Source organism: Suncus etruscus, chromosome 4 (assembly GCF_024139225.1).
Source record: "Suncus etruscus isolate mSunEtr1 chromosome 4, mSunEtr1.pri.cur, whole genome shotgun sequence".
In the NCBI taxonomy this organism is placed as follows: Eukaryota; Metazoa; Chordata; class Mammalia; order Eulipotyphla; family Soricidae; genus Suncus; species Suncus etruscus.
In genome coordinates this window covers 138,268,727-138,336,169 of record NC_064851.1, presented here as the reverse complement: position 1 = coordinate 138,336,169, position 67,443 = coordinate 138,268,727, and the positions used below count along the sequence as shown (strand labels likewise).

At 37.4% G+C, this 67,443-nt stretch overlaps 1 protein-coding gene across 1 annotated transcript; it reads left to right on the top strand.

Moving 5' to 3' along the window:
* The first annotated feature begins 7,169 nt into the window (after positions 1-7,169).
* Positions 7,170-41,934, top strand: PURG (purine rich element binding protein G). The gene is made up of 2 exons (XM_049772373.1): positions 7,170-8,096; positions 41,032-41,934. Exons 1-2 carry the CDS (start codon positions 7,170-7,172, stop codon positions 41,134-41,136), a joined length of 1,032 nt encoding a protein of 343 aa, XP_049628330.1. The 3' UTR covers positions 41,137-41,934.
* Positions 41,935-67,443: the final 25,509 nt, after the last annotated feature.

Genomic DNA, 67,443 nt, shown 5'->3' with positions numbered 1-67,443 from the left:
AATATATTAAGCTGAGAAGCTTCTGCACCTCAAAGGAAATAGTGCCCAGGATACAAGAGCCACCCACTGAGTGGGAGAAACTATTCACCCAATACCCATCAGATAAGGGGCTAATCTCCAAAATATACAAGGCACTGACAGAACTTTACAAGAAAAAAACATCTAACCCCATCAAAAAATGGGGAGAAGAAATGAACAGACACTTTGACAAAGAAGAAATACGCATGGCCAAAAGACACATGAAAAAATGTTCCACATCACTAATCATCAGGGAGATGCAAATCAAAACAACGATGAGATACCACCTCACACCCCAGAGAATGGCACACATCACAAAGAATGAGAATAAACAGTGTTGGCGGGGATGTGGAGAGAAAGGAACTCTTATCCACTGCTGGTGGGAATGCTGTCTAGTTCAACCTTTATGGAAAGCGATATGGAGATTCCTCCAAAAACTGGAAATCGAGCTCCCATACGATCCAGCTATACCACTCCTAGGAATATACCCTAGGAACACAAAAATACAATACAAAAACCCCTTCCTTACACCTATATTCATTGCAGCTCTATTTACCATAGCAAGACTCTGGAAACAACCAAGATGCCCTTCAACAGACGAATGGCTAAAGAAACTGTGGTACATATACACAATGGAATATTATGCAGCTGTCAGGAGAGATGAAGTCATGAAATTTTCCTATACATGGATGTACATGGAATCTATTATGCTGAGTGAAATAAGTCAGAGAGAGAGAGAAAAACGCAGAATGGTCTCACTCATCTATGGGTTTTAAGAAAAATGAAAGACACCCTTGTAATAATAATTTTCAGACACAAAAGAGAAAAGAGCTGGAAGTTCCAGCTCACCTCAGGAAGCTCACCACAAAGAGTGATGAGTTTAGTTAGAGAAATAACTACATTTTGAACTGTCCTAATATTGAGAATGTATGAGGGAAATGTAGAGCCTGTTTAGGGTACAGGCGGGGGTTGGGTGGGGAGGAGGGAGATTTGGGACTTGGGTGATGGGAATGTTGCACTGGTGATGGGTGGTGTTCCTTTTATGACTGAAACCCAAACACAATCATGTATGTAATCAAGGTGTTTAAATAAAAAAAAATTATGCATTAAAAAAAAAAAAAAGATTTAAATTGTGTTAAGGGCTATCACTGCCACCATCTTCACTGGTATTACATCCATTTATATTTAGAGTCTGCTTTTCTTATCCTCTACTGATACCAGTGGGGCCACAATCTTTAATGCACAGTATCTGAGGGAGACAAGGCCTCTTTTGCTTTACTAGGTCTCCTCCAATAATCTTGCTTATGATCTGCTTCACTTATTTATTCAAATGAGGATCTCCATTACCAATAACTGCGTCATCCCATAATATCAAAACCCACTTTCCAATCAATGTCTTCCAACGGAAATATACTAATAATTATCAAGAACTTAAAAGATGGGGCCGGGCGGTGGCGCTGGAGGTAAGGTGCCTGCCTTGCCTGCGCTAGTCTAGGACGGACCGCGGTTCGATCCCCCGGCGTCCCATATGGTCCCCCAAGAAGCCAGGAGCAACTTCTGAGCGCATAGCCAGGAGTAACCCCTGAGCGTCACAGGGTGTGGCCCAAAAACCAAAAAAAAAAAAAAAAAAAGAACTTAAAAGATGCTCAACCATAATCAAACCATAATAATAACTACCTCAACTAGAAAGGAAACTAAGGAAAGAAGGAAGAGGCAGGACAGAAGAAAGGGAAGGAAGAAAGGAGGAAAAGGTGGAAGAAAAGAAAACCAAAAAAAAGTGAAAGAACATTTTTTTTTATTTGTAGTAAAACTGAAACCCTAGAAACACTGCAAATTGAATGTAAAAATGATGCTGCAGCTGTTGAAAATAGTTTGGCAGTTCCTCAAAAACCTAAGCATAGAATCAACATACAATCCAAGAACTTCAAGCCAAAAGTGAGAGATGGAGGACAGGCACTTCAGGGAAATGAGCATATAAAATAATATATCTAATGTGACAATATACACAACTAGTTACTATTCATTCATAAAATTAAGGTCTGATACAAGCCACAATATAGATGAATCCTGAAGGAATTAGACTAAGCAAAATAAAGAAGAATTAAAATAAAATCTGATTCCACTTAAATGTACAATCAAAAATAGGCAAACTCAGGCAGTGTGATAGCACACGTGTAGGGGCTTTTGCCTTGCATGCAGCCAATCCAGCTTTGATCTCCAACATCCTATATGGTTCCACCAGCTATGACCCTTGAATGCAGAGCAGGAGTAGCCCCTGAGCACCACGAGGTGTGACCTCACCACTATCACCCAAAAAAAAAAAAAAAAAAAAAAAGAAGCAAACTCATCGAGCATTTAACAGATGTTGGCAGGGATTAGGCACAGGTAAGGTAAGGAGTATCACTGCATTCTTATCTGGCAACAAGAGTTTGAAGTGGTGAAAAAATTTTAGACTAGACCCCATCTTCCAGCTTTCCTCTGATCAGCGGGCCCCGTTTTCTGAAGGTGGATCTTGCCCACTAGAGGATGCCTCGTACTCTGAGGTCAGAGGTTCCACTTGCTATCACTATTTCTCCTGCACTGAACCACCTTCCTGTGCCTCCCTCAGATCATCAGACAACATATTAAATGAAGTTTGTCCACTGGATGCTGACTGTTTCAGGTTCATTATTTCTTAGTTTCTAAAAATACATGCAACTACTACCACACCTCTAAGCGTGTAGGACACACACTTAGATCTCCTGTTGTGAATTAGAGGGATGTTTACCTCTATCCCCAGTCACTTCAGGTTAATAGTGAAGTGAATAACACATTCTTAGCCCTATCCACTTTTCTGACAGAAAAACCCTCCAAGACTGTAATAGTGGTAAACAATCACAGAATCCAAAACTAATGCTGGAGGTGGGAGAAGGTACAATGACACTGTCCAAACCAGAAACAGCAAAAGTTTGCTGGGATAGATACAGCAAGAAAGGAAAGTTCATGTGTTGGGGTGGAGGAAGGGACACACCGAGATAGCAAAAAACACATTAAAGAAGAATAGAAGTCTAGTGAGTGAAAAATAAAAGCTCAGAAGGCTCTGCCAATACCAACAAACTCTATACCCTCTCATATTAGAGCCCAAAGAAATAATGGTATGGGTGCAGGGTAGTAGAAATGAGAAAACTATAATCAGAAGACAAAGAATTGAAGAGTTTGATAGGTGAAATTAAAAAAATGCAATGGAAGGCTTCAGCCGCACAGTAACAGCAGCTGAAAGAAAAGTCAGTAAACTACAAAAAGAAATGCAGTAAGCCTCTAGTACACAACAGAAGATGAGAAAAAGTCTCAAATTAAATAGCAGCACAGCAAGAATTGTAGCTAAGGAAAATAATATCAGTAAACTAAATAATAAGATGCAGGACCTCGGGGAAACAATAGAAAATGGGAGAAAATCTCAAACTAAATGAATAGTATACCAAAGAATCCTCAAGAAGAACAGAAAGGCAATTTAGATGAAGAACCACTAATCAAAGAAATCATAAAGGAGAAATTCCCAAAGTTGACAGCTACATGCACTCAGATTCAAGTGTCCTAGAGGGTCCCAGCCAAACAGAACCAAATAAAAACGCCATAAAACACATCATAGGCTGTCTCTGGCCCTTCCCCAGCAGGCTTCCAGTCCCCAGCACCTTTTCAGAAACTTCATTCACCTGGGGACAGGGAAGCCTTGGCAGGGTGGGGGTAGGCAGCAAGGCTCCAGACCTAAGGCCTTCAATGGGACCATGGGGCAGCCTTTCCACTCCAGCCCATCAGGGCCAGACAGATGGGTTGGGGTAGGGATGGGGGGGGGGGGGGATGTGGGGAAAGGGAACACTAGTCCTAGGGCTTCCCAAGGAGCTTTCCTTCCTTCCAATCAGTCCCCATTTTCCAAACCGCGTGGATACACTAGCGGTTTGGAAAACTGTAGGTAGTTTACCATATCATAATGCTCATAATATTAGATTGCTTCTAGAAAAGAAAATGGAATGCTCGAGATATACCATGGATAATATTCCATGGTATATACTCCCTATACAGTGTTCAATACCATATCACAGTTTTCTAGAATGCTCTATACACAATGTAATCCATGAAGCCTTATCCCGGTAAAGTTTACCCTCACTTCTCTCTCTCTCCTCTCTCTCTCTCTCTCTCTCTCTCTCTCTCTCTCTCTCTCTCTCTCTCTCTCTCTCTCTCTCTCTCTCTCCTCTCTCTCCTCTCTCCTCTCTCTCCTCTCTCCCTCTCTCCTCCTCTCTCTCTCCTCTCTCTTCCTCCTCTCTCTCTCCCTCTCTCTCTCCTCTCTCTCCTCTCTCTCCCTCTCTCTCCTCTCTCCTCTCTCTCTCCTCTCTCCTCTCTCTCTCTCCTCTCTCTCTCTCTCTCTCTCTCTCTCTCTCTCTCTCTCTCTCTCTCTCAAGTGTTTTGTGCCATTTCACCTGGGTCTGCTTTTCAACTATAACCCATGAATCGATCCTTAGAGTCTGTTGATATATGCACATGTGTGTATATATGTTCACCACACCAATATCTGTTTAATGTCCTTCTGTAACAGATGTAACATAAATTTCATGGTATAGACCACCCCCCATATAGTACTCATTACCATATCACTTAGTTTTCTGGCTATGTGCTAAGAAATCGCTCCTGGCTTGGGGTACCAAGGGATGGAACCGCAGTCCGTCCTTGGCTAGCACGCGCAAGGAAGACGCCTTGCGGCATGCGCCACGGCTTCAGCCCAGATGAGTAAATCTTATCAACTTGATGTCCCAAGTAACTGGGGGTCTGGGGAAAGTGGCAGAGATAATTCCTATGCTGAGAAGATCAAGTGCAATCTGATGATTTGCAGGATGAAGCTAGTGAGACACAGGTGTCCACACTTGCTCCTGGCCGACTTTATCAGCTCTGACCCTCTGGGGCAATTCCTAGATGAGTAAAGTAGTGGACAGTCCTCTAGAGGCTGTGACCTCTCTTCTCCCTACTTAGAGTGTTACCTGTAATGCTCCCCACCACTGTCAATGACACACTATGCCATGGACTTAGGCCACTTCTCTCCAAATATAAGTTCCAAAAGCAAATCGATGTGTAATCATTAAAGGCAATATTCAGTAAATATGTTGTTATTTTAAAAAGAGAGAGAGAGACCTTCAAAATTCATGACCTCAAAAATCTAACCACCTCCCCCAACTTGCCTCCAGCTCTCTCAATCAGCACCTATGGGCTATCCACAGTCAATACTCCTATTCAATAAGGGGAACATTTTTACGATCGTCAGTCTTTTTTACCTCCAGAGGACAATCCCCACTAAGGAGTAGCAAGAGTTTCCACTCCAGAAATGCAACATCATTTGCAAAATGACAGATCACTCCCGCCGGTGGAGTTGCATGATGAAAGAACCGAGAGGGTTCTATTTCCGCGCCAGTCCAGGCCACAGGAATAACGAAGAGTGCCGGAGCACCCGTGCAGTGTAGGGGGGGTGCAGCTAATAGCCAAAGCCTGGAGCCTGGTCCTGGGAGATGGAGGATGCAGTCTATTCCCAAGGACTCTCAGGCACTAAGTACATACAGCACATGGGGTTGCACGGGGGTGGGCAGAGTGGTTCCAGAATATGCATCACCCCAAAAAAGATCCAAAACTAGGGGGGAGTAAGGTGAGACCTGTAAGGATGTGTTACCTACAGCAAGAGCCAGCTCAACCTTGTGGTTCTTCTTCAGTGGGGATCCCCTTGACACAGCGCCCCACCAGAGGCGAGAACCCAGAAGCCAGGGCCTCCTCCGGCTTAGACAGCAATCCCAAAGTTTATTCCCGCGCTGGAGCGCGAGCGCACGCTCTGACGTCACGGCGCACGTAGGCCACCCGGGTTCCGGGGAAACCCACCTGGAGACGGAGTTGGCGGGCACGAGACCGCCCCTTCCCTCGAAGCTCCCTTTCCTCGGGAACACGGCGCTCGCGCAACCCCGCCCACCACCCCACCACCACCAAAACGCGGAGCACATGCGCAGACGTCCACACCTCCTCACGGCTCAGAGCACGCTGGGAAATGTAGTCCTCGTAGTGACCGGTGAGTCACCTCAGTCGTTCCACCGGGCGGGATGTGAAGAAGTCAGAGCCGCGCCTGAGCCCGGGGTCCCCGTTGCCTCCTCCTCACACCTGTGCTATCTGTCATCTCCGCATGCATGCTCCAGGTAAAACTGCACGGCGCGCGTGCGCAGATCTTCTCACGGCGCAGAGCACGCTGGGAAACGTAGTCTTTTCAGTAAACGGTGAGCCGCCTCATCGTTCCACCGGCGCGGGATGTAGAAGTCTGAGCCAGAATCGCGCGTGCGCAGGCCTCCTCAAGGCGCAGGGCATGCTGGGAAATGTAGTCCTCTCCGTGACCGGTGAGCCGCCTCAGTCGTTTCACCGGCGCGGGAAGTAGGAGAAGTCCGAAGCAGAACCGCGCCTGAACCCGAGGTCCCCGTCATCTGGTCCTCACACTTGTGCAGTCCGTCCCCCGAGGCACGCTGGAGCAGAAGCGCGTTTCCCCGCAGCTCTCCTCGCCGTAGCTCAGGAGGAGGCGGGGTCGGCCGCCCGCCCCCCGCCAGCGCCCCTCCGCCTCAGCCTCAGCCTCAGCCTCAGCCTGAGCGCCCCTCCCCTCGCCCCTCCCGGCCTGCTCCTCCCCTCCCGGCGGGCTCCGGGCCTGTGGCCGAGGGAGAGGCTGCCCGGCCGGCGCCCCGCTCGCGGCAGGAGGAGGGGGCGGCGGTGGTCGCCTCGGGCGATGCCCCTGCCCCGCTGCTCCGGCGGGGGGCGCTGCGCGCGGCGGCGGGGGGCGGCGGCGGGGCCGAGAGCTGGCGGCGGCGAAGGGCAGCGGCGGCGGCGGCGAGGATGAGGACGGCGGCGGCGTGCAAGTGAGTGTGGCGCCGGCCGAGCGCGGGGAGCGCGGAGGGGCGGGAGGGCGCGGGGGCGCGGTGCAGACGCCCACCGCTGCAGCCGAGCCGCGAGCCCCCGGACCCACCCGGGAGGCCCCTGTCTGCGGGGTCCGGGGCTGAGAGGAGGAGGAAAGGGGCGCCCGTGATTGTTCTCGGCAGTCACCCCTCCCCCACCGCACTCTGTCTGTCTGTCTGTCTGTCTGTCTGTCACTTGCATTGCAGCTGAAGATGGAAAGAGCCCGGCGAAGGGGAGGCGGAGGCTGCGGCGGCGGCGGCGGCCGAGGGCGAGGCGGCGGCGGCAAGAACGTGGGGGGCTCCGGCCTGAGCAAGAGTAGACTCTACCCCCAGGCCCCGCACTCTCACTACCCGCACTACGCGGCGGCGGCGGCGGCGACCGCTCCAGCCGCTTCCACCCCGGCGGCGGCGGAGATCCAGGAGCTGGCCTCCAAACGCGTGGACATCCAGAAGAAGAGGTTCTACCTGGACGTGAAGCAGAGCTCGCGGGGCCGCTTCTTGAAGATCGCCGAGGTGTGGATCGGGCGAGGCCGGCAGGATAACATCCGCAAGAGCAAGCTCACCCTGTCCCTGTCGGTGGCGGCCGAGCTGAAGGACTGCCTGGGGGATTTCATCGAGCACTACGCCCACCTAGGCCTCAAAGGCCACCACCACCACCACCACCACCCCCGGCAGGAGCTCGGGCCCGGGAAGGAGCAGAGCTCCCGGAGGAGACCCAAGCATCACCCCCCTCCGGCGCCCTCCCCACCCGGCTCGGTGGGCTCCGAGGAGCACCCCCACAGCGTCCTCAAGACCGACTACATCGAGAGGGACAATAGGAAGTATTACCTCGACCTCAAGGAGAACCAGCGGGGTCGCTTCCTCCGCATCCGGCAGACCATGATGCGGGGCACCGGCATGATCGGGTACTTCGGCCACGGTCTGGGCCAGGAGCAGACGATCGTCCTGCCGGCACAAGGGATGATCGAGTTCCGCGACGCCTTGGTGCAGCTCATTGAAGACTACGGCGACGGGGACATCGAGGAACGCAGAGTCAACGACGACGACCCCCCGGAACTGCCCGAGGGGACTTCTTTCAGAGTGGACAATAAAAGGTTCTACTTTGATGTGGGCTCTAATAAATATGGCATTTTCCTGAAGGTAAGTGAGGTGAGGCCGCCTTACCGTAATACTATTACTGTTCCGTTCAAAGCGTGGACAAGGTTTGGGGAGAATTTTATCAAGTATGAAGAAGAGATGAGGAAAATTTGCAACAGCCATAAAGAAAAGAGAATGGATGGCAGAAGGGCCAGTGGTGAAGAACAAGAATGCCTCGACTAGAATGAAATTGAACTCCATCAGGCAAAATTTTTAAATCATAAATTGGCTAAAAGTACTGATCCATAATCATTTGAAGAAGTTTTTTCCTTTTTTAAAAAAAAAATTTTTTGGCCCTTTGTTATTAGTAGTACCTCTAGTAGCTTTTACTTCAAGGAGTCTGATTTTCATGTTTTCCATATGACACTATAAATCTTCTGGGAATTACAACCTTCCCAGAGCTTAATAGTTTAGCTGCTTCAACTGCTCCAGACTATTGAAGTATGCAAAATCAGCACAAAATGTGACATTCTGACCTTCTAAATACCTTAACTAAGATTTACATTGCACTATGAAAAAAAAATACATATACCTAATAGGGAAGTGTGAATTTCTACTTAACAAGTTTCCCCAGAAAGTATTCTTTCCTATTGAATTGAAAGCTGCTAAGCTGATTATCTGTAGGACAGTTACCACAGAAAAAGAAATTGACCTTAAGTATAGTAAAAAAAAAAATCTTTTGTTTATGAAAACACAATAAAAATGTGTTAATTGCCCATTTGGATAACTGAATATAAACCAGTACCATTAAAAAAAAGCTAATCCTAGAGTTACTGGAGTCAAAAAATTTCAAAATTTGTGGTAACCCTACAGTTTATAGTTGTCATATCAAAGCCATGGGAGAGTTTTAATTGGTTATCCCAAACTGCAATCCACTCTTCACCTTTACATATTGTACCATATATTTTTATTGCTTCCCCACCTTTTGGCTGTTACTTTCAGGCCCCTATTGAGTGGGAGGCTATATCCTATGGCTTTGCTATGGAAATCTTGGTGTTAGTTTTTCATGCTAATTTGAAAGTTGTGAGAGGTTTTTTTTCCCCAAAAAAAATATATCATGGACTCAAGGTGTTATATTTTATGCTTCTTTAGCACTATGTCAGAGGGGTTGGTGCACCAGTTAACTGATATAAAAATACATCTGTAATAATATATTTCAGTAGCACTTTTGCAGTTGCTACCCATAGAGTCATGTTAGCACTTAAAATATAAGCCAGGCTTTTACAAGAGTTTTAATTCCACAAGTGGAGAGGGGGGAACAACACATTTTTCTAAAAAAAACCTTTGGAGTATAAATTTTCAGCCTGGGAAAATTTATTGGTTTTTGAATATTAAAGAATTGGTTATGAACATATTTTCAAGAAAAATGCAGGCATTTTCTAAGGTGCTGTCTTTATGATACTTACACGGAATTACTTTGCACGGGGCTCACCCATTTACCTGTATTAAAATTTTCTTTCCAGGAATGCCAGAGCAAGTTTTCAACACCTAGGCAATATTTTAGGATATTTGTGTACAAACCAACCTGTGTTCACAGACAGATATTTTATATCAGTTGAGCTACATTTTATTCTGAATTAAATCATTGTTTTTTTATCTTGGCTTTATTCATCTCCCACACAATAAGCTCATATTAATCATGTGTAAGAGCCAGAAGCTGATTCCAACCCCCCAAAAGAGCTCTCAATTAGTGCTGGCTGCATGGATTGAGATCAGAATGTAGCTCTTCTTTTAAATGTTATAAGTAATTTAAAATTATTTTAGTAATCTTTTACTTCAGAACTTTGTTCCCAGGTACATCTAAGGAAGATCACTAAGAAAACTTTGTGATGTGAATTAAGAAAATTAATTTCGCTGGTGTATGTTGCTTAAAAACAAGTGAGCAGGAACCCAGCATGTCTGCTGGTGTTGGTTTACAGATTATATTGACGTTTCCTCAAATTATTGAAGGAATCTCTTTAGTTCATTATTATATAGACCATCACTATGGAACAACTGAAGGTTAGAAGATAAAGTTAGTACTAGAGTTAATAGCACATGGTGGATATTGAGACTCTAAAAGTAGCAAAGGATCTTTAAACAGTCCTAACTGTAAAGTAACTAAGTAGGCTTGATACAAGTAGTTTTTGGTATATGAAGGAGTGGTGTGCACTTGAATTACTGTACTACTGATTGTTTTTGCTGCCCATCATAGTGCCTATTGATAATAATCGACCTGTCAGAATTTGGCAAACTGGAGCTGTGAATATTCCAGTATTTGAGTGTTCCTAACACTATTGCAGTGACTATATACTGTTTCTTAAAATCTTCCCTTTAAAACTATTAAGAATCATGAAATCTAAATTATTTTTTAATTCTTAGTCAAATAACAATTATGTGTGTATATATACATGTGTGCTGTCTATACACATACATACATGTCAGACTTAAATATCCTTAATTTATTGTATATAAATTTTAGTACCTTAATTTTTGCATTACTTAAGTAGCCAACTTTTCTACCTTGTATCTGTACTTCAAAGAATTTACCATTTCAAAGCTTCAAATTGGTTAGATGCATATGCAAATGCATATTCTGACAGTTGACAATACTTTAGAATCCAATCATTAAGCCTTCTGCCAGTCCTTTTATTCATTTTTCAGTTACTATGTTCATTGAAAAATGCAATGATGCTATGGGGTTATTTTATCCTTAAAATTCCCAGTCATTCATTAGCCATATAATCAAGTAAGACCCAGTTCAAAACTCCGGTATTAGGACATGTGTTGCCATGTATCTTCTAAAATAAGCTACTATTATTACCTGTGCAATATATATATTTTATTTATTGTCATTGTAACATAAATGGAGTTACTAGTGTACATGGTATTCTTCAAAATGATAGGATCCCTGCCTTGAAGATGTTAAAGTCTTTAGGCAACTGAATGTTAGAATTTTTAAAATGAACATTAAAGTTAGTAACCAAAATTACTAGTTCACTGTATAATTCTAAAATGCTGATGAAGTTTGCACATAATAATTCAAGCATAATGTGGTACAGACTCAAAACTGTAGTGATATAAGCTAATAGTATGAAATTTGGAAACGGGTTCTTCATAATAGTTGGCAGTATGCTCCTAGCAATTGAAAGCAGCACTAATCTGTTGCTTATATGCAAAAGATGCAATGTATTATAAACGTTTTAAAATTCTGCCACATTTTATAATTTTCCTTGTTAAAGCCCCAAACTGCCATGTCCCTTAAACTTGAGTCAAACACAAGCTTATTTGCACTAAAGAGCATGGCCAAAAAAATAAGTGACAGGGTGGAAAAGCTAGTTGGAACCTCTTGAAATAATTGGTTCTAATGGGAGAATTTCACATTTGTCTATTTGAAAGCTATATGGTCCAGGCAGACAATCTGTCAGTTCACTAATTTAATAATGCACTTTACCTTTTGTATATAGAAGATGTACATTTATGCCACTTGACAGGTGGGATGTGTTTCAGTAACTATATAGACTGTAGGGTGATTCTCTTGCATGCATATGTTCGTGTTGGAACTGCTGTAGTAACAAGTTTCCATTAAATCAGTGTAATGGAGAAGGGTAGGCGATGCTTTTGAAACAAATCCCAATACACTTAACAAGGAATCTTAAAGTAGAGTTCATATTTGTATTTGTAAGGACTAGGATCAATTAAAAAGAGAACTTTTTCTTTCCAGATTAGTGTAATAAGTTGACACCTTTATATAGTTGAAACTCCCCATAATACCCTGAAAGTTAATTTTGGAAATTTGTGCTAACAAATATTTTAATGATTCTATTTCATTGTTAATACATGTTAAATTGATGAAAAGACAGTGCATGATACTGTATCAGAATTAAAATCTTGGTTGGCTGATGTGGAGTCTTTGAGAAAAACCTGAAGAGATCAAGTTTCAAATTTAGAAAATTCCAAAAGCTTAAGAACAAAAACTAAATCTGATATTACTTCAGCCTTTGCAGAAAAGCTTTCACCAACCAAAAAGGGTATTGAGTGATTTAGAATGTCCCTCCATCCTAAAAAGTTTCCCAAGATGTACATTTGAAAACTAGATAATTGTTGCTTAATAATAGGTTGTATGTAATTTACTAAGAAACACTGTGTACTAACAAATCATCAAGAGTATGCTATATTTACTGCATTCATTTTATATCTATGGATAAGAGTACATTATATATATTCATCCTATCTTAATATAATCATGTATTGGTATTGTAATTTTGCAAATATTTTCAGTAAAATAAACATTTACCTAAGCTGCACAATTTGAAGAGGATGAAATTGGGATATACCCTCATACACTTAATTTTTAATAAGCAGCTACCATTGAAAGCTATGTGTAGATCTTGTCTTATGCTTTATTTTAGTGTTTGAATAAGACTTGAATAAGTCTTAAATAAGACTTAATTTGAAATTCAAGTGGTTTTTCTGAAAATAATTTTTTAGTAAGTGTGAGATATTTTTTATCCTTATTTTCAAATGTCTTTCATTGAAATTATTTATAAAATCCTATTCATTCCAAGCTTTATGCAAAGGACTTTGCTTAGTCACCAGGTAGTTTGCAGTCTTTCTTTACCAAGACACCAAACATCTTTGGCAGGATAAAATCTAAAGCATACCACAAAGAAATGTTAAAATGGACTATGCTAACAGAGTAATATGGGTGTATTTTTTACCACTACCAAATAATATTCTTAAATATTTCTGAAGTTTCTTTAAGTATATCTTTAATTTCATAAAGTTATGGCGACTATCAACCAGCCCATCAGAGAAGAAAGGTTAAGGACATTAACATGCTGTTGAGACAATCCATAGTCCACAATGCTGTTGTAGTGAGGTACAGGGAAATGAATTTTTCCCAATTTAATGTTAAGTTTTTAGCTATACTTCTGTGTCAGAGAGTAAATAAACCCAAATTGATGTAGGTGTATCTTAGAAAACCAATATATATGTGAGTATACTCCTTGTATACGTTCTTGTATAATGCAAAAATATATTCTTTTTTCTTAATTTGATATGGATTTTTTAATAATTTAAATTTATTTTAGTAGTAACTTTTAATAAATATTTTTGAATAGGAAAATATATATATAATACAAAATTCAAATGCAACAGATGAGCAACAGTGGAAGGTAGCAACCAAACTTACCGATTTCTTGTGTATCCTTTAGAGTCACTCTGCATATCTAAACTTATGTATGTATACATATATTATTTCTTTTTTTTTTTTTTTTTTTTTTTTTTTGGATTTTGGGCCACACCTGGCATTGCTCAGGGGTTACTCCTGGCTGTCTGCTCAGAAATAGCTCCTGGCAGGCACGGGGGGACCATATGGGACACCGGGATTCAAACCAACCACCTTTGGTCCTTGCAAGGCAAACACCGCTGTGCTATCTCTCCAGGCCCTATTATTTCTAAACATACATAGGAAAACATGCTGTCCTCTCCTCATAATATTTATTTTAGTTTTTATTTTGGCATGTGTTCTACCAATGAATAACTTCCCTGGACTAAGTTTGTTATTTTAAATTAATTTTTCTTTTATGCTTTACTTTGCCTTCTGTAATATTTAATCTTATTAGCTTGAAGTATAAGAGAAAATTTTGAATGAACCCCATTGGTATTTTCTTTAAAATAAGATACTTACATTAATTCCCCCTTTCACTGATTTTTCAGTTTGCATTATTATAGAATTTCAGGGGTGTAGCTTAACACCTGTATGTGTGTATAGGATTCACTAAACCCACCACCAAAGTTCCAGTGTAACTCCCATAAAATTAATTTAAAATGTATACTCACTTTACCTTTCCTATCTTGAACCACCATGCCTTGTCTTCCCTTCTTTCCCTCAAAACATATTGGTCTTTTTCCTGAAGTAATACAGTTTGAAAGTGTCAGGATATTATTTAATTCAGTTTTATTATACATCTACTGTGTTCTCTAATGAAAGAACTCATTTGAAAGCTTTAACAAATTAACAATCTAATTCATTTTTACTAATTCTGTTACTATTATTTTTACCCAAAGACCTTGCCTTTGTGAAAACAAATGAATGCTAAAACTATAAAGAAATGTTATAACTTGAAATATTTTTATTTGATTTATGGATATGAGCTTTTATATTTCTGATAAGAATTGTAGAAGGTTATAGTGACTGCTTTATTAGCAATTTAAACAATTCAAAGAAAAGGGAATAACGCTGATTACTGATTCCCCATTAAGGGAACCAAAGAGTCAGATTCCTGGGATCAGAAATTACTATGATGATTTGGGAAAAGAAAGGAGCTATGAGATTATAAGTACATCAAAACCATCTCTGTTCTTTGCTGAAGAAATATAAAATAGCAGATGCCACAATTTTTAAATGAAGTTAGCATAATAACTTCCTACAAATGTAAACAAAGCTGTTTTAATCATTTCCCAATTCATAGTTCATAAGAAATCATAGTTCTCTCTTTATTCACATCAGAAGTGTGTTATTAATGTTGCTTTCCTAGTGACCACCATGAAAAACTTGAAACATTAAAGATCCCAATACCATATGAATCCCAAAGGATACTCCATGAAATAACAAACTAAAGCAATTATAGCTGCTTTAAAAGTAACAGTTTTTTAAAAATCCAAAACCTTCCTGGGCAGGCCACCAAAAAAAATCAAAAACTAACATGTATCTAAAGAATATGTGGGTTGAGGAAGAATTTATTTTTATTAGATTGGTTTCTGAATTTAATGACAATGTGAAAATGCTTTTAAAATTGAACATTGGTTTAAACTGGAAAATAATATTTCATAATTGGTGGCATGTTGTGTTTGTAAAATGAGAGAGGTGTTGTTTGAAGATAAGGATCCTTGTAAACATACTTTTAAAATGTAAAAGAGTTTGCTTTTAATGATGAATAAATCATTATCCTTTATCAAATCTTTAACATTGTTAAAGATCTTCAAGTATTTCTTTGTTTTTACTTAAAATGTTTCTGTGTATCGCTCCTTATTTAAAAGGGGTCAACAAGAGATAAATTCATTTTCAGGAACCAGTTTTGCTTGAATTTAGGATATAATTTTTGTAATAATTTCCTATTGTTAAGGAGTTTCCATGTTAGTGCTTTCTAATAACATGGTTTCTAAATATTATTTTCTTTGAACTCTCCCTTGTGGAAAAAATTTGCTATTTTCGTGGCCAGTAGCATCTACAATAAATAAAATGTATTCATAATGTTAGTGCTGCTACCATGATGTTAGTTTGTGATATGAATATGAAGGAAAGAATCCACTTAAATGGGATTGTTTCTTATTGACTTCTCATCTTAAATAGGAGTTTTCTGTTTTCTCATTTTCCCTTCATATTTAGTTTCTCTAAATATTATTCTATTCAAAATGTTTGTTGTGTCTAGGAAATAGTAAACATAGAGACAAGAGAATGTACTCCCTTTAAAAATGCTTATAGCACTTTTTTAAAAATCTGCCCAAAATGTAAGGTTATAAAGAAAAGCTTTGTTAGTTTTTGTCTTTTTCAAAATAACAGAAATCAGATTCTTTTAATTTGATCTGACTTAAATCAGAATTTATTTATCTAAGACTAATTCAGAAATACTTGATATTTCATTTTCTTTAGAGAAAATGACTATAAAAGAGTCTTCTTTTTTAGGATTCTTTGTTGTAGATGATAAAGGTAACCCTGCAGTTGATAAGATAACCCTGCAGTTACAAATATAAAAGAAGAAACAAGGATGGAAAAAGGACTGATTTGCTTGCCTATAACTGAATAAATAAAGAAGAATTTAGTCCTTCTCAAAAACCAAATCCTGTTACTTTATCCTTAAAAGAACATTTGAGAACTAAAAAGACCTGATTCTGCCTCTGTACAACGTGGCGCTATGTAGACCATTTAACTTCTGTTGGGTGACTTCCCTGTGTGAAAAATGAGCACAATCATACTCAGCTCAGGTTCTGTACTGTAAACCTTTAAATTCCATTTCTGTGGAGGGTAAAAGAAAGCATGAGGAGAATAACGTATTGGAACGGTGAAGAGATTTTCCTATATTAATAATAACCACAATAACACACTCTAAAGAACATGTAGAAGCGCCAGGTTTATCACATGCTTGTAAAATGTTCTTAATCCTATTTTAAGACAAAATTGCTAAATTCTGATTTGATAACTTCCCTATGATTTAATTTTTATAAGAAATATTTATGTGAAGTCTCTTTTACAAGTAGCATTATTTGTTTCCTCACATTGTCATTTCTGTTCCGCATGGCAGACTGGGGTGTAGCTCAGCAGTAAAGCACATGCCTTGATGTGTTGAAGCCCTAGGTTTAATTCCTGGCTGGCAATAATGTGTATATAATCTGCATGGTAAAATAATTATAAAAATAACATCACTTCCTAAAATGTCATTTCTGAAATAACCAAAAATGACCTTGCTAAATATAATATACTAACAGAAAAGCAAATATAACTTTGGATCCTATTCCCTTGGTTTTAGTCAACGTTGCGTGATATCTAACAAGGAAAAGCTTGTTAGAGCTGTGAACACTGTTCTGCTTTAGAAGAAAATTCAAGGGTTTGCAAAGATAAAAAAAAAAAAAAAAAAAAAAAAACATTTAAATGAGTGTGTGTGTGTTTGTATGTGTGTGTGCGCTCGCACTTGTGTAACCTTGAGAAACTAAAAGTTGGTGATTGGAGAAAGAGGCAAGACAAAAAGTTTTTGTCTTGGACACATTTATTTAGATGCCTAGTCCTCTAGAATGTCTATCAACAGAGAACTTTAAAAGGTGACTTTTACAGGCCAGAACAGTAGTACAATGGGTAGGTGTTTGTCTTGTATACAGCTGACATGGGTTCAATACATGGTACTCTATATAGTCCCCTGAGCCCAACAGAAATAATTTTTGATTGCACAGCAAGGAGTAAACCCTGATCACTAACAGGGCTAGCCTCAGAACAAGCATAAAAAGTGATATTTTCTCTATAAACCTCTCTTTTGGCTACCTATTGGTTTACCAAAAACAGCATTTAAGAGAAACCAAAGTATATTTTGAAGTGTTTATTGCACATATGTTTTGTTAACTTCAAAACATTTAATAAAATTTACAGAAATTCACATAGGATCCCAAAATACAATAAAATTCCATGACAAAGGCTGATTACTTAAGAAAACATTCTTCAACTGGAAGTGATACAACCCTAGTAATCAGATTGGTTTTTTCTCAACAAAATAGAGAAATGTTTTTCTCTTTCTCAAAACAGCTGGTAACATTTTGGGATTTTGATTGCTTCTTCAGTATTGTTTGAAATCTAAGCACGATACAAAAGTATGGTTTAGCAGTTCTTTGCCCTTGCCATTTTGTTTTCTTTGATAAATTTAAGACAGTACCAAAACTACCATCAACTTGACCAAAAGTACCCACCTAAGTGCCAAAACTACCCAGCAGAATAAAACAACAGAACCATAAATTAATGAGTTATGAATACGGATATATATGTAAGATACCAAGAATCAGAGATAATTAACAATTTAGGATATTATCTTGTTTAATAGCAGTTCAAAATAGTATCCCTTACTATAATCAAATATAAAAACAAAACTGCAAACTTTTTGTCTCTCATAACCCGCTTCCCTTTTTTTCTTCTCTCCTAAGCCCTTTACCTATTGGAAAGGGAAAGAACTCATCACAGCCCTGTGACTTCCTATCAATTATTCAGATGCTATATGAAACAATTAAAAAACAGACTAATGCTACTATTGATTATTTGGGTATTGCCCTGTAAGTTCTATAAACTCTAAGAAAAAAGGGCTTCTGCTTTACTCAACTAATCTTCAACACATATATCCATTTAGCAATTTAGAATGTTTTACTTAGAATGATAAGGACTTAAAGGCCAACTCTTTCAATAAGCAGTGGATCTTCAAAAAAAACATTGTGAATACCAAGACGTACAGCTAATCTCATAAATAAGTTTAAATTCTAGAAAAATTATCATGGTCATTTTTAAAGGGAAAGATAACAAAAGAAAGGATAAATCAAAATTTATTACTGAATAATAATAATAATGAATATTATTTACTGAATATCATATACTGAGCATTGCTACTTCCCTTACAGCTATTTCTGGTTCTGATAAAATCCCATTTATAATCCTATTTTATAATTTTTAGAGGCTTAAAACCCAGTGAGTATTTCAGAAAAATACTTTAAACTGAAATTCACATCAAGCCACAGCTTGGCTTTACTCAGTTTATAATGAAATTTGTCCTCCCAATTTACAAAGCATGATCTATCATCAACCACTATCAGCATCTGCCTTAGTTTACAGGCAATTATTTCCTTATATAAGGAGTTAAACTTACTAAGAGACACTTGCTTCTATGAAAGTACATCTATTTAGTTAAGTCTAGTGCTAATAAGTACAATTTAGTTGGTCTTTAATATGGTTTATAGATTGAGTCTCTAATTACTGCCATTTCAAATAGATTTCAAAAAATTGAAGGTATTAATACAATTGAGATTATCTCATCTACTTTTAAGGGTAAAGAATACAAATTACTATTGACTTTTATTTACTCATGAATCAAACACAATTGGTTATTTTAATTGGCTTGAAAATAAATCTTGTGGCTATTAATTTACTGATTTTATAACATTTCCTGCATCTTATTTTCCTACTCTAATGCATTATTTCAAACCATATATGGTTGCATGCAAGGAAAGCACCCTATGCACTATACTATCACTCCAGCTCCAAAAGTTTATTTTTAAATTAATAATTGTTTTGGCATTTTCCTATGTCATAGCTATATGTATAAGAAAAAGAACCCTCAACTAGAGAAATACCTTTTTAAATAACAAGTTTAGACCTATTGATTTAATTTTAAGGATGCATTACTGAATATACTGTTGAGTATATTATTTGAAAATACAGCTAATATTTGAAATTTATTTTACTATGTACTTACCAACCTGTGGACATTTGTAGTTTATGTGGTGACAAAAAATATTTTACGAATAATTGATGTTATTTATATATGACTATAATGATCATTTTAACTGTCATTCTTGTGGATGACTTTCTATAAGAAATACTAAATTAATTTGTACATGGACATTTGATAGTTCTACAAGTACACTAACTTCTTTTCTAACTACCATTTTACAATTAGTGCTCCAAAATGATTACTTCCGAAATGTGAAAAAGATTAATTGCTGACACAGAAATAGTAATTGGAAGTATCATTATAGGCAACATAACTTTTACAAAATTATCTTGTTTGTACTATAACTACTATTTAAATTTGTAAATTAAAAAAATTTAAGGGCTGGGGAGATAGCACAGCAGGTAGGGTGTTTTCATACCCCTTTCAATTCCCCGAATTCCATATGGTCCCCCAGGCCTGCCAGAAGCAATTTCTGAGCGCAGAGCCAGGAGTAACCCCTGAGTGCTACTGTGTGCGACCCAAAAACAACCAAACAACCAAAAATTTAAATCACGGCCCTGCAAGCAGCCAACCTAGATTCCATCCTCAGCAACCCAAAACTAACTGGTTTCCCAATTTTTGTCAGCTTCAGTAATTGAATGAATTAGTGAATTCTTATAAGCTTTGTCATGCAACTTAAGTTCAGCTTTTATCACTTTTACTTACCAGAATTTCTTAAAATGTGTTGCTGGTAATATTTTCCTCAAAAAGGATTACATAAGGTATAAGTTGTGTAACCAGACATATAATAAGGAAAGGTGCTTGCCTTAAAGCAGCCAACCCCAGTTTAATCCCCAGCACTGTATTTGGTCACTTTAGCACCTCGAGGAATGATCCCTGAACACAGAGCCAGGAGTAAGCCCGAACCACACCCATGAATGGCCCCAAAACAAACATAAATAATAAATTTTGTATTTATATTGCTGTTTCAAATTACCTGCTATGAGTTTACTTAAACATACACACAATGGGGACCGGGAAGGTGGCGCTAGAGGTAAGGTGTCTGCCTTGCAAGCGCTAGTGTAGGACGGACCGAGGTTCCATTCCCCGGAGTCCCATATGGTCCCCCCAAACCAGGAGCAATTTCTGAGCGCATAGCCAGGAGTAACCCTGTGCATCAAACTGGAGTGCCCCCCCCCAAAAAAAAAAAAAAAAGAAATACACAAAATGATGAAGTAAATTACCAAAAACCCAATTTCTAAAAACTGAAACAAGTATTTTCATTCTTTTTTTTGACCTACCAATTTATCTAGACAGAAACAAATTTTATCCTAATATAATATGAGCCAGAGAGAGTACAAGGGTTAAGTCATTTGCCTTGCATGTAGTTGATCCTAATTATTTTCAGCATCACATATGGGATATTTCCCTGCATGTGGTCTAAAAACTTAAAAAAAATTAAAAATGTTTCCAAGTAAATGGGTTATAGCTGCAAAAGATATGTCTGATTCTTTGCTAGAATGATTTTTTTAAAAGGCAGAAGTGTAGCTATGGCAGTCATACATAAAGTTAGAATCTAGTGTGACCCAATCTAACACTTGGTTCATAATCACAGACGACACTTCTTCACAGTTCACCTAGGCTTTCTAATGATTCTGAACCATGTTCCAAAGTTCAACTGAAGTGGGTAGAACAGTAGCACAATGGGACAACACTTGCCTTGCATATGGCTCAATGCCCAGCTTCAATCCCTAGCATCCTGAGTTTGGAGTAATCCCTGAGCAGTGGTGCAGAACCAGGAATAATCCCTGAGTATCTCCAGGTATAGCCCTAACACAAATACTAAAAATAAAAACTTAAAAATAAAAAATAATACTATCGGGACCAGAGAGATAGCACAGCGGTGTTTGCCTTGCAAGCAGTCGATCCAGGACCTAAGGTGGTTGGTTCGAATCCTGGTGTCCCATATGGTCCCCCGTGCCTGCCAGGAGCTATTTCTGAACAGACAGCCAGGAGTAACCCCTGAGCACCGTCGGGTGTGGCCCAAAAACAAACAAAAAAATAATACTATCTTTAAAAATAACATACACAAAGTTCAAGTGGACAAGTGATACCTCTGTGAAAGAAATTTGAGTTAAGTCTAAATATAATGCAACAAAGCCTATAACGTATGACTCTAGAACACATTTCTAAATATTTAAGTGAATTTTCTGCTATAAATAACTATTATATGTGTATAAAATTATAGACAGTCCAGTTCTTTTCTGTACCCCTACCTTTATTCCTGGAGAAGCAATGACAAATTGATCTCATCTTACTTGTTGATAAGATACACAGCCCTAAAATACTGTTTTGAGAATTTGAAATCTACATCAAGATGGGGGGGAGCAGTCTTGCCAAATATTTGCTATTTGTCATCCTTGATTTAGAGCTATAAAAGTTCTCATTGTAATCCTCGATTCAAACTTACCCAGACAGCTGGCTCTTGAAGCACAAACTGCCCTGTGACATGCCTAGGGATGCTTAAAGTAGCCAGTCCTTCCTGTCTAAATTTTGTTTAAATGTATTTAAAATTTTAGGATAGTTCCCACATAAAAAGTATTTGTCTTTAACTAGATCTTAAAATTAAAAATCAGAGACTGTTACTCTGGTTTTTCTAATACTGGAAACTAACCACTGCATCATTCCCATTTCTTTCACTTTTTGCCTTTGAAATCTTGTTACTTAAAGATCACAGTCCTTGAAAGATAAATCAAAATGACAAGTGGTATCAAAAATGATCATTTAAAAAAACATGATAATAACATGTCATTTTTATTTCAAAAAATATTTCAGTTTCAAAAAGCTGATTTGCAGTGAAATATCGAATCTTTTATTTCCTGTACATCCTATATTTGACTTCAGAAATAGTCTTTCCCTTGCCTAATAAAGAAATGCTTCTATTTTTCTGCTTGCTCAGTGATTGCTGAGTGGCACTTCTGTGCCAGGTTTAGACTAAAAAACTGATGATAGTTTTTTACAGGCGTTTTTGATTACATTGACCTTAATTGTACCATTCTCAAAATTATTTACTTCAAAGCCCTTCTTAGAGTCCAGTCAAACTCACTATAATGCAAAAGATGTTCTTATCCTATTAACTTCCATATGCCAAATAGTGTTGGTATATTTTTAGAATCTGTTGTTATCTGTTGTCTGTTACCATATACTTCATGTTATTTTTCCCTTTAATAACTTTAATAACTTTTCCTTTAAATGCAATCTATCTACTGTTATAATGGTAAAAAATATGCTGAAATATGAAAATATCGCTCCAGCCCCTAACACCAACACACTTTTAAGTAAATAATTATTTTCTCATATTTCTAAATCTCTTTTGATGCTGAAAATAATTATTATATTTTATCTCATATGTCTATTGTGTCCCAATGATAATGGCTTACTGAATTCTAACTTGCTAATAACTGTACAACTTCATTTGGCTTTATCATAAAGATAGCTGATCTCTGTGTATAGGAGGATTGGGAAAAAAATAAGGAAAATGAGGAACCATGCCATTAATATCATATGGTTGCACTCCTTGCCATAGACTTTAGATTTTTTTTTTTTGGATTTTTTGAGGGGCCACACCCATTTGATGCTCAGGGGTTACTCCTGGCTAAGTGCTCAGAAATTGCCCCTGGCTTGGGGGGACCATATGGGACATTGGGGGATCGAACTGTGTTCCTTCCTTGGCTAGCGCTTGCAAGGCAGACACCTTACCTCTAGCACCACCTCACCGGCCCCAGACTTTAGAATTTATCCTCACTTTAATTTTCTTTTCTTTTTAAGCTTTTTTTTTTGGGGGGGGTCACATGTCCTGTGTTGGCCATGTGCAAGGCAAATGCCTATCACTGTTCTATCTGGCCCCACTTTAATTTTCTTTTACTCATCACAATATACAATATCTTCACAAATTACACTCCACTATATATGTGTCTGGATATATATATATATATATATATATATATATGTATGTATGTCTGGATTTACAAGATTCTATTAGTGTTCCCAGGAACTATCATCTATCTTATCAATATAATAGCCAAAAAATAAGCCTAATTCTACCATTAGAAGTTATAAAAAACAGTCAAATTTGGCATATTGCAATCAAGAGTCATTAATATATAAATTCCATTAGTTATACATTTGTCCTGAAAGTTTTTTAATTAATTTTTATGTAGCCAAAGTGAATTACAAATATTTTACAGTAATATTCAAGGTTCATAGTGACAATAAATCAAGGGCATTCCCCACCACCAGTGATATCCTGTTCCCTGAAAGTTTTTCTCATCTGATAATTAATTCTAAAATGTTTTCTTTTTGTTGTTGTTGTTGTTGTTTTTTGTTTTTTTTGGGGGGGGGGGCGGGTGTCAGACCCGGCAGCGCTCAGGGGTTACTCCTGACTCTATGCTCAGAAATAGCTCCTGGCAAGCTCAGGGGACCATATGGGATGTGGGGGTTTGAACCACCATCCTTTTGCGCCTAAGGCAAACGCCTAACCACTGTGCTATCTCTCCAGCCCCCTGAAATGTTTTCTAATTAAACTAAATAAATTAGTTTAATGAAATAAACTGGTAAAAATATACTAAAAAGAACTAGTAAACTAGCAAAAGAAACAAAACTAGTTAAGGAACTAATATAATACTCTGTAAAAGGAAAAGGAAATTTAAGTTATAACAATTTATATGTAATTCAAAATATTTTTCAAAGTTCTTTTCATAGTATATATCACTTCATCCTGAATAAAATTCTGATTTAGGTTAATTTAGATCAGTTTTATCGCCTGACTTCACTGATGAAGAAAATAGGCCAAGACAAGCTACATGATATGTTGTCACTTAGCTATGTAAATATACCTGGTTTATTATATTCCTGATAAAATAAAATATATTAACTGCCTTTATAGAGGCACTAGAAATTTTTTTTGTGTGTGTGGTTTTTGGGTCACACCCGGCAGTGCTCAGGAGCTCCTCCTGGCTCTATGCTCAGGAATTGCTCCTGGCAGGCACCGGGGACCATATGGGACACCGGGATTCGAACCGATGACCTCCTGCATGAAAGGCAAACGCCTTACCTCCATGCTATCTCTCCAGCCCCGAGGCACTAGAAATTTTAAAGGTAAACTTGAAATCAACATTTGATAAAAATTAAATAGTTTTAATAGTTATTTTGAATTTATTTTTGAAATGGTTTCAAGGTATTTTCTTATATTCGTCAAAACTTCAGTCTCAGTTTTTCACCTCTGGCAAAAGACATATGAACTCAGTGTATTGGTCCTCATGTCTATTCACAAACCATTTATCTACTTCAGCATCTCTGCTGCTACTTTTAAATCTTTGACCCTCTCCTCTGACCTCTCTCCTCACTGCCTGAGCTTCCCACCATAACAAGCATTTCAGAACCTGATCTTAATGAGTAGGAGACCAATCATTTTTTGTTTTGTCATAAGTCTTGTCATGCTACCTACACTGAAGAGCAGTGGTTAGGAAATGTTGCTTAGAAAAGTTAAGTGATAAAACTACTTCATTTGCATTTTCAGTTAATTAAAAATTAACAGTTGAGGGGCCGGGTGGTGGCGCTAGAGGTAAGGTGCCTGCCTTGCCTGAGCTAGCCTTGGATGGACCGCGGTTCGATCCCCCGGCATCCCATATGGTCCCCCAAGCCAGGAGCGACTTCTGAGCGCATAGCCAGGAGTAACCCCTGAGCGTCACTGGGTGTGGCCCAAAAACCAAAAAAAAAAAAAAAATTAACAGTTGAATATTTTCCCGACTCTTAGGAACAAGAGTTAAATGACCCACTAATAAGCTAGAAGTTCCCTCAAAATCTTGCTTGAAAAGAATGTCCTGAGTTTTTATCAGGCTTACTCAAGAACCCTTATCTTCATTTACATCACTACACATTTAAATCACAAAAATAAACTGAAGATTCTATTCTAGAGCACTGTAATATGTTCATTCACACACCCAAAAATCATCATGCTTGATGCATTGTAGCTACCAAAGCAGAAAATAAGCATAATACATATTAGAAATTTTCAATTTCAAAATGAAATACAATAAAAAGTATTGTGATCAGAGCTCTGTTGGCTGGCATATTCTGTTAGATAACCTTGTTTCTGGCACTCTTTACATAGTCATGGTTTTGTAGCATCACTGAGAAATAAGCAGTCTTAAATTCTCAATTCTTTATGAAGTCTGAATTTATCTATTTCTGTAGTCATTAAAGTTTCACTCTGGTTCATCTGTATAAATTAGCAGATAATTATAAATATAAAATGGGACTGGAGAGTGGCTGAAGTGATAGTACTGCAGATAATACAGTGCCAACCCTAGATTGACCCCCAGCATACCATATGGTCCCTCAAGAATTTCCAAAAGTAATTCCTGAGTGCAGAGCCAGGAGTAGGCCCTGAACACCAGGTATAGCAAAAAAAAAAAAAAAAAAAAAAAAGTGGGGGGAGGACTGCAGAGATTGTACAGAGGTGAGACCTTTCATGCAGCTACAAAGACTGCAACCCAGATTCAAATCCTTGATACCACATATAGTCACTCCCCTAAGAACCCTGAGTCCTTTCAGAGCAGAGACAGGAATAACCCTTGAGTACCATCTGCTGCTGCTCCTAGCTTCTCCACAAAAAATAAATAAATAAATAAATAAATAAATAAATAAATAAATAAATAAATAAACAAAAAAAGATAAGTGATTAAGATGCCTAGGATTATCAAGAGGACATTTAATATAAGTTCCACTTTTGCTTTTTGTTTTAAGAGGAATAAAAGATTTTTATTTCCTCAAGCAATAGCAGTAATTTCAACCATTTTGTACATGAGTCTTACAGACTTACCTGGTTTTCTCAGTATCCAACCACAAAACAATGAAACAGACTCTGGTGTCAGCTAGTAATGTATTCAACACCAAATTTTGTTATTGGGTAAATTGTGGCAAATTCTATAGGTGAATAGAGTTGATATGATCATTTAGTCAGTTTTGGTATTGAGTTTTAAACTTAATGAATCATTGTGTTCTGAACATGGTTCAAGGAATACGTCAATAACAAAACAAAAACTTCCTTATCCTCACAGAACCTTCTAGTCAATCAGTTTTCTCATGGAGAATTAAATGTCTTGACATACATAAAACTGTCAGCAAAATTTCTGTCACAGAGATATTCTTAATAAATATTAATATCATAAGTCATTCCCATTTTATTAAATTAGATAGTTTCTCAGAAAGTGTAACAAAACTATGCAATATTGGAAGCGAGCCTCCTTCCACCCAGGGCCTCTTAGGTTTAGCAGTAGCACGGGAGTGAGGCTAGCTATAGTCACTAAGTCATTTTCAATCAAATGTAAAAGTGTACAACTGTAGGCAGAAAGTTCTTAAACAGGAGACAAAAAACTATGAAGAAAACTTATGAATAAAGCTTCATCAAAATTAAAATTCTCTGCTCATCAAAGACACCATTAAGAAAATGAAAAAGTTATCCATAGACTAAGGATTATCAAAGTACAGTTTTATTGCTGGAGGAAATCAGAACTGCTTTGTTGCCTATTCTTTGAAAAGGTGATTAGTAGAGTAGGCAGTTGGCATTTGAGGACCAATTGTCCCTAACACTAAAAGGATTACATTTATTATTTCCTAGTTTGGATATAGGTATCTATAGTGATTTGACAACTTGAGGTTTTCTTGTCTAAATTAGAGTGGTTTTTGCCTGAAGGTGTTTTGGAGGAGAAGAGGCATTTTTAGGAGGTCGAAGGCTACTGTACCCCAATAATACTCAGCTCAGCTATGTGAACGTTCAAATCAGGATTTGCCTATCTAATGCTTCTCTAGTCCAGCAGTGCTATGGGTCTCCAAGACATCACTCTATAGTGCTGGAGAAGGTGGGAAAGGGAGATTCTGTGGTGCTAGGATGGAATTTGGGACCTTGGGCATGCTGAGCGTACACTCTAGCCATGTGAGCTATCTCTTGATTCCAGAAGTTTTTGGAACTATATAACACCCTAATAATTAGAATATAAAAAATATTACAGCTGTCTTGTTCAAAATCATTTAAGATCTCAGTCAGTTCATAATTTTATTCTTTGTTAAGTGGTCATTCCACTACTGAATATCAATTTCTCAATAGCCTTTCCTTCTCAGCTAGTTTTTTCATCTCTTAGTTTTAAATTTGAAAACATGATAGCAAGATTGTGTATTATTTTTTTCTAGGAAAATGTTTATGAGGAGCTGGGCAAATAGTACAGTGGGTAAGGGCTGGATGCTGACCAAGCTTCAATCCCATATGGTCCTCTTAGCCCTTCTAAAGTGATCCTGAGTGCAAAATCAAGAGTAAGCCCTGAGCACCACCAGTTATGTCGACAAAAGCTCAGGAAAAATATTTACATTTTTACCATTGATACACACTTTCACTCTTGGTTTCAAGGTATTAAAGGAACCTCTATAATTTAGGCTCTCGATACTGTCAAAAAGAGACTCATGAAATGGGAGATGGCTCTCAGAGATAAAAGTTCAGGCCTGTCTGTGAGACCTGGATTTTATATCTGTACTGTCACCACCATAACCCCCAGGAAAGGTCTCTTACAGACTACTATCTTTATACTAAGCCTTTTTTTTTTTTATTATTTCATCTTGTTATGAGCTATGTTTTTTTTCTAGGACTTGGCGTTTTGCCTTTCGTTGGTACTTAAAATATCTTAATATCTCAAAAATGCTTGCATGTTTACATGAACCATCTCACAATTACACATTCTATAAATTCCTTGGGTTTTTCTTTTCACACTAACAAAGCAAATGATGTCCTTAAATATATTGAATCTTTTATTTTTGGTGGATATCCAACCCAAGTCTCATGTTAAGCATGAACTTTACTGTTGAGCAACTTTCCCTGACCTTAATTCATTATTTTTTTAAACAAAATTTGGGCCACACCTGGCAACGTTCAGGGATAACTTCTGGCTTTGCCTGGTGGGCTCGTGAGGCACAGTGGGATGCCAGGCACCCTGAATTTTTTGGTTTTGGTTTTTTGGGGTTTTTTTTGTTTGGTTTGATTTGGTTTGGTTTTTGAGTAATACCTGGCAGCTCTCAGGGGTTACTCCTGGCTCTGAGCTCAGAAATCACCCCTGGCAGGCTTGGGGGACCATATGGGATGCCGGAATTTGAACCACTGTCCTTCTGGATGTAAGATAAACGCTCTACCTCCATGCTGTTTCTCCAGGCCCTGCCCCGAATTTTTTAAAGTCATATTTCATAGCCAAAAATTCAGGTTATGATTTATCAATGTTTTTGTCGTACAATATCATTTTAATTTGTGAAATTCTACATCAACCATAGTTATAGTAGGAGGTTCTATCATTTATAATACTGTTAGTGATGGTTTCCCATGCGCATAATTTCAACACCTCACCCATCATCAGTGTATCTACTTCCTCCCTCTCCCAAGGACTCAAACATCCCTGCCTTTCAAACCACCCCCCACTTAGTTGTGTAAATCAGTTCTATGTTGTCTTTAGCCCTTTATTGTTACCTTTATGCGTATCTATTTTTAATTCAGAAGTTTTCTATTGAATCATCATGAAATACAGTTTTTTGTGGTTAACTAACAGTTATATAATGTTCCACATCCACCCTTTCACCATTGCACATTTCCCAACACCCATGTACCTAGATCTCTTCTGTCCCCACCCCACTGCTTATCTTATGACATAGTCTCTTTCTATTTCCTTTTTAAGTCCCACATATGAAATAGATTTTTATTTATCTGTACCTATTCTTATGACTAACTTCACACAGCATGATATTCTCTAATTCCATGTTGAAAGTTGCATAATTTTGTTTTTGTCTTAGAGCTGCATACTATTCCTTTGTGCATATATACCACAAGTTCTTGGTCCATTTATCTGTATTTGGTATTTGAATCATTTGTTGTATCTTGGCTATTAAGTACTGTGGTGAACAGAGGTGTGGATATATGTTTTCAATTTAATATTTTTTGTGTTTGGATGATAGTTGCCAGGAAGTGATATCACTACATTATATGAAAGTTCTATTTCTATGTTTTGGAATGATTGCCCTATTGGTTTCCGTGGAGGCTAAATCAGTCGATATTCCTACCAACAGTAGGTGAGGGGTTTTTTTCTTACCACAGCCTCACCAACATTGGCTCTCCTCAGACTATAATGAAATGATATATGTAAGATGGTATCTCAGTGTTGTTTTGATTTGCATTTACCTAACCATGAGTGGCAATGAGTACTTTTTGTGTGCATCTTGGCCATCCATATGTCTTCTTTAGGAAGGTGCCTGTTCAGATCCTTGCCTCCTTTGTAGATGTAGACACTGGATATTTATTATTTAATTTTGTGAGTAATGTTAGGTTTTGGGTATCAGTCCTTTGTCTGACATACTATATGCAAAAATTTTCTCTTGCTTAATAGGATGTCTTCTTTCTATGCTTTATTACTTTATTTTTTTATGTTTCACAATTTTTTATTTAAACAACTTTATTACATACATGATTGTGTTTGGGTTTCAGTCATGTAAAGAACACCACCATCACCAATGCAACATTCCCATCACCAATGTCCCAAATCTCCCTCCTCCCCACCCAACCCCCGCCTGTACTCTAGACAGGCTTTCTATTTCCCTCGTACATTCTTTATTACTTTACTTATTTATTTATTTATTTATTTATTTATTTATTTATTTATTTTGGGCTTGCGTCCATACCCAGAAGTGCTATGGGATTACTCCTGGTAGGCTCAGGGGACCATATGGGTTGCTGGGGATCAAACCCAGTTGCCTGCATGCCAGGCAAATGTCCTACTCACTCTGCTATGTTGCTCTGGCCCCTTTCTATGTTTTTTAATTATGTATATGTCTATTTCTTTTCAATCACATTGGATTTTTATGCTATTATGTGACATAAATGGCAAGTCAAGGATAATGAGAATATCCATTTATTTATTCAGTTTTTTCTAGTTCTTTCATAGATCAGGTGCTGTATTTTGAAAACATTAAGAAAAAACTTTGTATCAGAGCCTTCTACTTCTTTTATTTTCAAACAATGTAAGAACTGGTTTTCAAAGAGAAATTGCTACCATTTTTTCTTCCCTTTAGACATAAATCAATTTCATGGAGTAGTAGAATTACATAATTTACATTATTTTGTATGTTTGTAGATTTGAGACAACATACAATTTTTGGTGGGTTCAAACAGGAATTACAAAAAATAAGTTGAAGAAATTACTGAAATTTTTATTACAGTTTTAATTTTTCCATGAATAGTTGACATATTACAGATAAATTCTACTCAGTTCATTGCTATCTTTTCCTTAGAAACATAGAATTCACCACTATTTGTTTACTTATTCTATATTATTTTTTATCCTTTAAATTACCAGATTTGTTGGCATTCTTACTGCAAATGGAGTTTCTTTAAAACTTGGATTTGAGGGCCGGGCGGTGGCGCTAAAGGTAAGGTGCCTGCCTTGCCTGCGCTAACCTTGGACGGACCGCGGTTCGATCCCCCGGTGTCCCATATGGTCCCCCAAGCCAGGAGCAACTTCTGAGCACATAGCCAGGAGTAACCCCTGAGCGTTACTGGGTGTGGCCCAAAAACCAAAAAAAAAAAAAAAAAAAAACTTGGATTTGAGGCAATGAGATAATCATAAATTACTGACATTCAGAGTAATTTTAAAATGTGGTTTGTGATCATTCACAAAGTAGTATACATAAAAGCTTTTGTCCTTCTTCCTAAAGATTCTGGGTTTGTTTGTTTTTCTCAGGGGAGGGAGATGATCAGTTTTTAGATCAATTGTGGTGGTGCTCAGGGCTTACTTCTCTCTGTTCAAGAATCACTCCTGGTGGTGTTTGGGAGAAATATGTGGAAATGTGGAAATGGGATTAACAAGGAAGGGTCTACTGTGTGGTCAGGCATGCCTACCCACTATATTCTCTCTCTAGCTCCATACCTTAAGGTTTAAGTTCATCTTTCATTGTTAGTGTACTATTTCTTCCCCATTCTTCACTCATTTTGGGAAACCATGAGTATAAGCTACACTCCAGGGCTTCTGAGTAGTATTTAAACTAAAATTATATTGGATTTGTGTGTGTGTGAGTAAGTGTGTGAGTTTGAGTGCATGTGTGCACGCACGCACATGCATGCCATTCTATAAATTAGTATCTTCATGTGATAAACTTGACTTGGAAAGTCTATTCTAAAGTTTCTTCACCACTCTTATTTTTATTGAATTATTAATTTGCAACATTATGGAATTTTAGAATTAGAGTCACACCTCTGTGTGTGTGGTGTTCATCATACCTGCCACTAGTTCCAGCACTGCCCCTCCACCAAAAAGGCTATTCTGCATGTTTCTTCCAACAATCCTTTCTTTCCCTCTAATAACCATAAGACATTTCACCAAGTTTCAGTTTTTTGTGTTGGTTGTTTTGTTCATGGCACTTTGAATTAGTTATATTCATGTAGTTGTTGTCTCTTTCTTTCTTAATTATTTAACTTAGAAAAATCACCTCAGATTCCATTCATTTTGTGTAAAAATTCAGAATTTTCTTTTTTAACATTTCATTGAGTATCGATACTTAAACCAATTTATTTAGTCTTCTAAGTGAGCATTTAGGTTTAGATTATGCTTTAGCTCTTGAGAAAAATGTAAATGGCATTTTAGTGTTTCATATTTCAAATAAATGCCTAGAAGTAGCATTGCTGGTTCATTAGGTATTTTCATTTTTGCTTTTAAGGAATATCCATACTCTTTACCATAAAGCTATTCTTACTTACATTTTCTTGCTATCCTTGCCAACACTCATTATGCCCAATCTTTTTGACATAGGCCTTTTTTGTTTTGTTTTGTTTTTTGTATTTTTTTTGTTTGTTTTTAGGTCACTCCTGGCTCTATGCTCATAAATTTGCTCCTGGTAGGTACAGAGACCATATGGGATACCGGGATTCGAACCACTGTCCTTCTTCATGCAAGGCAAACGCCTTAACTCCAGCTATCTCTCCGGCCCCTACATAGGCCATTATTACCAATGTGATTTTTACTTGCATAATAGATGTTGAATTTTTTTATATATCTGTGGGCCATATATCTGCATGTCTTATATAGCAAAGTGTTATATTTTTAGCATAAACTGTTTTAATATATTTTCTTGAAGCAGTTACATTTTTATGAGACTTTATCTTTTTTTTTTTTAGTATAAAATCTCTTAGGTTCACTCTGCTGCTGTAAAATCCAGATCCTCTATATAGTGATAGTCATGAATCACACTCTAAGAGATTGATGCTTTTTATGGGACATTGTAAAGGGAAGGTCTTAAGGTGAATTTTTAAATGATAAAAGGAAAATTGCAATATGCCATCATTCAGTCATTTTTTGTGAATTTCAAGACATAAAACATTTAAGTCCAAAAGTTCTAGAGTACTCCTTCCCAGGAAACACCCATTCCTCTCTCACTTCTAAAAGCGATCATTCATTTGATTTCCATCACCACAAGTCAGTTTTGTCTATTCTGGAATTTCATATATATTAACACACTTTTGCTTTTGACTTCTTTCACTGAGTATCTTAATTGACATAATACTGCTTTAAAAATTATGCAGCCAACCTATGTTAAGAAAGAAAAGAACAAAATTCACTATACTATTAATAATAAAAAACAATACTAACAGTCAAACTGCTTGTATAAATTAATATTGTACCAAGAGGTACTCTTTTGATCAACTAATGATCAGCCACCTGGACTTGAGCAGTAGCCATAGAACTAATTGTTTTGTTTTATTTTTCATTTCACTTTACGGTTTTGCTTTGAATTTATAAAATAAGTGTGGGAAAATATAGTAAGAAGATGTGTCTTGTGATATACCTATTGTCAGAACATGCTGAAAAGAATGTTTCTATTTTTTCACAATAGAAGGTAACATAACATTGACCTTTTAAGCTCAGTTATTATTAGAAACTCACTTTGATCTTTAACTCCTTAGATTATATAAATGAAAGAAGGTAATATGACAGCATTATCAACATATATATATATATATATTCTGAAGTCCTAATTAAACTTACCTAAATTTTTGCCCTTTTCTAGCAGTATTTAATGAATTTTGAGATGCAACAATAAACCTAAGTGAAGATTATAATAAGCCTAAGGAGCTATAGTAAATGCATGACAGTTGATCTAAAGGGTGAATTTTTACTGTTTTTGTTTTTGTTTTTTGTTTTTTTTCAAGAGAATTCTGTTCTTACCAAAAATAAGTGTCTAAATTTTAACATAACTTAATAAAGGAGAAAATCAAGCTGACCCTTGGCTAGCTCAGCCCTCTCGGGCCTGCTTTCTTACATTTAAGACATTAAAATGCAGAGCTGCAGAAACAGTTTCCAGAATACCCAGTCATATACAGTCAACACACGGTCAGCATTTTCTTCTCTTTTGGGAAAGTTTTAGCATGTTAATTTCAGTGTTCTACAGCTATCCAGCAAGGAAAAGAATTACTATGTTGAATTTTAAGTCTTATGTCAGGTCTATGGAAAAAGGCATGCAAATGAAATATGAGTTGTTCCAATTACTGAGAGAATATTTTCCCCCACCCCCACCCCGAGAAAATATTTTTAAAGTTTCAGGTCATTCATCCATTGAATTCTTCCCTTACACTTATTTTCTCATTTCTTTCTCCTTTCTATTAAATACATATACTTTTCTTCTCACAGATCATATTTAGTGTGTCCTAATTTATTTTACCAGGTTCGTATTTTATTCTGATGCTACCAAAAATACTGAAATGAAACTTCCTGTTAACATGACCTACTTTTAGTGTAGTGTTGGCCTAAGTGTGCTCATAAAAAAAGCAGTTACATTTGAATTACCAGGAGAATTTCATTAGTATAATAGTACCCATAAGGAGGACTTGCAGTATGATCATACTAAGCCTCAAGGATATATGTTTTAAACTATAAAGATGATTAACTACTTTTGAGCAACATGTACAAATTCTCTAGGCAGTTCATCATTTTAACTGTAGTAATTAATTATAAATAACTATCAATAATGCTTGTTGCCATGTGGGAAAAATGAGAATATGGCCCTTGTTCCCATTTGAGATCAAGTAATGAATGATATCAGTATAATATTAGAAGGGTAAAGAGATCTTGTTATAAAATAAAATATTATAAGCCTGATTGCCAATGAGCACACTTTGCTTAAAGGATTTTGAAATGTCATAGCTTAGTATAAATTAAAGCTGAGTGTAAATTTTATTTTTCTCCTTCTGTGATTTTATGGTGCCAGTTAACCAAAATTAGATTTTGTTTGCTGGTTGTAGAATTAACCAAGTTATTGTTGCCTCTCAATTGTAATTTTATAATTAATAGTGCTCTTCTTATTAAGATGTGCAGCAGCTCACCGGTTGAAGTTTAATATTGTAACTATTCGTTTTTCCGCAGAGGTGGACTTAAACTCGTATTCCCATTTTTACAAGAAATACTTTCATGTTTTTTCTTTGAGATTGGAAATGAGATCATGAGTTGTACTTACCTGGTAAAACCTAAGACAGGGCTTCCCAAATTTATTTGGTCTGCCACCCCCTTTCATAAGTAAAATCAATCAGCGTTTCCTTAGAAATCTACCTTCTTTAAGTGGGCAGATGTGTGTCCTGTGATTGGCTCCTGAGGCTACAACATCCCTCCTCACCCCCATCATTCAAGTGTCTCTATAGGGAGGAAGTATCACCCACTTTGGGAAATTGCCATATTTGTATAGTGTGAGCTCCTACCTATGAACTTTGCTGTCAAAACAAGATGTTATGATAGCCACACTTCATTGACCAAACAAGTAGATTTATTCAGAATTTTAAAGGATTTGCATGGTGTTGTTGCAAAAGAAGGAGCAACAGAGCTTTAAAGAAAACTTTTAGTGCAGTAGTTCAAGAGTCCCAAAAGTCTCAGCTTGACTTTAGTTTTTGCTCTAACGTAGAATACTTTTTGTAATACTTTTAATCCCCACTTTATTAGAATTGAAGCCCATCAGCACAAAATAGAGTTGTAAAAGACTGTCAACATTATCTGGTTTAACCTCAGTATTCACAAAGTTCACTAAAATTCTATTGCTCAGAGATCTTATTTTTCTAGCACTGATTTCCAAAAGACTGAAGAACCCCTCGTCCCCAGGTCCTTTTTGTTCTATATGTGTAATTACCTTTTCATTTCCTTCTCCATTTCATATTCTTCATACTCATGCTAATGGTTGCAGCTGTGAGGATCATTTTTGTTGATTCTTTATACCTGATTAGCTTAAGAAAAGAATAGTCTGTCATATGCAAGCACAACTTTTGATTTAAATCCTTGGCAAAAGGATAGGTGATGAATTGAAAGTTTAAGGAACAGTTGTAGTAATCATCAGTATAGTATCATTGGTACTCTTGAGGACATGTTATCATATGGGCTTTGCATTGTGCTTTTAGGGTGAGCCATACTGCACTATTAAGTGGAGACAAATGAGTGATTATAGAAACTCAGTTCAATTGAGAGAAGGGAAGGAGGTACAGTGAAGGGTGATATTTAGAGGTTATGTCTTGTTTCCTCCATCTCACTTTTTGTTCATGTAATCAGCAGAATTATTTTACATACAGCACAAACTTAACACTCTTAAAGTGTATATAGCTGACAAGATTCACTCTTTTATCCTAAGGAATGTATGGTACAGATAAATAGCCCAGGGCTTTTCTAGATAAATATCTACAGAGCTGAGAAACTCTATAAGATCTTTTAAAAGATCTTATAAAGGTCTTTTTAAAAGATCCTTATATAGCTCCAGCACTAGACAAGCATTTTATAACTTTATCTCTCTCATAGGGATAAAATGAAATATTATGACTATGACTATTTGGGGAGCAGTTGGAAACAAAAAGTGATATATAGGAGTTAAATAATAGAAAGGGGGGTTAAATTATATGATAGAAATTGTTCTTACGGATCTGTTTAGTAATTGGGGGAGGGGGTGGTTTGGGCAACATTTGACCTTGCTCAGGAGCTATTCCTGCTCTGTGCTCAGGTGCCAGGCATGGAACCAGTCAGGCCACATGTAAGGCAATTACCATCCCTGTGGTGAACTCTCTCCATTACCTGTGTTCAGTATTTATGCCACAGATACATGACTGTCATAGGGAAAAGTTAAGTTGGGTTAATACAGGTACTTCACCCTGATAGTAAATATATTAGCAAGAGGTATTATAGAAATCCATGTTGTTTTGGTTATTACATGAAACAGAAGCTGCAGTCCCATTTGTTCATCTTGTTTCTGTTTGCTTGGCCAGAGACTCTGATTCCTTAAAGATACCTCTAGCTTCAATACTATAAAGAGTTTTACTTATGTTTTTCTCAGTGTAACTTATGAATCCAGGTCTGATATCAAGGTCTTAACTCCATTTTGATTTAAGTTTTGTTCATAGTGTTAGAGAGATTTAGTTCATTTCTTATGCATGTGGCTGGCCAGTTTTCACAACACCACTTGTTAAAGAGGCTTTCCTTGCTCCACTTCATACTTTTTTACTCCTTTAAAAATATTATTGAGGGGCCGGAGAGATAGCATGGAGGTAAGGCGTTTGCCTTTCATGCAGAAGGTTATCGGTTTGAATCCTGGCATCCCATGTGGTCCCCCGAGCCTGCCAGGAGTGATTTCTGAGCGTAAAGCCAGGAGTAACCCCTGAGCACCACCGGGTGTGACCCAAAAACCAAAAAAAAAAATTATATATATATATATATATATATATTATATATATTATTGAATCAGTGTGAATTACAAAGTAATAAAATAATTCATGATTGAGTCCCAGGGGTGTAAAATACCAATCCCTTCACCCTTGTCCACTTACCTCCACCAATGTCCCCAATTTCCCTCCTGCCAACCCCACCTGTCTCTCTGTACACACTAATTTTTCCTTTTAGTCACTGTAGTTTACAATACTGTTACTGTTATGTATATCACTTTACCATTTTTTAGAATAATTTTTGCTCCTCCATTGAACATTAGCTGTCCATATACCTGAGGATCTGTCTCTGGATTTTCAATTCTAGTCCACTGGTCTGAGAGTCTGTCCTTATTGCAGTACCATGCTGTTCTAATTACTACAGTTTTGCAGTAAACTTTGAACAGAGTTTGAGGAGAGTAATGTCTCCTATCTTCTATTCCTCTAAGATTGTTTTGGCTACTGGAGGTAGGGGAAATTATAAATTTAAAAATTAATCTTGTGGGCCAGAGTGGTGGTGCAACGGTGGGGCATTTGCCTTGCACACAGCTGACCTAGGACAGACTGTGGTTCAATTCCCCCAGTGACCCATGTGGTCTCCCATACAATTTCTGAGCACAGAGCCAGGAGTAACTCTTGAGCGCCACCAGGTGTAGCTCAAAAAAAATTGAAAAAAATTAATCATGAGTGTATTTCATTTATTTTCAGCACATATTTAGATAATTTTCAATGTTATTTAATTTATATAATTAAACTAGTTCTGTATTTTACAGTCTTCCCTTGATCTACCAAGTTAAATAATATGAAGAGCTTCCACAGTTTTTTATTTTGTTCTCTCATATCATTTGGTCCCTAATGACCTTTTTTGTCCTTACCACGTTATTTCTGTGTTACTATTTAGCTTTTCTATTGAAAGTAAGGACATAGAAGCATGAAAATTAATAACCCACGCATCAAACAATTTGCTGTGCTTACTCAGAATGACCAATTGAGATTAGCTAGAAACCTTAGTCTTCAATACTATTTTCAAAAAGTGTTGCTTCAGTGATTGAAGAGAGCAAGCATAAGAGGTAATCAGTTTGAAAGCAAGATAACTAAGTTAACGTTTCTTTAAAAGTCAGATGCCATCTATGCATTGCAGGGCAGAGTATTACTAAAATTTCCTTAAATAAAAATTCATGATGCATTCAGATTTTATGGGGTTACTTTGACTATGTTTGAATTTGTATCTTCATAATGACAAAGGTTCTTAAGTTATATTTTTAAACCATAATATACTATTTTTAGAAAATTATAATTCATCATCCTGAATATACTTATGTTAAATTTATGAAACTGTACTATACTATCATAAAAAAGTATACTTTACACCTAGTTTTAGGAAAATGCATTGTGCGAGCTTTTTTGGTCACTGTGGCACTTTGGTAAAGGGATGTGCAATTATAACAGTTTATATCAATTTTTTTTATTTTCAGGAATTACTTTTACTAGGCTTTAGATTAAAGATCAAATCCAAGTTAGGACTGGCAATTGTTTTTTATGCTAGATGTTCCTATTTTTCTAATTAAATTGGAAATCTGATTTGAAACTGTTTTGCAGTGAGTGCTTCTTCCTAATCTTAAAAACCTTCCATTCTAACCTTAAAAAACTTTCATTTAAGGAACATTATAAAGTATCCAGTGGATACAAGAAAAGCATTTAAGGTGTAAAGCAATTTAGTCTGGTGCCTGACATTCGTAATTCTTTTGACCAAAATAATTGAATTTCTAAACAAACATTTTATTGGTTATAGTCAGTTGAGCAGTGGGTGTGTGTGTGTATATATATATATATATATATATATATATATATATATATATATATATCACCAGAATTTATCAGAAGATCTGGATCTGACAAATACTCAACTGTGCTTAATATACTCTGCTTTCAAAAAGAAATGACAACAAGAAATAGAGTTCCCTTTGATCATTACTATAATATGAACTTTTATTAGGTTTCTAGTATTTACTGTGATACATCCCTGATAGTATAAGCAAAATGAAAACAAATATAATTGCTTTAATTTCAAATATTGATATCAAACATGCATAAACTATTGCAATAAAATATTCTTTGTGCCTGCGTTTGAAGAATTTATCTTAGCATGTCTGTGTCCTTTTTCATTTAATGCTGCACAATCATTTAAAATGTGATAATAACAGAATAGATGCATGAACTATGTGATGGCTTTGTTTGCCATGGAACTAAATATTCTATTGAAGATTTTAGGAGTGTTAGATGTTGTGTATTATGACATAAACTAGATTGTTCACTAGGAACAACTTGTCAGTCATATGTACAGCTCTTGGAAATTGTCCCCTTCCTCTTTCCTCACAAAATAAACTTAGAATCTGTAATTCTGTTTTATAATTTTAAGCTGCTAATTATTGAAAATATCTAATATGGATTAAAATATGAAATTTTGCTGACTAGCAGCATACCCTTATAGCATCAAACTTATGATGCTAGATTTCTTATAAAAAGCCTTAAGATGTTTAGTGAAAAATAAATTATATGGAAATGAAGGCACTTTATTACCTTGAACTAGCTATTTGTATAGAATTTGTCTAAATCCCATATTCTTTATCTTTTTATAAATTTATCCTAGTTATGTGTTTTTCTAAAACTTCTTAAAAGGTAATAACTAAGACTTCAGCTCAGCAAAAAAATGAGATTGTCTACTATAAGCAATTAATAATACAGAAATAAAACAAAAGTAACAAAAGTCAATGTAATCATTGCAAAACTGTTAGTCCAATTAGTCGACAATCCTTTAAGGTTAAAAATGTAAAATTTGTGGTGTTTTCTCCAAAAAGTTTTAGACAGCTTATTTAAGCTTTATTTTAATTAGTACTACTTCTATTAAAATGTTAATCAAGGGAGAAGCAATCAACACTAATTTTGGTTTTGTTGATTTTTTTATGCAATCCTAAAACATTAGGAAACCAGTTTTATTTCTTATACTCTTGTCAGATATATCTTCTAAATTATCTCACTTAAATCAGTCATGTGAACATGTTTTTCTAGTAGTTTCATAGGGTTTGATTTATCAAAATAAAAGCAAAGAATAATTTTTTTAATTTTGAGTTGTTAAAAGTTACATATTTCTGACATTTATATACTAAGCTAGCTTTTATCTCAAAATATTTTTCACTAAAGAACATTTCAAAGGGAACAAACTTGCTTTTTTTATATATGGGGCATTAGTTTAAGGAAAAAAAGTTTTTTTCTTCTAAGTTCACTATCACTCATTCTTTTCAGTGGTGGCCATTTTTCTACCAGTAATTGAAAATATTTTACTAAGTGTAAATGCTGCTTCATAGAAGTTGTCATTAATACATGGTACAGAAATTAGTCAAGATCATCAGAAGCCTTCTGTTACGAAGGAAAAACTAAAGATAAATTTCCATGTCAATTATTTGATTTGTTTCATTGTTTTCTTTTGAAAATAATAAATAATACCTATTAACCCAAAGGTGTATTAATGTCATGGCATGAACAATCTATTATGTAGCTCTATTGAGTATTTTGTGATGCTGAATAACAGTTTTCTCAAATCTCTGTGATCCTAGTATTTACCATAGATTTGTCTCATGTTAGATTGTTATTATGAAAGATGTTGGTCCTAGTGAGATGTTCTAAAACTGGGAAAGCAAATAGATGCATATGCATGTATTTCAAATATAGAAATGGTGAATTGTAAACTTACCATATAGTTCTGATTCTATTTTCAAAAATGTTTTTGCTGTTAAATATATACAACATGAAATTGCTGCCGTACTGTGAGTACTTTTCCTGAATGACCCTGTTATCACTATTACAGAATTAGAAGTTGGGCAGATGCATGATTGATTCATGTGTCTGCATAGATGCTTCAAGGTATATTCTTCTCTTGGTGAGTAAAAATATTTTTCCTTGACATCAATGCATTGAGATCTGAATATACCTGTATCTATCCCTCTAGTTTTATTCACATTTCTTATGCTGTATTTTCTACCATGCAAAAATTGGTCAAAACACAACTTAAAATTGAGGGTTCGTTACATGCTTTCTAATAGAAAGGTTTTCAGTATTATTCATTATGGGTTAAACTGTGAAAATACTAAAACTCCTTTAAGATTGCAAATGTGCTAAATTTAAATTAATATTTTCTCTTTAGCTCACAAATTACCCTAAATCCAGAGAGAATATCAACCCTTTTCAATGTTGTCAAATCCAACATAAGGAACAGCCTTTTGCCACCACAAAAACAGTTGAGGAATAAGGAATAAATCTCTCATGTTATACTTCAGAATAAAGGCATTTGGTGAAAGAAATAAACCGAAGCTCATCATGAATGCAAGGCTTTTGTACTTGACATTCGTCCACCCGGAAAGGAAGACAGTTATCAACACCATTGGCATCATTTTCAAACTGATCTTATGTGCAGTATCTTCTACCACATCGGAGTACATCTTGACTCTTATCAGGTTTTCCTTTTGTTTTCAATTCATCAAATCTTTTTATTAAAAAAGAGAGAAATCACTTGTTAGCATTGAGGTGAAACTATATAGATTTGAAAATACTTTCTTAAGAGATCATGTAACTATTCAACTCTGAATTTAAAAGTAGAGGAGGAGGGATCATTTCAACCCACTGCCTCTGACAATAAACACATTTTTAAATCTGTAACTGCTTTAGTGTTAACAGGGTACAAAGTGTTTTCTGTCCTGTATTGTATTTAAAAGGTTTTCATTATTGGTGATTGTATTGTACTGTATGAAAACAAATCATAAATTGCCTTGTATTGTTTTATGAGAGACCAAACCACATATACTTCAGTTTTCATGTTCCAAGTTCTTCAGTGATGCATGTTAACAGTTAGGTCCTAAAATTCTGTGGTGCTAATTCTCCCATATCCAATGGTGCTTTTGTGGATGCTAACTGCACACATGCTGAACAAAGCTTGAAGTTTCAACTCTCCTTTCTTCTTCTTCTTGTTTATATGAAGTAAAATAAAACAACTTGAATTTGTCTCAAAGTATCATTGACAATCTAATAAACTGGTTTATATGTGTGATTACTTTGGCTTCTTAATTATTTTTTAGAAAGCAGGGAAGTTCTAGAGGGCCTCATAACTGCCAATGATCTTCGGGTTTATATTTGTTTCTTGCATTATCTTCATTTGTACCTCCCAAATGTGTGATATCTTGGGAATTTCAATTCTGACTGCTTGGATTTCTAAAATCCAGTTAGAGTGGATCTATAAAAGTAGACCTATTAGGACTGGAAATAAATATGTTGAGATGATTTAAAAAATGTGTAAGTAGAACTCTATTTATAAATTTATTAGTAAAGTTTTCTGTCAAATCACGAGATTACATTTGCATTGAAGAAAGTATGCTCTTAAGACTTTGTTGGCAACTCAAATGACATAAAAGATGCAGTGGCTAATAGTTTAAGTAGAGTTTACACTCCAGGATCCAAGGAAACAATACAGGAAGGGTTAAGGTGCTTACCTTGCATGACTTTGGTCAATCCCTGACAATGCCTATAATCTCTAGATGTAGTTCACAAGCACTATCAGGAATTCTTTATTCTTTGAATAAAGAATCAGGAGTAAGTTCTATTGGATGATATATAAACCAATAAATAAATAAATAAATAAATAAATAAATAAATAAATAAAATGTTCCACTCCACCTGTAAAAAAAAAAATGAAGACAAGAAGTGCAAATTGGGTTTTCCCAGAACAAACTGATACTACCAGATACCAGAATATCATAACTAAACCCATGAAGTTCATTTACTGGACTTTTACATTTCACATCTGCCCAAAGAATTCCAATGCTTGAACACATGATGCTGTCCTTCCATGAATGTATAGAACTCTATATTACTGTAGTATAAGAATTTTCATTCCAAGTGGGTCTTTTATTTGTTTTGATGCAAGGGATCAAAAAAGGGCCTCTCCACTTGAATCATATTCCCAGATACTCCCCAGATATGTCCCTTGGATATTAGCAGCAACTCCTTCATGAAACACTTCTGAAAGATCCAAATGTTCTCTTCCAAGGCGCATCTGTTTGAATAAACCATAAAATTCCATGTCCACAACACTACACATAATCTCCCAATACAAGCTCCTATAGTCTGTAGTATAGACTGTGGTACCTAGGACTTAAACTTTTTTCAAAATATAATGTTCACCCTCATGAAAGACTTAATGAAATCCGATTCATGAAGATAAAAGCACTGTAAGTAACAGTGCGGACCCTCAGTTTTTTGCTTTTTAGAAGCATAGTCTTGTTTGTTCTTTGTGGGTGAATGCAGACAAGGTTCCTTTTAAACAAGATCATAAAGAAAACATCATGAGGCCTGAGGAGCACATGCCTTGTATGCTAAGCCCTGAGATTGTTTCCAGGCACAAAATGCCCCATGACCTCCACTGGTAACCACTGAATGCCTCCAGGCTCTAAGCCACAGGGCATCATCAGACCTGAGCCCCAAATCATTAGGCCCACATTGCATCATTTTATCATATAATCTTATATCAATATCATTAATTATAATTATTACTAATCACTTATTATTATTCTGAAAATAGCATTTACAAAATTCACAAATAGTTTGGGGAGATAGTTCAAGCTATCATGAGCACCTGCCTAATTAGATCCCTGCACCTCACAGATATTGCTGGGTGCAGTCCTAGGGATATAGAAACACCACTAGTTCAACGACCAAACTGTCATCAAGCTTGCCAAGAGTGGGCCAAGGTCTCCCTTCCTTTCAAAGCTGCTATGACAGGCTTCTAAATGTTAAAAAAAAAAAAATTAAGCTAGGCCTAGAAAGATAGCAAAGGGACTGAGATATGATATGCGCTTTGCCTGGAGAAGTCCCAGGTTCAATCCCTGACACTACATGGTCCCCCTGAACACCTCTGAGAACAATCTCTAAGCAACACTCGGAATAAGCCCCCAACATTTAATTTAAAAAAAAGTTTCAAACACAATACTCCTCAATATGACTCTTTTTGATGGAGAAGTTGAGAATATTTTGAGCAAAGAGTAGCAAGTAATAGTAGCAAGTAGCAAGTCGCCTTTGTTTCTCTCAGCACAACTATCAGTGAGTGGATCGTGGTGTTCTTAACTCCATTGAAAGGAATGGATCAGAGATAGCTCTAGAATCTTTCTCTTCTCTGCACTCCTGGCAGTTGACTAAATTGACTTTTTGTTTTGTTTTGTTTTGGGGTTACACCTGGCAGTGCTCAGGGGTTACTCCTGGTTCTCTGCTCAGAAATCACTCCTGGCGGGCACGGGGGACCATATGAGATGCCGGGATTCATGCAAGGCAAATACTCTACTGCTGTGCTATCTCTCCGGCCCCTAAATTGACGTTTTTATCTCTGTTTTAGACCCCAGCATATAAACAAGCCAACTGTGAAATAAACATCAAGCTAAGACTATATGCAAGAGATTAGGGTAAATGCAGAGGAAGAACATTAAAATTTAAGTCTGACCCCATGAAGAAAAAGAAAGTGAGAACTAAGAAAGAAGACTATTTGAGAGCTACTTCTTTCTTTCCAAGAAATAAATTAGTTCTCAAGTGGATGGATTTAAAACTAAGCAGGTGGTCCAGGGCCCATTAGGCTCTCTGAGATAGGAAATATGAGAGTAGTATTTTCCTGGTAACCACAAACTCCTGCTTACATTGCAAAAATTTAACCTATCCACCTAAGTTGAGGATCAGCTTATATTTCTGTGTCCAGAACTCGGGAAAAGGGACATTAATCAAATGAAGCATTACCCCTGATCTCAGGTAATTACACACTTCAAGGACCGTGGCTGCTACAGAAGTCTACTACTCTGCGGTTTCAGTGGGGCAAGGATATGCCAAGAGGAACCTGATTGGATCACGTAGTTTTCATACTTTCCCACTTTCTTTCCTATCCCCATTGTTTAAAGCAGCATGATCAAAGCTGATTATTTAAAGCAGCATGATCAGGACTGATTGTTTCACATTGTAAAATCACCCCACGCACCATATCTTTAACCCCTGTCTGAATCAGGGTCATGCATGAAATAATCCAAACCAGGCTGAGGGTGAAATTATGTAGTCTGGCAGTTTTATGCCTAGTATGGAGAGCAAGCTGAACTGCTGAAACCACCGTTTTTGTTGAGTACAGACACATCCCTCAATGGGGCAGTAAGGACAGATAGCTCAGTCTATCCTGAGCCGGTCCCACTCAGCTTTACAAGTAAGACAATCTCTGTTTTGGGGTAATACAAGTTATAAACAAACATACAAAGGAACCAGGGGCGATCTTTGTTTTAGGTAAAATAAGTTGTAACCTAACACCAGACCATACAATGACTCTCAACCTAACCTGTTCATTTCTAGGCAAAGGAGTTCAATGGGCTTTGAAGTAGCTGTACCTTGTTCAATGAATCTTAACTGTGTCTCCTAGCATAAACATTCCCCTGTAATGCCCAATGCAATATGAAACAGGAAGCACAAACTCCCCCAGTAGGTGGTACATGAGGCCACCCCTACTTTGATTTCTTGATTCTCAGATTCATGCAGTGTTCCTGTTGAATGCACAGGGCTAAAGCCAAGTCTGTGGTTTAATGCCTGAACTATATACTGAAGGGTAGCTACCTTCTACTTGCAGAAAATGCTTCATTCAATGTGATCCTTCAGCTGTGCCTTTAGAAAGCTGTTCCTGCATTCTGTAAAGCTGACTACTTTGAGATGATGTAATAGTCATAAGTGTCCTTCCACTTTCCATGTGAAGTGATTCCCCAAGTGACTGCATCTGTGTCCATAAACAAGGAGACTCTATGCATGTTTCTACCATGTTCTGAGTTAGTGACATTATGACTCATATCATTTGGTTTATGTCTTGGTTCTTTAAAATCCCTTCTATGGTGCAAGCCTTCTGGGGATATTAACCTGTGTAAAAAATTTATACCAGGTTGACAAATACAACCTAAGCCTAGTCTCTACCATAATTCTCTGACCCAGTTTTTTAGGCCCCTCGCCAGGTTATCAGGCCAACACTGCCAGAAGTATTACTTCTATCATATCAAGTGAATGAGCAGGTGCACATCTTTCAACTCTGCCCACTGCCAAGATTTCCCTTCTGTATTGATCTTTTAAAGCCAAGCTCCCCATCTCTATTCTGACCTTTTACCCACAGAGCCTACGTACTATATCCACAAACCATGGCCATTGAGGTAAGGAAGGAAGATATATCACTTCGGTTAAGGTTATGAAGGGGCTTCAGGAGGTCTCTGCATACAAGATACTCATGGTCTCTAGTCCCATTCTGACTTATCTGGATAAGTCATTCCCATCTAATGAAAAACGAACATTATATCTGAATTCAAATGTGGGCCCAATGCTTTTGAAAGCCAAACACTAATACACTTTGAACCTTTATTTGCTGTCCAGTGTAGAGGCAGGAACAGAGCCTCAAATCTACCTCCCAATACAAACAGAATTTGGAAATTCTTACAAAGTTTAAGGGAAGGGAAATGAAGCCTTAGGACTTGGTTGGTTAGATTTTAAAAAGAAGATAAATGTCAGAATGCCCTTACATGATTTTTCTTCTCTCCAGTTCATGTGCAAATATGGAGGTCTTAGTATAATTGAGCCTGCAAGGCATTTTTAGTGTGAAATCTCAGAATACAGTCAGTCTTTTGTTCTCTTTTCTTGAGCTTGAGCTAGTGAGATGGGTCTGGGATTCTCCACTCCATCCTCATCTCTGGGGAAACTTCAGACAGTTTCACTGCTTCAGCAAAATCATTACATTATTTCTCAACTCGACTTTGTCAGACATGTGAATTCTAGCCAAAGGTGAACAAAGTTGCTGTAGGGGAAATTTTGGTCAAAGTAGAAGAGTTATGTTTTGCCTGTGCAACTTTATGAGTTTGATGGTTCAAGAAAACCCAGGTAATACTGGACAGCTATACTCACCATCTACAATCATCATCTATAGCCATAATTTTCACTAGATCCAGAAACACTCTGAGAGCTATTTCTCAGAAACTGTCTACATCTGCTGCTAGACTTGGTCTTATTCTAAATCCCAGAGATTCAGATTGGGGCTTGACAAAATCATAAATTTTTCCAATTTTTCTCAAAATTGACACTTCCAAAGCATACAGGATCTGCCCAATCCTAAGGGGCCAGTGCTTTTTTCCCCCATTACTTTTCTCCTTTGAGCTCCTCTCAGAGCAGGCAGTTGTCTATGTCACAATAGACAAAGAGCAACTTTCCTGTCTTAGCATGTGTTGTCTCCCCAGCCTCACAAAACAAAGCAGAGTGCTGAGCTTTATATCTTAGAGAAGCAAAAGATATACCAGAGATTTTGTTTGTTTGTTTTAACTTTAGAAATGATACTCCTGACCCTTGTACCCCTAAAAACTTCACTGAGGTGTCAGTTTTTCAATATTTTTTAATCTGTTTTCTGTTGTTGTTGTTTGTTTTTTAGTCTTTGGGCTGTGACCAGCAGCACTCAGGAGTTATTCTTGGCTCTGCACTCAAGAATCACTCCTGGGGGGCAGGGCCAGAGCAATAGCGCTAGGGGTAAGGCGTCTGTCTTGCCCAAGCTAGCCTAGGACAGACCATGGTCAATCCCCTGGAGTCCCATATGGTCCCCCAAGTGAAAGAAGGAAGGAAGGAAGGAAGGAAGGAAGGAAGGAAGGAAGGAAGGAAGGAAGGAAGGAAGGAAGGAAGGAAGGGAGGGAGGGAGGGAGGGAGGGAGGGAGGGAGGGAGGGAGGGAGGGACAAGACAGACAAGACAAGAAAAGAAAAAGAATCACTCCTGGGGGCCCAAGAGATAACACAGTGGTAGGGCATTTGCCTTGCACATAGCTGACCCAGAACAGATGGTGGTTCGAATCCCGGCATCCCTTGGTCCTCCAAGCCAGCCAGGAGCAATTTCTGAGTGCAGAGCTAGGAGTAACCCCTGAGTGCTGCTCAATGTGACCCAAAAACCAAAAAAAAAAAAAAAAAAAAGAATCACTCCTGGTTGGCTTGGGGTACTATTTGGTATGAGGGGGATTGAACCCGGACTGGCCACATGCAATGTAGGCAACCCGAATTGCCCTACCCACTGTGCTATCGCTCCGGCCCCAAGAATCCAATCTTGAGTTCTCTCTAGTACATGGTAGGAAATTTGCCACAAATAGCAGAGTAGTAGTTAGGGCAGCAAAGACCACTAATGACAATGATAGTTGGAAATGATCACTTGGGACAAAAATTGAGTGCTGACCTGAACAATGGATACCATCTATGGAAACAACCACAATTGTCTTTAACATTCCCAGGATCCAAGCCTCTACCAGAGAAGACCTACCACTGGCTTTGGCATTGACTTACTCCAAAGAGTACTCCCAACACCCAGGCGACTCAGCAACAGTCTGCATACAGAGCAGATCGCTCCGCATTTAATGATATGCCGAAACTAGAGGATGCTCCACATCAGCCTGACATCGACGAAAGAAATACACAGAATCCAGAGTCTTTAAATATAAAAGTCTGATACCAACTATAGCTAAAATGTGAAAAAGCTTCACCGGGACCTTGAGAATGACTGGAGTTGGATAGACTGGTATGCCTGGAACCCAGAGTCTGTCTTATGCCAATAAATTTCTGGGGTGAGGCCTTTTTGTAATCAGGTCAAGGATTTTTTTTTCCATTTTCTCCATTTTTCTGGACCTATGCAAACATTGGCGATTGCCACTATCACACCTTTACTATATTTTTTTACTCTTATCCTTTAAGGAAAAAAAATACAACTTACTGAACTTAAAAACAAATTACTGTAGTAGAATGCCTGTCTCGAATACAGGCAGGGGATGGGAAGGGAGGAGGGGGTAATGTTGCACTGGTGAAGGGGTGTGTTCTGGTTATGACTGTAACCCAAATATGATCATGTTACTTAAATAGAAAAATATATTTAATAAAATAAATAAATAAATAAATTGAGTGCTGAAAGGAAATTGAGTGATATACATGATACCCCTTCAATAATAATATTACAAATCACTGCATATAAAAAGGAGAAAAAGTAAAGGGGAGGGGAAGAGTTGAGAAGAAAAATGTCTGCTCCAGAAGCAAGCAGGAGAGGAGGGTGGGAAGTAAACTGGGGACAACAATGTGTACTGGTGAAGGGTATTGTACATAGTATGACAAAATCATGAACAACTTTGCAACTATGACCAAAAAAAAAAAAAACTATATTAAGAACAACTTTTTAATACTGGTGTTTAAAAGTAATTAAAAATAAATATTTCGGGGTCGGAGAGATAGAATGGAGGTAAGGCGTTTGCCTTTCATGCAGAAAGTCATCGGTTCGAATCCCGGCGTCCCATATGGTCCCCCGTGCCTGCCAGGAGCAACTTCTGAGCCTGGAGTCAGGAATAATCCCTGAGCACTGCCAGGTGTGACCCAAAAACCACAAAAATAAATAAATAAATAAATAAATAAATATTTCATTGCCGGAGAGATAGCATGGAGGTAGGGTGTTTGCCTTGCATGCAGAAGGACAGTGGTTCAAATTCTGGCATCCCATATGGTCCCCTGAGCCTTCCAGGAGCGATTTCTTTTTATTTTTTAATTTATTTTATTTCTTTTGAATCATATATATATATTTTGGTTTTTGGGTCACACTCGACAGCGCTCAGGGATTACTCCTGGCTCTATGCTCAGAAATGACTCCTGGCAGGCGCAGGGGACCATATGGGATGCCGGGATTTGAACCACTGACCTCCTGCATGCAAGGTAAACACCTTAGCTCCATGCTATCTCTCTGGCCCCCATGAGCGATTTCTGAGCATAGAGCCAGGAGTAACTCGAGCGCTGCCAGATGTGACCCAAAAACAAACAAATAAATAAATGTTTATTTATTTTTAAATCTTGGATCTTCAGAAAAGTTAAACCCTTTATCAAAGGTTTTTATCCAAGTACTCTCAAAGTAGAGTCCAAAGCTTCTATCAACAATATGCCTAGTTCTGTAGCTCTTGTCATTGCTAGATCTATTATCTCTCTTTTAATCTTTCCCAGCTTTTACTGGCCCATATTAAACTGGGACTCAACCTTTTTTTTTTCTTTTTTGTTTTTGTGACATGCCTTGTGATGTTCAGGGGTTACTCCTGGCTCTGTACTCAGAAGTTACCATGTCTTTCCCTTTATAAGACACATCTGACTTGGGGCCGGGAAGGTGGCGCTAGAGGTAAGGTGTCTGCCTTGCAAGCGCTAGCGTAGGACGGACCACGGTTCGATCCCCTGGCGTCCCATATGGTCCCCCCTAAGCCAGGGGTGATTTCTGAGCGCATAGCCAGGAGTAACCCCTGAGCATCAAACGGGTGTGGCCCAAAAAAAACAAAAAAAAAAAAAGAAGACACATCTGACTCGAGACACACATAGTTTTTAGATGAGGAAAACAAGAAAAAATAAAAGTTGCAGCAGTGATCAAATAGTCTTAAGCTCTATATGTGATGGTGAAAGTGCATTAACATGATTGCTCATACTATGTGGTATGTCTGCACAATAAAGGGAGCATAACACTTACCCCCATCTTTTGGTGGTGGGAGAGTGCATCTTATGGTACAAAAAATACGGTACTCCTGGAAGTGCTTGGGAACCATAAGAGATGCCAGGGATCTAACCCAAATTGGGTGCATGCAAGATGATACTACTGTACTCTCACTCCAGCCCAGCAGTCCTCAAGGAAATGAGAGCAGCCACTAACAGTGCCGATATCTCTGGCAAAAGGGAAGTCTCTGTAGATATCCAGATATCCTATCTCTGATGCTTGAAAGTCAGACTTCCTGCGAGTCTAAATAATTTAATGGTAGTAGATCTAGGCAGGAAGAATCAAGCAGAGAGAATATACTGAAGGGCCCATTAGTCTTCAGCCTCCTCCCACTGCCCCATTTGGTAATTAGATTCTCTATCCCAGAAAATCCCCAAACTGCAAGGAGAGGAGGTTCAAACTATATTTGTACAATCAGCACTATGACCTTAACACAGATTTTTTAAAGGTTAGGGCCAGAGAGATAGTGCAATGGGTAGAGATGCTTGCTCTGCATGTGGCAGACCTGGGTTTGATTACCAGCATCCTATAATATTGTTCTCCAAGCACTACCACAAGTAATTCCTGAGTGCAAAGCTGGGAGTAATCCCTGAATATCAATAGGGTGTGGTCCCAAATCAAAAACAAAAATAAAAAAATTTTGTTGACGAAGCTTCCAGCACCTACAAATCTCTGAAATTTTATTTTCTCTTCAACCTGTTCAACTCTATACCCTCACACAAATCAAAGCTGAGGGCCTCTTTGTCAGCTAGCTGCCCAAAAAAGACCCTCTGGCTCTTATGCTTGGCCATCTACAGCTTGTTAAAGTCTCTGAGCTTGTCTTTATCCCTCTGCATCAATAAAGCTTAGTTGAATCAGCCAGCTCTGCTCTCTTTGAGGACATTGCTCTCTTTCAAATGCCTGAATCATCTCTCTTGTAACAGCATTTTCCTCCTGATATTTCCCCAGGTCTGCACCAGTGAAATAAATCTTCAGTGTCTGAATCATTGCACAGAGCTGGGCACTATATGTGCCTCCACCAGTTTTCCAGACTAACATCCTCTGTTCCGTGTATGACAAGTAGGTCAGTCTACACGTCTACTTTTCTGGAATTATTCATGGTACTTCTAGTGTTAGTACAGTAGCAGGTTTAGATGCATAAGCAAATTATTAGAGCAATGGCTGGTGAGGGAAAATGGAAGGAGGAGATCTGGAGAGTGTTGGCCTATGCAGATTTTATCCCTAAGAAAAAACACTGTAATATGTATGTATTCATGGAAGTTCAGGCAATGCCACTGGGAGTCCTGATTCCAAAGGTACCCTGTAGGGGAGTCCATGTCTTTCAAAGGTCAACCTCCCTTTGTATCCTGGCCACAAAGGAGCTGTGATTGAGAAAACTCCTGGGGAAATGGGCCCTTGTCCAGAATGCCATAATGGAAATCAGAGTAGCTGGCGCCTTTAATTCATTATCCTTGGGCAGCCATGAGTAGGTATATTTTCATGGCTATTACTTCATCACCTGAAAGCAACTGTGATCACAAAAAGCTCATCTCAGCCACTGGGGAAAAAGTTATAATTTGGGGTCCAAAGAGATAGTACATCGGGTAAGGTGCTTGTCTGGTACATGATTGATCTACATTTAATCTCTGACACCCCATATGATCACCTGAGTCCAGCCAGGAGGATCCTGAGCACAGATACAGGAGAAAGCCCTGAACACTGCCAGGTTTGGGCAAATAATAAATAAGAATAGAAAAAAGGCTTTAATTTGCACTATCATAGTCTGTAATAGTATTGAAGGCATTTTATAGTTGCAGAATACTATACTTAATTAAATATTATGCATATTTGGCTCAGTTTGAGAGCTTTTTTTTTTTTTTTTTTGGCTTTGGGCCACACCCGGTAATGCTCAGGGGTTACCCCTGGCTTGGGGGACCATACAGGAATTGGCGGCGTTAATCGTCCTAGGTTAACTTGGGCAAGGTCAATGCCTTACCCCTTTTACCACTGCTCCAGCCCCAGTTTGAGAGAGCTTTAATTCTGATACTTAAATTCAAAATGGCAGAGGAATTAGTTAATTGACACCTGACCTGACAACAAATAAAAAACTGAAAAGTAATATAATTATGAGTTCTCTGATAGCCAAGCATGTAGAAAACCTGAATTTGAGTCCCAGCACCTCATAGTCCTTCAAGCACCATGAGATATGACCTATAGGAGAACAGCCAGGAATAGCCCCAAACACCATTGTGACCCCCCAAACAAACAAAACTATATATACACAAATACACATACATAACTCAAAATTTCATTGCAAAGAAAGGAAACTACTAACCTACTTTCTATCAATATACATGTTTGCATTTTCTAGAATTTTTATTTGAATTAAGGCAAATAGTAGATACTCCTTTTTGATTATTTTTCCTTATTTTTCTCAGAATAATTATTTTGAGATCTATCCAAGTTGTTCTGTGTATCAACAATGTGTTCCATTTTATTGTTATACAGTATTCCAAGGTATGCCTATACTACTGTTTTATTTATTAATTTTTGGAGGAAATTAGTTTTTCAGCCTTCAATGCTCTTTGCCTCCAACCTTTAATTCTTTGGGCAGGGGGGTGTTGGGCAACAGCTGGTGGCACTCAGGGTGTATTTCTGGCTCTGCACACAGAAATCACTCCTGGCAGGTTCTGGGGACTATATGGGACACTGGGGATCATACACAGGTTCATCTGAGGTCAGCCACATGCAGGTCAAATGCCCTACTGCTGTGTTATCACTCCTGACCCAGCTTTTAATTCTTTTTTTTTAGCTTTTAATTTTTAACAAATAAAATCCTCTCCAGAAAATTGTGTTCAATTATTATGTACATTTGCTTTTGTTTCTGTTTAGTAAATACCTAGTTATTGAATGACTGAGTCACGTGGTAAGTACGTGTTTCACTTTCTAAAAAATTGCCAAGATATTCTCCAAAGTAATTGCTCTGTTTTATATACCTACAAATTATATTTTCCTACAAATAATTCCTTTGCATCCTCATCAATACTTGGTACAGTCAGTTTTTTTCATTTTTACAATTTGTAAAACTATGCAAGTGTGTGTGTGTTATACAAAGGTTTTGCATTTCAAATTTAATTACTTTCCTCGCCCTTCCCTGTGCTTCTATTTGTTGCTATTGTTGTTGTGATGGCTGGAGACCACACATGTTTATTGGGGTGATCACTGCAGGTGACACATCAGCAGTGCTTGCATCCTTTCTTCATCTCTGGTACTTGCACAGTTTTTAACTGTGCAGTTGTTTCTGGAGCTTACATGTTTTAGTTTGGGTTCTCAGCATGTGCGTGGCTGCAGTGTACTAGAAATCACATGCTTTACTGTGGTACCAAGGACCTTAATTGGCAGCATCACCAGTATCACATTGAGAACAAGTGGGGTCAACTTGTGGCCTTATACCCATGAGAAGGCTCTTGTGAAAGTTATCCCCAACGTCCCTCCTGTATGTATGGTTTTAATTAGCATTTCCCTAGGGACTAATGCTCTTTATCTTTCAGTATACTTACTTATGATATATATGTATAAAATATATCTTGTTTGAAATAATCAAATCTTTGTCCAATTTTAATCTAACATTTGTTAGAACCTAATAAAAAAAAAGAGGCTATTTTAATTACCTTTTGAATTTTAGAACCTAGTGCTTTGATTCACAAACATTTTTTTTCTCCCATATTGTGGCTATTGTCTGTTTCCAAATCTGTTTCTTTCAAAGAGTTGAAGCTATTCACTTTGCTGAATTTAGGCCACAGAGATGAATTAATGAATGGAAACACATGCTTTGCAGCAGGAGGCCAAGTTCAATCCTTAAACCACATGATTTCCTGGGCATCACTGAGTGATCCCTGAACACAGATCTGGAGTAGCCTCCTAACACCACAAAATGGACACCCAAAAGTAAAAACAAGCACAATAATTGCTGAATTAGATAAAGAGATACTACAGTGGATAGAACATTTGCCTTGCATGCAACTGAACCAAGTTAGATCCTCCACATCCCATGTGGTCTCCCAAGTACTTCCTGATGTGAACCCTAAATGCAGAGTTGGAAATAACTCTGAAAATTGCCAAGTGTGGCCCCAAAACAAACAAGATTGCTGAAGGTCATATATAAAGTTTTCTTGCAAATCATACTGTTGCTTTCACATCAAAGAATTCTATGCCTAATTCAAATAAACATTTTATGGCATGTTTTTTCTTCATGAATTGTAGATTTATGCAGTAAATTTGGATTTATGATTCATTTTTAGTAAATTTTAATACAGAACATAAACTGAATCAAATTTTGTTTTGTTTGGTAGAAATTTGATTATTCTAACCTTCAAAAAACCATTTTTGCATCTTTGTTGAAAATTCACTTGTTCATCTATGTGTGGATCAATATCTGGACTCTGTTTTGTCCTATTGATTCACATGTCTATGTCAGTAACAATGCCACACTGTCTTGATGAATAAGACTAAATTAGAAAGTGTTAATTTACTAAAAAATATTTGTATTCTTTAAAAAGTGGTTTTAGCTGTTCTAGGTTTTTCTATTTCTAAATAAATTTGTGAATTTGTTTTCCAATTCCATTAATATGGTCTCCTGAGATATTTTTTATGAGATTGTGTTCAATCTTTGTTCAAACATAATTTGGGGGAGTAATAACATCTTCAAAATATTTAGTCTTCCTAAGAGTTATTTAGTTCTTTAATTTCTCCCATGAATTATAGTTTTTAACTTATAGGCCTTGCATGTTTATTTTCAAATTTGTTAAGTAAGACACAATTTTTTTTTTTTTTTTTTCCCCGCCCGTAAGACACAATTTTAATATTCATATATATCATGTTTTTGCAGTTTATTTTTATTCTTAATTTCTGGTACATAAAAATAAATGTACCTATGGGGACTGGAGAGATAGTACAGTGGGTAAGATTCAAATCACAATATCCCATACAATTTCCTAAGCCTTCTAGGAGTGATTCCTGAGTGCAGAGCCAGGAGTAACTCCTGAGCAACACCAGGCATGGCTCCAAAACCAAAATAAATAAATAAATAAAAATACTGCCCATATTTATGTATACAGTTGACATTTTATCTTTTGTATACTGCTAATAATTTCCTGTGTATTATTGTATATTGTTGGACAATATATATTTAATAGGTAGTAGAATTGGTTCTTTGTTTTACAGGGTAAAATTAGTTAAAATGAGAAAAGGCAAGCAAAATTTCCAAAATGACCTTCCCCCAGAAAACCAGTAAATCAAAAGCATTGTTTTATCCCATAGCAGAAGAGCATATATTAATTTTACTATTAAGATTTAAAAGATGAAGGGCCAGAGCAGTAGCACAGCAGTAGGGCATTTGCTTTGCATGCGGTCAATACAGGTTTGATCCTCCAGTATATGGGAATATGGTCCCTTGAGTCTGCAAGATGAGATCCTGTGTACATATACAGTAGTAACCCCTGAGCACTGACAGATGTGGCCAAAAACAAACTAAGTGGTTTTTGTTTTTGTTTTTGGGTCACACCTGGCAGCACTCAGGGGTTACTCCTGGCTCTATGCTCAGAAATCGCTCCTGGCAGGCTTGGGGGACCATATGGGATGCTGGGATTCGAACCACCGTCCTTCTGCATGCAAGACAAATACCTTACCTCCATGCTATCTCTCCAGCCCCATAAACTAAGATTTAAAAAATGCAAGAATTAGTGACCCACAACATCTCTCTCTTTAATCATCAAATCTGGTTCCTACTGAAATTAGACCAAGGAAAATGACAGTGAACTATCTCAAATTCAACTAGATGATAATCCAAATTGAATCTGGAGTATTAGATTTATTATCTTTGTTAAAGCATATTAATACTGCCTCTGATATCAAGTCATTTCTTTTTATTTTTTCTTTTGTTTTGGGGGCCACACCTGGTGGTACTCAGGTCTTACACTTTCCTCTGCACTCAAGGATCATTTCTGGTGGGCTTGGAGAACCATATGGAGTTTCAAGGATCAAATTCAGGTTAGCCATGTTCAAGACAAGTGTCCTGCCCACGGCCAAGACTGGTCCTCCTTTTGCCTCTATCAGACAGCTAGATGTGAAAGTTCACGTTTTGTTAGACCAGACACCAGCGTATCTTTCCATTCTAGCCATAGGGCTATGTAAGTATTTCTACTCTGTCAAGATACAGTCTAAATCAGTACTGAATTCTGTGGGCTTTTGCAGAAATGCATTTTGGCCCACTTATATAGCAGTAGATTGATAGTAACAGATGTGCAAAAAGTAGAGAGGTGTTGGAGTCCTTGCTTGTATACACAATCAAGACCCTGAGCTGTAAGTCCAGCAAAGGGCCATCACATCTTAGGTCAGAATCAGTGGCCAGTGAAGATGTTGTCTCCAAAGTAAAGAACATGTCCATGTCACTTATACTTTTAACCTGCAACATGGAATTACAAAGCTTAGGAAGGGTCTTCAATTCTGAAGACACTATATTCTACACTTAGAAAAATGCCTTCAGGAGATGTTCTTTATATGACTGAAACCCAACTATAATCATGTCTGTAATCAAGGTGCTCAAATAAAGATATTAAAAAGAAATAAATAAAAAATACAAAGTTCCAAAAATTTAAAAAAGGAAAAAGAAAAATGCCTTTAGTCCCTTTTACTAAGTAACAAAGCCTCCCACTTTGAGTCAAAAGCAATGATTTCTAAAGCAAATCTAGCACCCATTACAAAAAGTCACATTACAATGAGGACTTACAAAAGTCACATCATTAACATCAAGTTGGGTATGGTTCAAGGGTTCATTATAAAACACTATATGCACCTACCTGAAGCTGCTCTTATCATTTACTTAAGTCCAGGGGCTTTAAGTGCCCATTACTAGAGGAGCAGAAAGGAAGATCACACCATGATGAGATGTTTGATGAAATTACAGAGCTGGCTTATGCTGCATGTTTTCTCCTAATTTTCTAATCTTTCTTTCTCCCAGTCCTGTTGCAGGTCAAGACAATTTGGAGGGGTGTCTACACTCATCCCTTCTCTCTAATCAGCTTAATTAGAATTAAAATTAAAAATTGGAAAAATTCTTGTCTCTCAGGACATTACTTCTTTAACTTCTTGATTTATAAGCTTCAAAGCAGAAGGGTGAAAATTTTAAAATTACCTGACAGTTCTCAAAGGAAACCAGAAAGTAAAAGGTTAGAAACACCCACAACCTACCAAGCAGATTGAATGTTCTTTCCTCTGTCCTGACAAAGCATAGTCTCCTTGTAGATTCTGTCTTCTCTACCCTGCCCCACCCCCACAAGGGTTTAAATACTAAAATTTACTGCGTCTTTTCTGAATTCTTCATCTAGGGAAACAGTAATCACGTATTAGTTTAGAGTTTCATATTGAAGTTTGCTTTTCATTTAGCAGAAAACACCCTCTCCTATTATTAGGAAACTACTGTATCATTTATTCATCACATACCCACCGTGTTTTAGACACTATGTTATTTTCTTTCACATAACTGATTTCCTTTAATGTAGCTGTTTGGGGGGGGGTATATTTTATTCATTCATTGTACAACTGGTAGCCAGAGAAAAAAAAAATTCAAGCAGAGAGATGTATCCCTCTTGACTTGCCTTGGTCCTTAACAATGAGCATAGAGGAAATGAAGGATTAATGTAATCAGCTTCGATTTTCTACAGATGGAGCTTTGTTATTTAAATATAATTTATTTCTCTATGCTATAGTTGCTGGTTTTAAAAGATGGTTCCATGATTGAGCTAAAACTAGATTCATAGCATCAGTCATTTAGATTCTCACTTGTTAATTATGCCAGAAAACATTGCACCCTGAGTATAGATTTGAAATCACCGGCCACATTCCAATTTTGTAAAGACATGATATAAACAGTGCATGCCTCACCACTGAGTCATTCTAAATGCAATGCTATGCTTTTACTCCATCAATATTTAAAGTGATATGTATGCCTCGCAAACTTGCTAGAGTTTAAAGGGAAATAAAATAAAAAGACATCCACAAGCATCACTACAATCTAATTTGGGGAGGATGGGTAGAATTTGAGCCACACCCAGAAGTATTCAGGGCTTCTGACTGCTCAGTGATAATCCCTTGTAGTGCTTAAGGGATCAGATGTAGTTAGTGCACAAGATCAGGTTGGTGGCAAATACTTTAAGTATCTCATTGGTCCCAACAACAATATAATCTTTTTTAAAAAAAAAGTAGAGGAGGGGCCAGAGAGATAGCATGGAGGTAAGGCATTTGACTTGCATGCAGAAGGTCGGTGGTTCGAATCCCTACGTCCCATATGGTCCCCCAAGCCAGCCAGGAATGATTTCTGAGCATAGAGCCAGGAGTAACCCCTGAGTGCTGCCGGGTGTGACCCAAAAACCAAAAGCCTAAATAAATAAATAAATAAATAAATAAATAAATAAATAAATAAATAAATAAATAAATAAAGGAGGCTTTGTTGATTCCTTAAAATTCTTTCTTTCACTCTATCTTTATTCTTTTATTTTCTGCTTTTGTTTGGGGCCTTGTGGTTATACTTGGTGGTTCTCAGCTACTGCACTGTTACTCAGGGGGTCATATATGCCAGCCTCTGCCAAGCAATGCTTATACTACAGCCTGCTGAACTATCAATCCAGCTTTGGTGTAGTGGTTCTGATTTTTTTTGTTGCTGTTAATTTGGGGTCACATCTGCAGTTCTTAGTTTTTAGCCTTGATTCTCCACTCAGGAATCATTCCTGATAGTGGCTGGGGGGACCATATACAGTGCCAGGATTTGAACCAGGTTCAGACACCTGCCTTATTCTCATACTATCTCTCCAGTCCCCACTCTAATTTTGGAACATTTTCATGACTAATAAAAAAAGTATTTAGCCACTGGCTACCGATTCCCTTTTCCAACCCAGGCCAACCCTCTATTTTCTGTTCAAAATAACCATAATTCTACTTATTATCAACAAATGGATTTGCCTGTTTGCCTATGACTATAGATTCGCTCATTCTGGACATTTCATATAAATGGAATCAAGGATCATTTATCTTGTAGCATGAATCAGTAGTTACTTCTTTATAAGGTTTTTTAATAAATAATCAATGGTCCCCCATGCCTGCCAAGGGCGACTTCTGAGAGTAGAGCCAAGAGTGATCCCTAAGCACTGCCAGGTGTGACCCAAAAATCAAAATTAAAAAAAAAGACTCAAATACATTCTTTATGAGATAATGAATAGGTAGGTATATTGAAGGTAAACATATCATTTTGTTCTATATCAAAATCTATTTTGATTATGCCAAGGTAAGGATTTTTTATTTGTACATTTTGATAGACAGCTGTGTAATTTTAGTTTAGAAAATTATAATCATAGATAAATGATAAAGTAAATAGGACACATTTTATTTCTTAAATTTCACAATACCGGGGCCCGGAGAGATAGCTCAGCGGTGTTTGCCTTGCAAGCAGCTGATCCAGGACCAAAGGTGGTTGGTTCGAATCCCATATGGTCCCCCGTGCCTGTCAGGAGCTATTTCTAAGCAGACAGCCAGGAGTAACCTCTTAGCACTGCCAGGTGTGACCCAAAAACCAAAAAAAAAAAAAAAATTCACAATATCATAGTGATTTCTGCAAATGCCTGGTTTTTATGGAGAGTTAATAGTTTAAATGCATTCACCAAGGAAAAAAATGTGTAGGGCTGAAAAACAATGATTGATTTAAAACTAAAGGGTGCTTTTTTTTTTTAAATCAAATACCAAACCATGATTCCAAAACCTCATTTAAGAGTAAGAATATTCTTTTACTTGTTTTCTGAGTTATGTTATCTTTATTCTGCACCATATAATAGTAAGGTGTTGCAAACTGATCTAAGTCGTTGACCTGCAGAGCTTTGTGGTTTTCTTGTTCTTGTTGCTTTGGGATCACACCCAAATTGGTTGTTGCTTTGGGAAATGCTTGGGACTCCTCCCAACTCAGTGGAACTCAGGGATCACTTCTGCTGGTTCTTGAGAGACTATGCAATGCCCACTATGGAAACCAGGATTCCAGAAGGCAAAGCCTGTTCTCCAGCTCTTTGAACCAGATCCCCTGTCAAGGCATGGGTTCTCTTTGAAAGACGTCAGCAGATATTAACAAGGTTGGCTTCAGTGAATATTCATACTCCCCCCAAAATTTGGTGCCTAAAAGTGACAAGAGGAAAATTTTTATTAATTATTTTTAGGCAAATAATTATTACTAAACATTAAGCAAATGTGTTTACATTTTCAATTGTAAGTTATTTATTTTTATTAAATCAATGTGACATGCACAGTTACAGTTGTTCATAATTTATTTCCAGTTGTACAATGTTCAAGTACCCATCTCTTCACCAGTTTCTACTTCTCATCACCAATGTTCCTTCCTGACCCCCAGGCTGCTTCTATGTCTTTTCTTTTCTTTTGTTTTTCTTTCTTTTAGGCACTATGGTTTGCAATAGTGTCACTGAAGGAGTATCATGCATATGTTTTACCTCCTTTCAGCACCCAGTTCTTGTCCAGAATGATCTTTCCCCAAATACCATTGTCATAGTGGTCTCTTTTCTGTCCTAAACACACCCTCCCCATTGTGGCAAAATTTCTGCTAAGCACCAGTCCTCATACCCTTGTTTCTATTGTCTTTGGGTGTTATTCTCATACTATGGTTTTTTATCTTTTTAAATGAGTAGAATAATTCTTTGTTGTCTCTCTCCCTCTGACTCATTTCACTCAGCCTGGACTCTTCATGTCCACTCACGTATCAGCAAATTTCATAACTTCATTTTTTTTCTAATAGCGCTGTAGTATTCCATTGTTGTAGATTGTATCATAGTTTCTTTATCCTCTCATCTTTTTTCAGGCATTTGGGTTATTTCCAGATTTGGGTTATTTCCAGCAATTGTGAATATTGCTGCAATGAACATAGAAGTACAGATACCTTTTCTGCCTTGTACTTTTGGGCCTCTGGGGTCAAAACTTATAAGTTTTATAAGTTTTATAAGTCTGCATACAAAAGGAACTTTCAAGGCCACATTGTCCCACACTTATCTATTTTCTATCTAACTGGCTACTGGTCAGGAAAATTTAAGAAAGTTAGGAGTATGTCTAATTTCAAGCTCTAAAGAGATTTTTGCTTCTTTCTTTTTCTTTCTTACACATGTTCTTTCTGTTCTCCCTCATGCCCTCCCCTTCCTTCCTGTTTTCCTGGTGCTCTACCCATTTTAAGCAGAAAATGAACATTAAAAAGTCTCTTAATGGGGTGGGGGAAGTCTCTTAGTCTAAGATTATGTTCCCATGATCTATGGTACATAATACAGAACTAACTCATTTATTCCTTATTTTTCTGTCTTTCTTTTTTTTTTTACCTTTTATTTATTTTTTTATGATTAATGTCTTTAAGCACCGTGATTACAAACATGTTTGTACTTGGATTTCAGTTATAAAAAATAGCTCCCCTTTTCACCAATGCAACATTTATACCACCAATGACCTCTATCTCACTCCTCCCCACCCCATGCCTGTATTCAAGGCAGGCATTCTATTTCTCTCACTCACTACCATTGTCATGATAGTTGTCAGTGTAGTTATTTCTCTAACTGAATTCACCACTCTTTGTGGTAAGCTTCATACCATGGGCTGTTCCTTCCAGCCCTCATCTCTATTGTCTCTGGGTATTATTACAACGATGTCTTTTATTTTTCTTAAATCCTATAAATGAGTGAGACTATTCTGTGTCTATCTCTCTCCCTCTGACTTATTTCATTTAGCATAATAGTTTCCATGTTCATCCATCTTTAGAAAAATTTCATGACTTCATTTTTCCTGATGGCTGCATACTATTCTATTGTGTATATGTACCACAGTTTCTTGAGCCACTCATCTGTTTCAGGCATCTGGGTTGTTTCCATATTCTGGCTATTGTAAATAGCACTGCAATGAATATAGGTGTGCAGAAGGCATTTTTGTATTGCGTTCTGTGTTCCTAGGGTATATCCTTAAGAGTGGTATAGCTGGAGCAAATGGAAGCTCAATTTCCAATTTTTTGAGGAATTTCCATATTGTTTAAATAAAAAAACAATATGGCATTCCCATCAGCAATGAATGAGAATTCCTTTCTCTCCACATGCCTTCCAGCACTTATTGTTCTTATTCTTTGTGATTGTAGCATGAGATGTTTTGATTTTGATGTTTTGATGTTTTGTTGTCATTGATGTTTTGATTTGCATCTCCCTTATGATAGTGATGTGGAGCATTCTTTCATGTGTCTTTTGGCCATTTGTAGTTCTTCTTTAAGGAATGGTCTGTTCATTCCTTCTCCCCATTTTTTGATGGGGTTAGATTTTTTTTCTTGTTAAGGTCTTTCTTTTATGTTCTTAAAAACATAATATTTACTATTTATTATGACCTGAAAATACACCAATGAACTGAACAAAGTTCTTGCTTGTTTCACAGGTCTAGACCAGAGAGATAATAAACAAGGCAGAAGATAAAGGGTAATTAAAAAGTGTTAGGAATGGCAGGAAAGAATGCAGGTTATGAAGCAAAGGGAACCTGGTATCCTTTTTAATCTTAATCCTTAGGGAGTATGTCTCAATATATTGAATTAAAGCAAAAACATCAAGTGAAGAACATTCCTGGCAGAGGGAGTAGCAACTGCAGAGTCTGAGACAACAAATGGCGCTGAAGGAACCACATCTCTGTGACACATCAGTGTCATGGGACAAAATTAACACAAGACCAAAGAGTGGATGGGAAATAGGAAAATTCATGTAGTAGAAGTGTAAGGACTTTTACACTGGGGAATTTTTTTTTTTTACACTTATTCTGTAAAGGAAAGCTACTGGGAGTTTTAGACATGCCATGATTTGGCACACACTTTATTACAACTAGACCTCAAGGGGCAAGGCAGAAGTGAGATAGAAATTCTGGGACTTTTGTAGTAACCCAGGAAAAAAAAGATGACTGACATACTACATGGGTAGCAGTGGAGATGGTAAGAAGTGGAGATCCATTAAATAGGGTTTGGATATTTGGGATATGAATAATAAAAGGATCCAATAGCCTGAAAGATGAATTTCTTTTAAAAATACGGAAAAATTCAGGGCTGGAGAGATAGCATGGAGGTAAGGTGTTTGCCTTTCATGCAGGACTGTGGCTCAAATCCCAGCATCCCATATGGTCACCTGTGCCTGCCAGGGGTGATTTCTGAGCATAGAGCCAGGAGTAACCCTTGAGCACTGCTGGGTGTGATCCAAAAACTAAAAACCAAAAAAAAAAAAAAGGAAAAATTGGGGCCAGAGTGATAGCATAGTGGTAGAGCATTTTCCTTGCAGATTGCCAACTGAGATGGACCCGGGTTTGAGCCCCTGCATTCCATATGGCCCACAAGCCTGCCAGGAGTGATTTCTGAGCACAGAACCAGAATAAACCCCTGGCTGCCACTGAGTGTGTTTCCCCCCCTAAAAGGAAGGAAAAATACATACTTAAAAAAATAAAAGGTCGGGGCTGGAGCAGTAGAACAGTGGACAGGGCACTTGTCTTGCACACCCAGATTCAATCCCCTGCTTCGAAATATTGCCCCTGAGCACCACCAGTAGTGATTCCTGAGCATTGCCAAATATGGCCCCAAAACAAATAGAAGCTCATGAAGCCAGCAGATAGTGGTTCATACACCCAAACCAAGTTTGATCCCTGACACCTCATAGTCCCCCAACCATCACAGATACAGCCCTCCTAGCACTGTCAGGATGGCCCAGGTATGGCCAGCACCACAGGATCTGAGTAGCTATTCATCCTTGAACCCTTGCATTGAGCTATGGCCAAGTTGTCAAGAATAACTAGTGGGGCATGTGACTCTCCTGAGCACCACTTGGGAGTCCCCTCACACCAAATAAAAATGTATGATAAGCATAGTAACTTCCTACTGGTTTTCTAAATGCATCTCATACATAATTCCTTCTTTATGTAACATTACTAGGTAGTCTTAAGAATATATTATTTTAGTTCTGACTATACTTATATGAAACTCCTAAACAATGAATTGGCTTATTCAAATTATATCATTTCTTTTTATTTAATTTTTAAATGTTATTGAGGTAAGAATGGTTTACAAGGGAGTAAATATTTATAGTAAGGCTAAAATACCTTACCAGATCACATCCACCCCCAAAATGACATTGCATATCCACTGTTGTTCATAGGTCCCTTTTCCTGCTCTTGGTAACCTCAATTAGTGGTTAGAGTCTAAAAGTCTGTTTTACTTGGAAAACACAATAAGTTTGAGGCCGGCATGATAGTACAGCAGACAGAGCATTTGCCCTGTGTGCAGCCAACACAGGTTCCATTCCCAACATCCCATATGGCCCACCAAAAGTGGTCCCTCGATACAGAGCCAGGAATAAGTCCTGAGCATCAGTAGATGTGGACAAAAACAAACAAATAAAACATATTAGTTCTCATTCTCATTCTAAACTTCTTTTCTTGTTTTGTCCTATGTCTAACCACATCTGCATTATATTATAAAATATATGATACATATTTGAATGCTTAACTAAATACATAGATTTTCTTTTTTTAATACTTTCAGACATAAAAATTGTCTTTTGCAGTTTCTACAAACATGATATGATTAAGTGGTATAAATGAGGATAGTAATGTATTTACCAAAGAAGAATAGAGAAAAGGGGTTATTTATATCTCAGGCATTTTATACCTGCTTTTCTTCAGTTTTCACTATTGGCATGTATTTTCATAGACATTTCAATGTTACATTTTAACAGTGATGAGTTCGCCTGTAGCCTGTTCAACATATGTCTTTGAAAAGTGCATACCTGGGTTCACGTCAAGCTTTGCTGCCCATAACTGTATGGCCTTAATCAGATCCTCAATGAGCTAAAAAGATATTAAGTACTTAACAGCATCTATTTCTTGATAATAGAAGGTGTGCAGATAATGTCTTGTTTATTATAATAAAAAGTAGTATCCTCTATCCTCACCACCACCACCATGATCAGTGGGTCGGTGCAAGTATTTTGAGATTATATTCAAGATTTTCTCACTAAAGATGAGAACCACCAAACAGAAAGTTTGTTGGAGCAAAGCAAGTTCATCAGCTGCAAAGAAACAAAAAATATATCTTTAAAAACTTGAATTCCTGACCATTTTTCACCTTAGTTAGCTTGAAAAATAAGCTTTATAAAGCTTATTTAGAATCAAATTCACTTTCTGAATGCCCTTTGACATGAATATTTCATGGATTTCTTATACAAAATCCAAGCTGGGTTTTTGTTCATATTTATTCACTTATGCACTTTCTCTGCCATAGTTTATAAAAGTAGGGAGAAGTGATTTTTTTGGCCATGTTCAAGGAATGTGGCTGATGGTTTTTGGGGATATGGGAGGAACTCAGTACAGGAATAGGTCCACATTCTTGCAAGACCAAGTGAACTGTACTTAAGCCAAAAACCTGAGGCCTGAATGATGGTGTTATTATTCCCAGACATCAGCATCTGAATAATAAAATCTTCCAACTTAAAAGCTTGTGGAAGTAAAGGTGAATATCATTTATTAGGAAGTCTCACCTTACATCTTTATTCCTCACTTCTCTGTCTCATTTTTCCCAAAGCAAAATCTCAACCTGACACACTTCTTCTCACTTGGAAATTGTTCATTTGCAGTATCATCAACTTGGTTTCAGTATAAAGATCTTGATTTTTTTTATATTACTCTGTCTCTGACACCTAGCATGTAACTATTTGCTCCATAAAAATAATGCCAATGATTTCTTATTTTTAACAAAAAACAATAATCAAAGAAAAATATCAGAAAGAAATATACCTCACTAAACATTTGTAAGTAGACAATACAATCTTGCAAGTTACTATTATTCTGCATAGTCTAGAAGGTGATGTTTTTGAGTGTAAAGTACCTATCTATGACAAGCATTTGCTAAAACCAGAGATGATATCACTGGGTAGGTGGGCACTAGACCTAATTCAGGGAAAGGGATTGTTGAGCTGCAACTGGCAGTGCTCATAGGCCACTCTGTGCTCAGGTATTTCCTGGTGCTATCTCCTTAACTTCTGCTCTATCTCTTTGGTCCTAAACTTGTGGTTGTTTTTTTTTAATAACTTTTTTTGTTTTTTTTTTGGGGGGGGGAGCCCACACCCGGCGATGCTCAGGGGTTACTCCTGGCTGTCTGCTCAGAAATAGCTCCTGGCAGGCATGGGGGACCATATGGGACACCGGATTCGAACCAACCACCTTAGGTCCTGAATCGGCTGCTTGCAAGGCAAACACTGCTGTGCTATCTCTCCGGGCCCTTTAATAATTTTTTAATAATTACTTTATTTAAACACCATGGTTACAAAATTGTTTGTGATTAATTTTCAGTCATAGTATGTACACCTCCCTTCACTAGTGCACATTTACTGCCACCAATGTCTTTTGAGTTTTGTTTTTTTTTTTTTTTTTTTGGTTTTTGGGCCACACCCGTTTGATGCTCAGGGGTTACTCCTGGCTATGCGCTCAGAAGTCGCTCCTTACTTGGGGGGACCATATGGGACACTGGGGGATTGAACTGCAGTCCGTCCTACGCTAGTGCTTGCAAGGCAGACACCTTACCTCTAGCGCCACCTTCCCGGCCCCTTTTTTTTAATATTTTTAATTTAAACACCTTGGTTACAAACATGATTGTGGTTGGATTTCAGTCATATAAGATGACACCCCCCCCAATCACCAGTGTAACATTCCCATCACCAATGTCCCAAATATTCCTCCTCCCCTCCCCGCCCCCACCTGTACCCTAGACAGGCTTTTTTTTAAAAGATAAATTATAAGAGAGACTTTTTGATAAAGTCCACCACACTCAAAGACCAGTAAAAAAGAATATATAATACCTACTCATTCTCTAACATTACATGTGAACAATAGTCAGTTATTTCCTTCTGGACCTTGACCTTTTCT

What these genes read in the sequence shown, in the direction of transcription:
- PURG (XM_049772373.1), top strand. Translation starts at nt 7,170, where the DNA reads ATGGAAAGAGCCCGGCGAAGGGGAGGCGGAGGCTGCGGCGGCGGCGGC. An exon ending in AATATGGCATTTTCCTGAAG is followed by an intron (nt 8,097 to 41,031) that starts GTAAGTGAGGTG and finishes TTTTCTCTTTAG; the next exon opens with CTCACAAATTACCCTAAATC.